This window comes from Cyanistes caeruleus, chromosome 12, assembly GCF_971803275.1.
Source record: "Cyanistes caeruleus chromosome 12, bCyaCae1.hap1.1, whole genome shotgun sequence".
NCBI lineage: Eukaryota > Metazoa > Chordata > Aves > Passeriformes > Paridae > Cyanistes > Cyanistes caeruleus.
Genome location: NC_141712.1, coordinates 713579 through 785667, shown reverse-complemented (window position 1 = coordinate 785667; position 72089 = coordinate 713579). Strand labels below are relative to the sequence as shown.

Genomic DNA, 72089 nt, shown 5'->3' with positions numbered 1-72089 from the left:
TTTCCTAACTTTTCACCCAAAACCTCTGTTCCCCCAATAGAAAAGATACCCGAGACAAACAATACAAGTTCTAGTCCGGTGTGTCTCTCTCAGTCACCTAGTCCTGCCTCACAAGCCATCAAGGCTCCCTCCCTATACCCTGTCAGTGTTACAGGAAATGTATCTTTCTATCCCCACATGGCTGAGAGCCAAGATGGCACCGGCCACGTGTTACCCGGCCACATGGTGAATCCCCCTGTGTATCCCCTTTCTCCTACCCATAATCCCTCCCACCCACCGGTTCCCGCCCCTAACTCTTATCACAACCCCTTTGTTCCCCCTGACATTCCACCCTGCACCACCCCGCAGCCCTGCCTGGCCCCACCCTATGACCCTGCCCCCCGAGGCTGTAACCCTATTCCCTGTTCCTCTGGCCCCTGTCCAGTGGGGAGGAGGAACGGGGAGGGAGAGAGTTACACCCCTTGCTCCTGCAGAGGGGCAGGGAGAGGGGTGTCCCGGCTCTGCCCCCCGATGGGGGGCTGCGAGCCTCCCGGACCCGACGTGGGGTGGGGGGAGACCCCGAGACCCGACATGGGGGGGGTAGAACCCCGGGACCCGGCATGGGGGTGGGGTGGAACCCCGGTGCTTGGCGTGGGGGTGTGCGGGACCCCGGGGCCCGGCGTGGGGGTGTGTGGGACCCCGGGGCCCGGCGTGGAGGGCTGCGAGCCTCCCGGGGCCCGGCATGGGGGCGTGCGGGACCCCGGGACCCGGTGTGGGGGGGAGCGCCCCCCCGCCCAGCTCCTGCAGGGGCGGGGCTGGGGGCGGAGATGGGGCGGAAGCTGGGGGCAGGTCTGGGGGCGGGGCCGAGTGGGGGCTGAGGGGCGGGGCCCCGCCCAGTTCCCACGGTCCGGGGGGCGGGGCCGAGACCGAGCAGGGAGGTGAGGTTGCCTCACCACATTCCAAAGGCGGGTGTGGTTGCGCTGCTGCAAATTGCCCTGATGGCCCCGGGGGACGCCCCGGGGGATGGAGGGGTGGAACCTCACAGCCTGCTCCCAGTGTGGAGCCACATGGTGCCCCTGGGGGATGGGGGAATACGGGCTTCCCCGATGTCCGAGCAGGACAAGCCTCTCCCCCCTCCCAGTTCAATACAACTGGGGATGGAAAACAAAATGGTTTTGACTCAGCCTTTTTCCCCACTGCTGCTCCAGTCACTTTTACTGGAACGAGACTGCAAAACCGTACTTACAAACCGTTTTCATACCAAGACAAAAAAGAAATTTGCAAAGTACAAAGAGAATTTGGCCGTAATAGTGAAATATTTAAAAGCATTGTTAAAACAACATTAACTTCAAATGATTTAGTTCCTACAGATATTAAAGATCTTTTTAAGTGTTTGCTTACACCATCTGAATATGAATTATGGGAAAACACATGGAAGCGATTTCTAAAAAACATACTGGTGGAATTATTAAAAACTAATCACCAATATGTAGATTTATTAAATAATCCTATTACTTTAGAGCATTTATGTGGTGAAGGAGTATGGGAAAAACCTGAGGACCAAACTAGGGCATTGCCAAAAGCTGTGATAGATAAAATCACTACAGCTGCAGAAAAGGCTTTCACACAGCTACCTACAGCTGACACTAAGGGCAGTTATATTAATGTAAAACAAATGCCCTCAGAAGGATTCCTGCAATTCTTAGACCGATTAAGAGAACAAGTTTCCCGTCAGGTAGAAGACCCTGTGGTACAGACAGAGTTAGTCAAGGAACTTGCTCAGAGAAATGCTAATGAATCTTGCCGTAGAATTATTTTAGGTTTGCCTGTGGATCCCCCTCCAACCCTTGCACAGATGTCAGCAGCCTGTGCAAGGAAAGCAGAGATGTTTTTGCAGGAAAAGAGACCTCCCTGGACCACCCCAAGACCTGTTGCTGCAGTTTCATCTGAGACAAGGAGTGAACAGATGACGTCTGACCAGCAACAGCGAATTTGTTTTTATTGCAGAAAACCGGGACACTTTGCTAAAAACTGTCCTTTAAAACAACAGAAACACATGGATACCAGCTTGCCAAAAAACTTACATCAGAGCGCTTATCCATTCAGCGCGCAGACATAAATGAAATGGAAACGAATCTCTGTCCTTTAATAAAAAGGGGGAAGGGGGGTGAAAAACTGCAAAAATATAATTGTGAAAAACGTTTGCCTAATAAGGTCTGGCAACCACAAAAGCGATTCAGACTTGTAACTTCTAAAGCTTTTTGTTTCAGATCTGACCGCTGGACTGTCGTGGGAGTAGATTTGCAGGATAATTCACAAGACCTGGCTGGACTGGATAGTAGGTATTTTGTTATTGGAGACACAGCACACACACTAATAGAGATTGAGGTGGCTCCCATGACAATCACGAGAGACCTAACACACCTCACTCTCTTAGCTAAGTGCCCCCAACCCCCTTTCTATATAGACAAAGGGCAGGTAATAGCCCAGGTAATCCCTGTTCCAACAGAAGTCCCAGTTGATGACAAAGCACCGGGAGTTTACTGGGCAGAAGTAGTGGGTGAAAACAAGCCAATTATAGGATGCAATTTAACACATAAATCAGAACATCTCCATGTAGAAGGGTTAATTGACACTGGGGCAGATGTGACCATCATACTGGAAAAGGTGTGGCCCTCACACTGGGAACTACAACCAGTGGCAGTTAAAATACAGGGTGTTGGAGGGATGAAACTGGCAAAAATTGCTAGAAATATCATCTAGATCGAAGGTCCGGATGGTAGGATAGCTAGTGTCCGACCTTTTGTAATTGACTACAAGTGCCCCCTGTGGGGGAGAGATACCATGTTGCAGTGGGGGGTAAAACTCACTATTCCTGAGACACCTCAGGATTTTTGATAAGGGCCACTGTAGAGCGTCCTGTCCAAAAATTATCTTGGCTAGATAATGATCCAATTTGGGTGAACCAGTGGCCTCTCAGCAAACAAAAACTTGGGGCGCTAGAAAAATTAGTAGAAGAAGAATTGGCTAAGGGACACATAGTAGAAACAACCAGCCCTTGGAATTCCCCGGTGTTTGTAATAAAAAAGCCAGGGAAAGATAAATGGCGTCTCCTTCAAGATTTAAGAGAAATAAACAAAAAAATACAAAACATGGGATCTCTCCAACCAGGAAATGCCCTCCCCAACCATGCTACCACAAGATTGGCTACTAGCAGTACTGGATATTAAAGATTGCTTTTTTCAAACTCCCCTGCATCCAGAGGATGCACCAAGTTTTGCCTTTTCCATTCCTACCATTAACAGGGAAGCTCCAATGAAACGGTACCACTAGACAGTATTACCTCAGGGGATGAAAGCCAGCCCCTTCATCTGCCAGTGGTATGTGGGGTCATTGCTGTCCTCAGTGCGTGCTGAAAAGAGAGAGGCTATCATTTTGCATTATATGGACGACATTTTAATATGCTGTCCCAATAACAACATACTGAAAGATACCCTTGACCTAGTGGTTAAAGTTTTAACCTCTGCTGGATTCCAATTGCAGGAAGACAAAGTTCAGAGGATGCCACCTTGGAAATATCTGGGCCTGCAAATTACAGCACGGACTGTTGTTCCACAAAAATTGGAAATTATTGGTAATCCTAAAACTCTAGCAGATCTTCATTCTCTATGCGGGTCACTAAACTGGGTCAGACCCTGGCTAGGTCTCACCAATGAAGACCTGGGCCCCCTACTCAATTTAATAAAAGGGGAGAGAGAGTTACTGTCTCCCAGAGTGCTAACTCCAGAAGCAAAAACTGTAATTGAAAAGGCACAAAAGGCCTTGACAGAAAGACAGGCACACCGCTTCAAACCTGAGCTGCCTTTCAAATTTATTGTCCTGGGGAAATTGCCACACCTACATGGGTTAATATTGCAATGGGCCGAAGGGCAGAGAGACCCACTCTTAATAATAGAATGGGTTTTCCTCTCCCATCAAAGACCCAAGACTATCACCAAGCCACAAGAGCTGATGGCTCAGCTGATTCAAAAGGCCAGGGTAAGGCTGCGGGAACTGGCAGGTTGTGACTTTATGTGTATTCACCTCCCAGTCAGGCTCTCTGGAGAAGGGAAAAACTCCCCTGAGAGACTGACCAAAGAGATGTTTGAGCATCTGCTGCAGAGCAATGCTAACCTCCAGTTAGCTCTGGACAGCTATAGTGGGCAAATTTCAGTTCATGCACCATCACACAAATTGTTTCATGAGGAATTCCACCTCATTCCTCGTGAGAAAAGGAGCTGGAGGCCACTCAAGGCTCTCACAGTGTTCACTGATGCATCTGGGACATCCAACAAGTCGGTGATGACTTGGAGAAATCCACAGACTCAGCTTTGGGAAGCTGATGTTGAGTTTGTAGAGGGGTCAGTCCGGATAGCTGAACTAGCTGCGGTCATGAGAGCCTTTGAAAAATTTTCAGAACCAATTAATTTAGTTACTGACTCAGCCTACGTAGCAGGAGTGGTGTCCAGAGCGGAACAGGCAGTTCTCAAAGACATTGAGAACGAACATCTCTTTAGATTGCTTTCAAGACTGATTTACTTGGTCTCGAATAGAGAACAACCTTTCTATGTGATGCATATAAGATCACACACCACATTGCCAGGTGAAATCGCTGAGGGGAACCGGAAGGCTGATTCCCTTGCTGCCCCAGCCGAAAAGGTATGTCTCCCTGATGTGTTTCAGCAGGCAAAAATAAGTCACCAGCAATATCATCAAAATGTGCCAGGACTGATTCGTCAGTTCCAGCTGACACGGAATCAGGCCAAAGCCATCGTGGCTACCTGTCCCAATTGTCAGCTCCAGGCAGTGCCATCATTAGGCATCGGGGTTAATCCCAGAGGCCTTAAGAGCTGTGAGGTGTGGCAAACAGATATCACTCACATTCCCAGTTTTGGTCGCCTTAAGTATGTACATGTGAGTATTGATACATACTCAGGAGCGGTGTATGCCTCTGCTCATGCAGGAGAAAAGTCTGTGCATGCTAAACTACACTTAGTACAGGCCTTTTCTGTATTGGGAATCCCTAAAGAAATTAAAACAGATAATGGCCCAGCGTATAGATCCAAGGAGTTCCTGGAATTTGTCCAGCAGTGGGGAGTGGAACATAAAAGTGGCATCCCCCACTCCCCCACAGGTCAGGCTGTAATCGAGCGTACACGCCAGATGCTCAAACAAGTCCTAGCCAGGCAAGGTAGCGAGGCAGTGTGGATGTCTCCCCAACAGAAACTCTGTGAAGCTCTGTTTACCATTAATTTCCTAAACTGCTCATTTGAAAACATGAATCCTCCTGTAAGTCGACATTTTAACAGTGGTGATCAGTTTAAATTGTCACAGCATCCACCGGTGTTAATCAGGGACCCTGAAACTTGGCAAACCAAGGGCCCCTATGAACTTGTCACCTGGGGGCGTGGCTACGCGTGTGTATCCACCCCTTCAGGCCGCCGATGGATTCCTCAGAAATGGGTAAAACCTTTTGTTCCAAAGAATCCAGCACCAGCAAGAAGAGAAGAGAAGCAAGTGGCTGTCGTTTCCAAGAGAAGACGCCGCTGAAGAGAGCAAGAAGAAACCTCTCTAGCCCCTGACCTGCATACTTTGGCTGCGAATATGTTTTAAAAAAAAATTTCTGTTTCCTTTTTTTGAAATAACCTACCTCTTACTCAAATCCATGTTTCTCATTTTTGTATAACAGAAAAGGGTGAGGTGTTGTAGTGCATCTAAAAATCTTGGTACCTCCCAAGGGTAAAACTCACCTCTGGTTTGTGTAACGTTAGTTCCTACCTGAAAACCTTCTTTCCCTCCCCCCTCCCCTTCCCATTGGCTGTGACCTCCCTGCATCCCCTAATCACCCCTGCCCCCTGGTATAAGAGATAAGACCCAGAGCATTTCGCTCTCTCTCTTGCCCCGGATGGACGACAGACAATAAACCCGGGATTATTCCAGCAAGTTTGAGCCTCCTGTGTCTAGATACTTTGAGTCCGTGTTGTATCCACTCCAGGACCCCCTCCGCCGCCTGTGCCCAGAGACGAGCAGGCTCCACAGGGGGTGGGACAGAGGGGTCCCATCGGGGAGCTGGATAGCGACAGAAAGGGATCTCCCAAGGAGCTGCTGCTGGTACCAGATGTGCAGATCATTCTGTAGATAAGCAGGTGCTTGGAGCCTTCTTCCAAAACAATGTCTGGAATACTGGAAAAGGAGAGCTCCACTCATGGGGAATTAGACACAGCAGGCCCTGCAGGGACATTGGGGATGCAGAACTCCGAGCTGCAAAATTATTTCTTGCAGAAAGCCTGTTCAGATTTCTTTTATGGGAAGATCAAAGGCAGTGGAGAGAAATGCAATTTGAACCCTAACAGAAAGGAGTATGCTGTATTCAAAGCAACCATGTCCTGAACTGGTGTGAGGGGGGGCCTTAATTTATAATTAATGGTTCAGTTGTACATTGTGATTTCAGAGGTCCCAGGTGTCACCAGACCTCAGTTGAGACACTGCTGTTTTGTTTCCTGAGTTCACTTTTTGAAGTTTAACCTCAGATCAAGAAAGGGGTGGGCAAGGAAATTAATGGTGCCTACGGAAGCAATCAATTAATATGCTCTGTATTTTGGGTCTAAATACATAATTGTAGGTGAAATCAGCCTTTCTGAAGAGCTGCCAGGAGCACCTATATAGGGCACAGACTTTATGCTGGCCTGCACAGAAGAAAATTCTTATTTTCAATAGTGCTTTCTTGTTTGATCTATGTAGATCACACAGCCAAATACTTAGCATTTTTAGCTGACATAAAAAGACTTTCTCAATAAAATGGCGTTTAGAAAAATCCATTCAGTCAGGAAAAAAGATTGTGATGACCCATTAAGGAAGCCTACCTTAAACCCCAGCAGTTTAATTTAAAAACATCTTGTTTCTTCAGTCTGTTAGTCCTGAACAAGACGTGGACATTTTTGAACTATACAACTAATCCCAAGAATGCTCACCCATGCAAATTGTTGCTTAGAATAGGAAGAAAAGGTTATGCTGTCAGGTTTCATATCTGGGATATGGAGTACTTCACATTTTAGATTATAGAAATGTCACTAATCTTTTTAGGGAGTGAAACACACTTTAACCTTGTCCAAGTACTTTTTTGCTGTCATTAAATTAATATTAAAATGAGACTTTGGCCTGTTTAGGATGGAAGGCAGTATCTGTACCAAAATGCAGTTCACAACACTGAAACTGGCCTACTTGGCTAATAATCCCAAAATGCATTAACATCCTTTTGGGGGTTAGGTGTCCTTCCTTTTGTTCCGTGTCACCTATGGAAATCTGACTGCTGGTACTTGTTGGGTGCTTGAGAAACACAAAGAGCTCGGCTGGGCCCAGCGGGGAAGGGAGGCAGGAAAAAGGGAGGGTGGGGGCAGCTGGGGCCTGCCTGCTTTCTTCAGCTTCAGAGCAGGACACTCGCTGGGAGATGTTGCTGTGGAGAGAAGGGAATTTCGCCATCACCCAGACAGAGATGCTGCTTCTTCTTCTCCTTCTTCCTTCTTCATTGGTGACCTCGCACCCCCTGTCCTGCCGGGACATGGCAGTGCCAGCCACCACCGTGGAGCTGCTGATCCACCTCAGCCACCAGCCCAGGATCTCAGCTCATCCCTGCTGATCCACCTCAGCCACCGGCCCAGGATCTCAGTTCATCCCTGCTGATCCACCTCAGCCACCAGCCCAGGATCTCAGCTCATCCCTGCTGATACACCTCAGCCACCAGCCCAGGATCTCAGTTCATCCCTGCTGATCCACCTCAGCCACTGGCCCAGGATCTCAGCTCATCCCTGCTGTTCCAGCTGAGTGTTCCTCAGAGCCCTGCAGGAGCACCGGGACTGCCCTCCCGAGGGGGTTTGTGAAGCAAAGCCTCTCCTCCATCCCTTCCCGTCTCAGCAGAGAAAGCTGTCACGGGGCCCCTGGTTCTGTTTTGTTGTTAACGCTGTAGCTATTGTTGTTTGTATTATAAATTTGTATTGTGATATTGGCTTTCGCAGATGAATATTATATATTAAATACTTTTTAGCTATGCTAACAATTCTTAAGTTTAAAAGAATTTCCTAGGTACAAGGCAAGGAAACCCCAGAGGGAAGGACACTGGGGCCCAAGCTGTTATCAGGAGAACAATAGAGCCCAAACTGTTATCAGCGGAAGATATGAAGACCAGCTGCCCTTAGGGGAAGGATGAGGGGCCTGGACTCTTATCAACAAGTGACCATCTGCAGCAAAAAGGAAACCAAAACTCCAAAATAATGCTGACCAGCGGAAAATAACATGATCCAAGAAGGTGGAACCAGGGAGGGGACATGCTTGAATATGCATTAACCTCTCACAGCAAAGATGGGATAAAAAGGACACTCCTGAGATACCAGGGGTGTTCCTGGCAACCCGCCAGGGCACCTGGCCGTTTTAACCCTTTGCTTTATTTCTTTTGTCTCCTAATTGTCTTTTGTTTATATTAAATTCTTTTTATAATTTATTAAGTGAATCTCGTTTTTAAGATTTGTGCGCCTCGTTAATACACACTAGTAAAGAACTGCTATTCCTATCCCCAGATCTCTGTCTGAGAGCCCCTTGATTTCAAAATTATAATAATTCGGAGGAGTGGCCTACATTTTCATTCTAAGGGAGGCTCCTGCCCTCCCTAGCAGACACCTGTCTTCTAAATGGAGACACTCTCCTAAATCCAACCCCAACCCAAACCTCAGATTTGATTTTTCTATCAGTTTTACATTTAAGGGAACTATACTATTCCTATCCTTTCATCATCTATTGATAGAAAAAAGAAACAAAGTCCTGATAAATTACTCCATAATGAATTAATCTTTTGCTTGAAGCAGACAAAGTTAAACCTTAAATTTGCAGTAGAGGATGAGAAGCTGCAGCGTACTAAGACATTCAGACTCATTTAAAACTGATCATGTGTTGTGTTCTTAAAGGATTTCTCTCAAAAGGTCCCTTCTGAATATACGAGTTGTTTTTCCTTAACTGTGGACAAGCAATTTTAAAATAAAATATCAAAATTATAGCATTTAAAAACTATGTATGTGCATAAGAAAAGAAAGATGTTAGAAAAGAGCAAGACTACATACAAATGAAATTATCAATGTTCTCAGTGAAGGACATTGAGGAGATGGTTTTGTAAGTATTCTCAGCATTCTCACAAATGACTGTGTTATTGACAGCTTATATTTAGATAAAGACACTCAAAACCTCAGAGGCATGAAGTACTTTATTTTTATTTTATTTTCTGAGTCTTTGCCATTCTTATTACCTGTCTCCAGTTTTAATCACAACTGCTTTTTTACATTATAATTTTCAATTACGCTTCAATTTTCTTAATACATAAATTGTTCTGGTCCAGTGTAAGTCTCTAAAGGTGTGGGAACATGCTGGATCAGAAAACTGGATCATAGTGAACTGTTTTTTAAAATATCTACTCTTTCATTAGAGATATTATGTGTTTGAATGTGTCAGGAAAATTAATCCACGAACACCAGAGGTTTATGTCCAAAAAGGAGACAGAGGAGTCCTTTTTCTTTATTCGAATAAAGGGAGAGGCCATGGGGCATTCCCCTGGGGTCTCTCAAATTTTTGGAGGGCGCAGCCTCCTTTTTATCCTAATTCCTGGCCGCTTGTCCCTTCTCCCTTTCCCCATAGGCTGAGGTACTTGAGAGGTACAGGCTTCCCGGAACGCCTGATACCTGGGGTACCTTCCCCCCCCACCCCCAATGCATAATCCCTTCTTAACTTTTTGGAATTCATAGTGTTCTTTCAGTGCCTCTTTGATCTTCTACTGGAATCCATCCCATTGTTTCTGTCTCTCTCACTGATAGCTACATCTTATCAACTGACCCACAGCTTGTTTGTAAAGACAAACTCATCATTCCTCTCAAATGCTCAAGGTGAACAAGAGGTCAGGCCACGAAAAATTGCTGAAAGCAACTTTTCTAAATCTCAGTGCATTCTAATAAGTGGTGATAAGAATGTGAGATGGTTCCAAGCTGCTCCTCACAATTTTTAAACCCGGGAGATAAAATCATTGTGGTTTATTTGTTATAAATGAAATAGAGTCAAATTTATCAATAATAATTTTATTGAAAAATTTGTAATATTTACTTATGGAAACAACCACAATCACAGTTAAGGTTGAAGCGTCGAGCCTGGGATCGGCGCTGGGTGAACTCGGAATCAGCCTCTACTGCCCTGATTCCCCCAAGTTCATGTCTGTCCTTTGGAGGGGTGAGTTTTTATACAGTTTCTACAGCCTGAGGCTGTAAAGTTCTTTTTCCCAGGGTTTGTTGCATATTCATATTTACTGTAGGTTTAACTAGATTTCTGAAAAGGGAGGAAAGGTTTGAGTGGCTTTACTGGAACTGAGTTTTGAGATGCATGATCTGGAGATATTTTCTGTTTGGTTTGTAAACGAAGTTCCACGGGAGGGGAAGAGTTACGGGAACTGAGTATTGAAATGCGTGGTCCAGAGAATCAGATCAGCCCGGTATCAGGAGTAAATCACTGAGTAGTCAGTACACTGATCTTGCTTGGATGCGCCTTATCCTCCTTGGTGCCATTCTGTTCTTTTGCAAACTGTCCTTCTCCTCTGGCTCAGGGCTGTGGTGTTGCAACTCCTTGCTATGCATGCGTGTTTGATACATGTAATCAGCTTTTATTTCTTCTTAGTGCTTGTATACATATATAATAAAACACGAATTATACAACCATATATTACATATTTAATGTTGCAAACAATTCATTAGCCACAGGAAAAAAATCAAATACAAAGCAGAGAAGGGAAGAGGAACAAAGTTTACTTTAGATTTTTATTGTTTGTAAGAAATTATCTACAGGGACAAATATGAACATTTTCCTACAAACATGAACCTAATTTCTTCCAAATGCATAAAGGCTTTTGCAGTGAATATTTGGTGGCCTACAGTCCCATGTTAGCAACTGTTTACCTGCTTCTCTTTAAATTTTATGTATTAAACTTATGCCTCTGATAAGTCTTCAGAGTTCACTATTTTATACATGCAAAGAAATGTTAATGAGAGTTTATTTTAAATATTTGCCTTCAATAAACACAGACATATGGTGGTTTTTTTAGTGAAAGGCTCACAAAAAGTCTTTATTTATTAAGGCAAAAGTTATGTGAACTCTACAAACCTGTTCATTAAAAATATTTTGTGTACGTATATTCAGGAGATTCTAATAATTGCAGTACAATAGATGGGCACCTTGAGTTTACATCAATAAATCTGGATGGAAATTGGGGCCTGGAGAGTACCTTGTTGTTCAAATTGAGAGGGAAGGAAACAAAAGAGGAGTTTGGCAAGGAAAAGAGAAAAGAGGTGTTTAACAACCAGTCTGGATGGTTCATCAGCCAAGATAATCTCCTTAGTATTGAGATGTGAGAAAGCAGCCAGATGTTTTGGCAGAAAAAGGAGCTGAAGGCTGTAGATGCATGGAGATTTACAGGTTTTCCCCTCCCAACGCGGGGACGATGTAACAATGCAGACATTTGATATTTTCTTGCATTCACAGTGGTGCAGCCTCAGCCTGACCTCAGCCTTCAATAGAAGGAGGGGGTGGAGTTGGAGCCTTCCCAAAACCACAGTTTTTTCAAAGAGCATTCACATAATGGATTACATTCCAAACCACACCTGTATAATCAGTGATTTCTAAGAAGTGCAGGGATATTCAGTCCCAACAAAGCTCAACAGAGGAATAACGAGTGATAGCTTTGATTTGATTTCCAAGCTGATTCATTCTTTAAATTTTGGAGGTAATAATTAGACAAACAGATATGAATCCTGTAATGTAGGGATGCTCATAAAGGAATCCTTATCTTGGCAAAAGAGTTCGGGTACTTGTCCTTGATCTCTTCTCCTTAAAACCTCTGCTTCAGACATGCATAGTGTAATATATCTTGGTATAATTTGTGTTTTATTGTGCACATATAAGGTCAAGTATAAAACATGTTTTATGTATAAAACACAAACAACTTGAGATTGCAAAAGCAGCTGCTGGAAACTCAGGAATTTGCAAGAGAACAACTCAGAAATTAAGATAGCACCAAGAAGAGATGGGTCCACCCATGCAAACTGAGCCTACTAACGACCCAGCAATTAACGCCTGATACTGATCCAGTCCAAATCCTCAGGACATTGGGCATCTCAATTTCCAATTCCCAAAAAACTACTCAAACTCTCTTCCCTTCTCCTAAAGCTCATCAATAGACCAGCTGCAGACATATGAATATGTAACAACACAAAAAGGAGAAAAAACCTGAAGCTGCATAGCCTCAGGCCGAAAAAACTGTATAAAACTCAGCACCCCAAAAGAACTTTGTGAACTTGGGGGAGCCAGTGCGACAGAGGCTGGTTCTGTGTTCACCCAGGCTTGATGCTGACTTTGATTGTGGCAGTCCAAAATTTGATTTTTTACAAATTTTTCAATAAAACCTTATTGACAAAATTTGGCTGATTTCATTTATAACAACAGCCAAAACATTCATTGGATTGCAGTTCCTCTGTTCTGCATGCAAACTCCTGTAACAGAGCTGTCCCCAGTGCTCCTCAGGCTGTGTCCTAATGCTTTCCACACTCACATTTCTTTCAAGAAGAGTCTCAAAGTCAGCAAAGACTTGGAATAATGTGAGCAGCTTAACTGGGAAAGAGATAAAGATATGGGAAGCATACTGAGCAGGAAGTATTTTTATTTTTATTTTAATTCCAAATTTCACACTACACTTCATATAGATACACGCTGTTTATCATAGTTGCTCTACCAATACATTAATCTTTGTTTTATCTTGCTAATATTAGGCTTCTGTATTGATTTAAATGAGTGTTACATCTCCTTGTTTAGTCTGTGTACCAAGATAAATCTATAAACCTCTAAAACTTATTAAATTATTAGGGATCTGGGGTTGTTTAGCCTGGAGAAGAGGAGACTCAGAGGTGACCTTATCACTCTCTACAACTCCCTGGAAGGTGGGTGTAGGCAGGTGGGGTTGGTCCCTTTCTGACAGAACTGACAGAACGAGAGGACATAGTCTCGAGCTGCGCCAAGGGAAATATAAGTTGGATATTAGGAAAAAGTTTTTTACAGAAAGGGTGATAAAGTACTGGAATGGTCTGCCTGGGGAGGTGGTGGAGTGTCGCACTATATTTGGAACAGCAAAGCATGACACGGGGACACAGGGGAAGGGAGAGGGGGCCGAGGACAGAGCCAGTCCTGGGAGCAGGGGAGCCGTGCCCAGCCCCTGCCATGCTGTGCTGACCCCACAGCCGTGCTTGCCGTGCCACCAGGGGGAACCCAGAAACTCGAGCCCCTCTGCCAACCCCTTTCCTGGCCACAGCCCCGGCCCCTGACACTGAAGCAGGGGGAAAACCTCTGTCCGAGGTGCTACAGGGAGAGCACATGGGCAATCCTTAAAACAAACATAGGAAAAGTTAAAGGCATAAAACACTCAGAAGGCAAACTTTTCCACCCCAAAACCCACGGGGTGGAACCATGGAAAAAAAACCTCAGTTCCAGCATCTTTTGTCCGACTTTTTCTCAGCTTCGGGACCACGGTGTTCTGTCCAAAGCTGTATCAGTGGAGGTAGTCCGTGTCTTCAGATGGCTGGGCGGGCTGGCACAGAGGGCGCGGTACATGCTGGTCGGGGAGGATGGGCTGGCCAAGGTGGGGACACTGCTGCTGCAGCTGTCCCTGCTGCTGCTGCAGCTGTCCCTGCTGCTGCTGCAGCTGTCCCTGCTGCTGCTGCAGCTGTCCCTGCTGCTGCTGCAGCTGTCCCTGCTGCTGCTGCAGCTGTCCCTGCTGCTGCTGCAGCTGTCCCTGCTGCTGCTGCAGCTGTCCCTGCTGCTGCTGCAGCTGTCCCTGCTGCTGGCCCTGCTGCTGCTGCCCTGCTGCTGCTGGCCCTGCTGCTGCTGCCCCTGCTGCTGACCCTGCTGCTGCTGGCCCTGCTGCTGCTGTCTCTTCTGCTGCTGGCCCTGCTGCTGCTGGCCCTGCTGCTGCTGTCTCTTCTGCTGCTGGCCCTGCTGCTGCTGGCCCTGCTGCTGCTGTCTCTTCTGCTGCTGGCCCTGCTGCTGCTGGCCCTGCTGCTGCTGGCCCTGCTGCTGCTGTCTCTTCTGCTGCTGGCCCTGCTGCTGCTGGCCCTGCTGCTGCTGCCCCTGCTGCTGCTGGCCCTGCTGCTGCTGGCCCTGCTGCTGCTGGCCCTGCTGCTGCTGCTGTTAGTAGTGGTTGCAGACCCCCTGCCTGGTCTCCCAGCTCTGCATCCACAGGCAGTTCGAGAGGCCAAGCTCCTCTGGCAGGAGCCAGGCTATCTGGGGATCTATTGAACAGGGTCCCACCCCAGCTGATCCGCTCTCTCGTCACTGTCCCCACACAGACACAGCTTTAGCACTTTAACGCCTTCTGATACAGTGAGTCCCAGTTGCTGCTTACATCCAGGTCAGAGAGAGGAAGAGTTTGTTCCTCTGCAGAACTTTGCTTTCCCTCTGTGGAAAAGCATTATCTCAATGGCTGGCGAGTGAATATGCAGACCCAGTGGCTTGTCCCAGGAATGTAAGCTCTAGCTTTGTTGAGATTGCCGTTCCAGGCCCGCTCACTGGCTGGTTCCCTACCCAGGGTCACTGAGACCTGTGGCTCTCCAGGAGCACACAGGGAAAAACTCCTTACCTCTGAAAAGAGGAGGAGGGAGACTCCAATGTCCTTCAGCCCTTGACTGCAGCACACATCTACCAGATGTTGCACTATATTAGGAATGGCAGAAGGTATGACATGGACTCTCTCTGGGTTGCACAAGAGAGCAAGTTTTATTATTCCAAATCTTCTTTTATAGACAGTTCTGAGAAGGTCCGAGAGGTAAAATTCATTGGTCATTAAACAAACAAATCACCATTATTGGACAATTAGGAGCTACACCCCTTGACTGTTTCTTGCAAGTGAACAACAAAAGGTTGTTGTCCTTCTCCAAGGACTGTTTGGATTCTTCCTTATGTTTTCTCAGGCCAGAGTGAGAACCTTGTGTGACTTAGTTTCACACAGGCTCTGTGCTCCCTGCCTGCTTTCTTGCATTCAGCATCCACAGTGGATGCTGGATGTGTTTAAAAAAAGACTGGATGTGGTTTAGTTGAGGTGTTAGGCATGGGTTGGACTCAAAGATCTTGAAGGTCTTTTCCAACCTGGTCATTCTATGAATTCTGTGAATTAAGATGGTGTTAAGAATTCATGTTAGCAATTAATCATGTCATTGCCATAAAAATCCCCATTTTTGAGCCCACAATCTTGATTCCAGAGTGGGCAAGGCTTCCTACCAACTCTAATTATATGTAGGCCAACCAATTTAATGTATGTAGGACATCCCAAAGGAAGGTGGGTTGCAGACACTTAATTTGAAGAGTATTATTTTTAGTCCCACTAAGGACTAGTGGCATGAAAACAATTAGGATCTTTTGTCAAGTTAATTAAATTTTAGTAAGTCTAGTAGTCTCAGTGGGTTTAGTACACCAGAGGAAATGCTAATTAAAACTTAAATTCTTCCTGGTATAATAAGGAGTTCTAACTCTGGTAGCAAATGAGTGTTTTACATACTGATAGATATTCAAACACTGATTTTTAACTAGATGAGGGTAAAATCTTAAATGATTCAGATGTGCTGAAGCCTCAGTTGAGAACACCAATGAGTGTGTTACATCCTGAAGAAATATACCTCAGAAACACTAAACAGTCTGGGAATGCCCCATTCTTAAAGCAAATGATGTCAACTTAGCTGGATCCAAACTAATGTAGAGCAATTCAAAAGCAATACAAATATATGTTCAAAAGTAGGGGCAAGAGACAGAAAATAATTTTACCAAATCCCCTGCTTGCTTTTTCTGCTCTCTTGCTGGGCATCGGAATTTTGTTGAGGTAATTGCTCTGTGACAGCTGCAAGAAGGCTGAATGTGCATTTTTTTTGTTCATGCCACTTGATTTTCAATGGTCAGCCACTATTTCGTATCTTTTTAGACCACTTTGTTCATCATTATCTGCTTGAAAGAAGGGATGTCAAATAGCCTAAAGGTTAAAAAGACAAGGAAGATGGAGATGGGGCTTCTTACAAGAGTCTGTTGTGACAGGATAAAGGGGAATGGATTCCCACTGCCAGAGACTCAGTTTAGATGGGGTATTGGGGGGGAATTCTTTCCTGAGAAGGTGGGAAGGCCCTGGCACAGGGTGCCCAGAGCAGCTGGGGCTGCCCCTGGATCCCTGGCAGTGCCCAAGACCAGGCTGGACATTGGGGCTTGGAGCAGCCTGGGACAGTGGAAGATATCCCTGCCCATGGCAGGGGGTTTTTGCCCTGAAAACTGAAGCCTTCTGATAATGTTTCATAGTTCTAGTTACTTTCCCATGAAAGTTCTATAAACATAAGTTGTTTATCACATTCCTTCTAAGAAATGTCTTTTGATGGACGTTTTGCATGACCAGTGTGCTTGGGAAGGTGGTAACTTAATTATCCAATCCCTGGTCATTATTGAGAATCCATAAATATTCTCTGACTCTAGACAGAGAAAAGTTACTTCTTTCCTGTTCTAACATTGAAAAGTGTTTGTCTGAATCATTTTGTGTCCTTTAGCTACAGGGGGTGGCACTGCGTGAACTTTAAGGTCCCTCTAAGCCATGTCATTCTGTGGGTCTGTGATTGAGCAATAGTAATTTCATTTTAGGATTATGCTTCTCTTTTACCTTTTAATGTACTGATCAAATTTAGACATGCAATAGATTTTCTTTTAAAATTATAGCTGTCAACCTGGACTGGAAAACCCTTTGGTTTGAAATTTTATCTACATTCTAAAAGGCAAGCAAAAAGCATTATGTTGTTCCTTCCCCCTTCCATGGAGAGGGAAATGTGACAACTGCCTGCACCTTCCCCAAGGCTGTGCAGTATCTGCATGGGCACCCATGTGCTGGGACAGAACTCCTGGCTGGAGTGCAGAGTCCTCTCCTGAGATGTGTGCCCATCTCTGCCAGAGTGCGCTCAGGATCATGTTGCAGATCTGCTCTGTTGTGCTCCAAAGACTGGGAGTATTGATGGTAATCTCTCTGTCAGATGGCTGACTGCTTAAATTCAGCTGATACTCTGAGTTTGGACAATTTGGGCAATTAATGTTCATTTGCATGGCTTGAATACAGGGTAAAAGCTAGGGCAGAGGGAGGGATCTGTAAATGACAGGAGATCTGCCTAGCTGGGACACAGGCTGCTCCCTGAAAAAAGGAGTGTACACCTTGCTCCACCCTCAGCACAATGCTGCCTCTTTCACACCTTGTTTCTCTTACTCTTGGGCACCTGGGATGCTGGAACAAAGGCTGTGTGCTTCTCAGTAAGGAGACATGCTCATCTCAGTCCTGGATTACTTGGGAGCCTTGTCAGGGACAAGCAGAATACTTAGTCAAGGGAGGGAAAAAAAAAAAAAGGGCGGGGGGGAGAGCTTATGGTCTGTGCTGTTTGCCTGTTTGATGATAAACCAAAATGGTTTCTATAGCCTGGAAATACACAGGACACACTTGAAGGGACAGAGACAGAGAAGCTGAGATAGACTTCATAGTTAATGCTTGGGCTTCTCTCAGACCTCCCTCTGCTAAACCTTTACTGGCTCAAGTGCATGAGACAAAGGGTGACCTTATTATTCACTTGCTTTCTTCTTCCTTACATGATTAACATAGTCATAAATCACAGAGTCACAGAATGGTTGAGTTGGAAGGGACATTGAAGCTCATCCAGCCCCACCCCTGCCATGCCCAGGGATAGCTCCCACTATCCCAGGCTGCTCCAGCCCCAATGTCCAACCTGGCCTTGGGCACTGCCAGGGATCCAGGGGCAGCCCCAGCTACTCTGGGAACCCTGTGCCAGGGCCTGCCCACCCTCCCGGGGGGTGTCAGGAGAATTAATCCACAAACACCAGAGGTTTATGTCCAAAAAGAGACATTACTTTATTCAAATAAAGGGAAAGGCCATGGGACATTCCCCTGGGGTCTCTCAAATTTTTGGAGGGCGCAGCCTCCTTTTTATCCTAATTCCTGGCCTCTTGTCCCTTCTCTCTTTCCCCATAGGCTGAGGTACTTGAGAGGTACAGGCTTCCCGGAACACCTGATAGCTGTGATACCTCCCCCACCTCTCAATGCATAATCCTCTTCTTAATTCTTAACTCTTGTGGAATTCATGGTGCTCTTTCAGTGCCTCTTTCATCTTTCAGTGGAATCCATCCCATTGTTTCTGTTATTTCTCAGTGATAAGTTCATCTTATCAGCAGACCCACAGCTTGTTTGTAAAGACAAACCCATCATCCCACTTGGGAAATGTTTCATCAGGTGTGAATAGGGAGAGGATGCACCAGGAATGCGCCATGTCTTCATTAATGATGATGGTAACATCTACTGAGCTTGTTATGGGAAGGATTTCTCTCTCCTCTAACAATACAAGGGAAAAATAAGAGTGGAAATCCATTCCTACTGACTTTAAAGCAGAAATAGATCTGCTGGGGATAGCACTGGGCACTTCAGAAATGAGCTGTGGTAGTTTCCAGCCGTGCAGTCTGCTCGGATCAGACATCAGTACACATCAGGGAGCATGAATTTAATTTGTAGATTTCTTGAAAATAATGCCTAAAATCACATCTGAAATGTCCCCCTCATTCCTACATGGCCATGTAGCCTGCAGAGCTGACTGAGCAGCAGCCTGTGCTGTTCCCGTGGCTCTGACAGACACATCACCCCTGACTCCTAACTGGTGTGTACAGAGCAACTACAACACATCCCTTGAAGTTTCCTTAACAAAGTGACTTCGTTGGGATCTGCTCAAAAAAGATGCAGAGATCAAAAGCAGCCAGCAGAGAACTTTTTCTGGGAGAATTCTCCAGCGTCAAACAGATTAAAAAGTACAGGGAGAGCTCTTGCTGCCACAGATTCACTTTTGTCTGCTCCCAGGTGCTTCCAGACAGCAGAAAAACAACAGAATCTATTGCAGTCATTGAGAAACAATGAACACTCCAGGCTCCCTATCAGTGTGCTATTCAGCAGAAGTTAACACCGCCACACTCACAAAATCTTTGGACCTTGAAAGTTGGAGGTAACTTTCCTTCAGAAATGGAAATATCTTTTAAATCTGTTTGGCAGGCTGGCAGTGGATTAGCAAATACATAAGGAAAATGCACAGCAGCTTATATATATATATCCATCTTCTGTTCTGACAAGTGAGGCTTAAATTATTGATAATAAACTTGTAAACATACTCTTGTACCTTGCAAACCTGGCTTACTTTTTGAGGTTTTCTGATGGGTCTGTTATTGAGGCTTTTCTCCTCAGAAACTGAAGGAAGGCAATGTCTATTTTTGCAATATCAAAGTGTATTATCAACTAGGTTTATCTGTGATGAATTAGCAGTAGGGAAGTGTTATAAATGCAACGGCAAATTAAAGATTAACAAAGATTAATTTATTATAAATTAATAAAGCAACAAACAGTGAGGAAAAAACCACAATAAATGGACAGCGCAGCGCTGGGTGGACAGGGTCTATACGCAAGGTATAGGTGTTCCCAAATCCACGTCTGAGGGTCCCCTGGCCTGGGTTTTTATAGGGATTTTATGTCCCCAGGCTAGAATTCCAACCAGTTTCCATTCACCAAATGTCCCTGATTGTCGGGTGAATGGATTTCCTGGCTTAGAACATTGAGTCAGTAAGTATCCGGGCCGAAATCGGCCGGGCGTTGCCTTTCTCTGGAGGTAGACTTTTAGGCTGGTTCTTTTGTTTCTGTGATGGCCTGTGTCCTGTCTTTTCCTCCGAGTTGATGAGTCTGCTGAAACCTGTTATCTGGGGGGGTTCTTTTGCAATTCGTGGTTTTTGGAAAAGGAATTCTATCTCGACCGGGAGGAGAATTCCTTATTCCATACTTACATTTAGTTATAATTATACATACTTTATTTAAACTTCCGAATTTTTATTTACCCAATTCTTTATTACAGTCCCCCACCTAATAATTTGAACACATTAAAAATTCGTGTTTTCATACTTTTTTAGAGGAATATCAGGTTAAATAATGTCGTTTTCCTCTTGGTCTAATTCTTCTATATTTTCTGTGGGCAACATATGTTTATTTTCAAATTCCCTCAATGCTTTAACCGCATTTCTATTCTCTTTTTCTTCCTCTAACTTCATGATTTTTGAAAGAAGGGTAGTGTTTCCCTGTGCCTTTTCTGGGTCTATTGGGAGAGAGGCAATCTGCATTCCTTGAACGACAGAATGTATCAGTCTGATCAGACAAGGAATCAGGCAGGGTAGGAAGATGACTCCGGCAATAGAACATCCTATAAAGAATACTAGCTTTTTCCACCATGCCCCTTGCCCAAAAATTTGATCCCACCAAGAGGCTTGGAGAATCGAATTCCACTTCTGGACGGGTACATGGGCTACTTTCTTTATTTCAGCGGCTAGACCCTTTATAGTTTCTCCGAAGTCATCTATCTCCATGCAACACTCTGACTCGTTATATCTGCCACACACTCCTCCCTCCTCAGCTAGCAAATAGTCGAGAGCGAGTCTGTTTTGGTAGACAAAAGCTCTCATCTGAGAATGTTGTTTTGCTAGGAGTTCCAGGGCTTCTGAAGTGTGATTTGAAACAACTTCTACCACAGCCTGTAACCGAATGAGCCGATTAAGGAGGTAGATTGGGGTCCTGTATCCCCAGCTGCCATCATTTGCCCATGTTGCCGGTCCATAATATTGTATGATTCTTTCGGCGGGCCATTCCTCCCCCTTCCACTGGTGGTTACCTCCGGCTATTGGTAGTTCTCGTTTCAATTCCCTCTTTTGTCGGGCTAGGGTTTCAAAGAGGGGAGCACCTAAAGACCTACTTTCATCTTTAGGTAATGTAAAGAAGAAAGGCCGAATTATTCCGAGTGTGCATGACCCTTTCCAATTTCTGGGCAATTCACTGTATGCTTTTTTCCCGCATATCCAGTAAATCCCATCCGGTGCCTTCTAATCTCTGTTAAGTTTTGCCGGGTCCTCCCAATATTCCCTCAGGCCAAGAAAGGCATGGAAGGGATTTGCCCCGTCCTGTTTGTTCCAACATAGACCAATTAGATCTATCTATTCGCAATTATTTTCCCGAGATTGGCTCCAATAGCCCTCGGGTGATTCCGGCTGCCAAATTTTTGTCTTTTTATCTGAATTTACCGAGAGAGTTTTTACACACGGGGTGTAACCAACTAGCTCGGTGAATTCCCTTCCTTCCCGACTGACACAAAAAGTTCCAATGATCCTCTTGTCAATTACCCACCCCTCTGGTCGCCGGGTTGTTTTGGATAATTTTAATCCTGTCCACTTAAGTAATTGTTCTGGGGTTAATCCTTCTCCCTTCCATGGCTATCTTTCGGCTGATTTCAGGCCACCACATATCCAACAGTTAGTCAATCCCAATTCGGTAGCTATTTCCTGCATCAGATCTATGAATAGATTCTGATTAGGGCTAGGTAGCTTCCAATTATCGTATTGTTTTTCTAGTTGTTCGTATTGTTCACTGAGAGAGTTTAACCTCTCCTGTTCGAGTCTTTTTTTCTTATTTTCCATTTCTTGCCTTTTTAGTTCAAGAGTTAATTGTTTTATTTTATTTTCGGGGTCTGAACCATCCTCGTCTTTTGCGAAACAGATCACCTGATCAAACTGCAGACACACTCTATCATCGTCATTTTTCAGTAAATCTAAAACTATCGGTTCATTACTGAATGACACTTTTGTTTCATGTTTCAGGTTCTTCCCTTCCCAGTACAATTTCCCCCCCATGGCACAATATTTTAAGTTTGCTTTATTGTAACACAAGGGGTTGACTCTGTGGTACGCAATGAACGTTGACTGTTTCTTTCCTCCAATCCAGACAGTTTTATTACACTGTCCGCAGACCGAGATTGGGGAAATCTCTCCTATATCTCTCTTATTTCGTAGGTGGGTCGCTTGGACCTCTTTTTCCCCTGTGTTATGGGGTTGCCTTTTTCCAGTACCTATCCCCGGGGTGGAGCACCAAATTTTTTCCTTCCCGCTTACACAGGTCCATTTGGGTACCGTTTGCCCAACATTCTCCTGCGTGCAACTCCGGAGGGCAGGCAATCCATGGCTCGGTTCGCGAGACAGTTGGGCACTGCTCACACTTCCCCAGGGAGGTCGTCCCCGGAGACGCCTCGGGGCCCGTTCTCTCGGTCCAGCACATGGCTAGGTTCAGGATCGTCAGGATTCCCCACAATCGCATCCCTCTGCCATTCCCTCCGCCCGTATAGGAACATACGGCGGGGATAACCATCTTCTCGGCAGCAAGGACTGTCTTCAGGGGCCCTTGACGTTCTGATGGCAAACCTCCTTTTAAAGGTTGCCCACCGAGATGCCTTGATCGTGCCGCTCCTGCACGGTACTTTTACGTTCCGGCGGCACTCTATTATTAGAGGTTCCGCCTTACAGTCTAAATGGCCTCGTAATCTTTTTTGAAAAAATCGGAACCACTCAGGAGAGTCGAGTTCCAAGATACCCACCCGGGTAGCAAGTGCTAGAAAAAGGTTGGTCTGTTCTAATTCCTCTTTGTAACACGCGGCACACAACCCTTTCGGTTTTTGCCCTCCCAAACAATGAGTCACCCACGTTTGTTTACAATATGCACACTTAAAATGTACAAAAGGAAAACAATAACATTCAAAATTGGTGCAACTTATCCTGTCTTCGTTGCTCATTGGTTGTTCCGCTGAAGCCTGATTTTCAAATCTCCCGGAGGGGTTACAATTTTCCACTCGGGGGAGTCGCGAACCGAAACTTTCTTCACTCGGGAAGAGTGTGTCCAGCCCTTTTCAGCTGTGCGAACCGCGGTGTCTGTAGTCAGGAGGACGAGGAATGGTCCTTCCCAGTGGGGACTGAGAGGTTGCTCTTTCCACACTTTGATCAGTACCTTGTCCCCTGGTTGAATTTGGTGGATCGGAAATCCCAACGTGCTGCTTTGAGGAATCAATCCTCTTCTCCTTAACTCCTGTAAGTTTTTATTTATAGAAATGAGATAAGGTTGGAGTTGAACATCCTCTGTTTGAGGATGTTCAACCGGCATACCATGCTTGTACGGCATTCCATACAACATTTCAAAGGGGGATAGTCCTGTTTCTGAGTTCGGCATGGTTCTTATATTCAACAATGCCAAGGGGAGACATTTGACCCAGGACATTTTTGTTTCAATTGTCAATTTGGATATTTGTGACTTCAATGTCTGATTCATTCTTTCCACTTGCCCCGAGCTCTGAGGGTGCCAAGGAGTATGATATTGCCATCTGATCCCTAACGCATCGGACAACTGTTTGATAATTTTCGAGGTGAAATGTGTACCCTGATCCGAATCAATATGGTCTACAATACCATACCTAGGAATTATTTCCTCCAGTAGAATTTTAGACACTGTTTGAGCCGTGGCCTTAGCTCTGGGAAAGGCCTCTACCCAATGTGTCAATTTATCTACTATAACCAATAAATATTTATTTCTGCCAATTTTCGGTAATTCCGTGAAATCCACTTGGATTCTTTCGAATGGTCGATATGAGATTGGCCGACCTCCCCAATTGGTTTGCCGAAAATTCGCTCTGTTTACCTTTTGGCATATCACACATCCCTGTACCTCTTGTTTTGCAAGCTCGAAGATTCCCTTACACCCGAAGAATTTTAAAAATTGTTCAGCCAATGCCCTGGTTCCCCAATGGGTTTGTGCATGTAGTCTTTTGAGTATCCCTTTTGCTATTCCCTTCGGGACCAACTCCCTCCCGTCAGGTAACCACCATTTACTCTCTTTGAAATGTCCCCCTACCTTTTTGAAGTCTTCCTGCTCCTTTTCTGAAGGAAGCACTGAAACCTCTGGGGGTTCCCTTGGGACTAGCTCAGAAATACTTACGGTTAACAATGCCGCTCTTTTCGCCTCTTTATCCGCTAAATTGTTTCCCCTTGTATGGAATTGTCGTCCGGTCTGGTGTCCTTTTACATGAACCACAGATATCTCCAGTGGCTCCCTGACTGCTTCTAAAATTTGTCTAATTATTTCCTCATGTACCAATCCTTTTCCTTTAGTGTTGATCAGACCCCTTTCTTCCCAAATTTTCCCGAAGGTATGTACTATCCCAAATGCATATCTTGAATCGGTATAGATGGTTCCCCTTTTTCCCTTCAAGCCTTTGAGGGCTTTTAGGAGAGCAAAAAGTTCACAAGCTTGTGCTGACCAATTTGCTTTTAGGGGACCCGATTCTACAGTCTGTCCTGTTATACCATTTATGATGGCATAACCCGATTTACGTTTTCCCTCCATCATTCTCGAGGAACCATCGATAAACCATTTTTCTCCTCCTTCCAATTCCTGATCCTCCAGATCGGGTCTTACTTTAGTTTGTAATTCCACTGTTTCAATACAATTATGTAGTAGCTTTCCCGTTGGTTCCCCGTACAAAAATTGCGCAGGGTTTTGTGCAGAGGTTGTCCTTAATTCCAATCCTGGCGAACTGATTAACATGGCTTCATATTTCAGAAGCCTTGAATCGGTCAACTATTTCTCCGCTTTTTGTTGTAAGATATTTCTTACATCATGTGGAGTATAAACTATCAGGGGAGCTCCAAACGTTACCTTTTTGGCTTCCCCAACCAACAGTGCTACTGCCACAATTGCTTGCAGACACGTGGGCCAGCCCCGACTGACTGGATCTAGGATTTTGGACAAAAACCCTATAGGTTTCTTCTTTTCTGCCCATTCCTGGGTTAAAACTCCTTGTGCTGTTTGTCCACTTATGTCGACAAACAGTTGAAACTCTTTTCTGATGTCTGGTAATGTTAAAACTGGAGCAGTGACAAGGGCATTCTTTAGTTCTTGAAATTTAATTTCGTCTTGCCCTGTCCATTTTAATCGATCTGTATTTAGCCTTTCATACAGAAATTTCACCTTTTCACTGTATCCCTCAATCCACTGTCTGCAATATCCCATGAGCCCTAAAACTTGCCTAATTTGTCTCTTGGTTTGTGGGGCAGGAAGTTCAAGGATTCCCATCACCCTTTCGGGATCTAATTTCTTTTTCCCTTGTGATATCCAATGTCCAAGATATTTTACTTCGGGCTCAGTGAATTGCAGCTTGGATTTAGACACTTTCAACCCCTTTTGTCCCAGAAAATTCAGCAGGGAAATGGTACATTTCTTCACCTGCTCTTCCGTGATCCCGGCGATTAGCAAATCGTCTACATATTGTAACAGTTTTGTCCCTTCCTCTGGAGTGAATTGGGTGAGTAGCTGCTCTAAGGCTTGTCCGAACAAGTTCGGAGATTCAACGAATCCTTGTGGAAGGACCGTCCACCGCAATTGCTGATTTCGATTGGTATCTGGGTCCTCCCACTGGAAAGCGAAAAAATCCCTACTCCCTTCATCTAGAGGACATGTCCAGAAAGCATCTTTTAAATCAATTACACTATACCATACATCTTCTGGTGAGAGTCTGTTTAGTAAAGTGTAAGGATTTGCTACTACCGGAAACCTGGTTCGGGTTCTAGCATTTACAGCTCTCAAGTCCTGAACCAATCGGAAGTTCCCATCGGCTTTCTTTACTGCCAGGATGGGGGTGTTATGTGGGGACATGCAGGGCTCGAGCGTGCCTCCTTTAAGCAGCTCGTCAATTATTAATTTCAAACCCTTCCTCCCTTCGGCGGGGATGGGGTATTGTCGGATCCTTATCGGATTCTCTGGATTCTCAATTTCAATTTTGATGGGAGCAATATCTAATTTTCCCACTTCCCCCTTTGAGTGCCATACTCGGGGGTCAATTTCCTTTTCATCTTTTGAAGTTAAATGCAACACCTTCACTACTAATTCTGAATTTTTCACAATGATATTTATTCCTAAAGCTATAATCATATCTCTTCCCAATAGGTTGTAGTCGGCTTCTTCTACAAGCAACAAATTTCCTAAACATATCTTATTTTCTGACTCGATTTCCACCTCCTTGATTACCGAGACTTTGAATGGATCTCCTTTTGCGCCAATTACAATTACTTTTTCTTTACTCGTTTCACACCCTATAGGCAATTTCTGCAGGGTGCTTCTCTCAGCCCCGGTATCAACCAGGAAACTCATTTCCTGGCGGTGGGGACCTACCTTCAATTTTATCAAGGGCTCCTTTGCTGTTACTGTCCCCATTTGGAAGAGCCCAAGACCCCCCTAATCTTCTTTAAATATTTGTTCATCTTTTATTCGTTTCCTGCAATCCTTTTTTATGTGTCCTACTTTCTTACAGTAGAAGCACTCAGGAGGATCCTTTCGAGGAGGAGTTTCCTCCTTTTGGGATCCTTTTTGTTTTTTAGGTATCGGCTTTCCCTGTTTCTGTTCGTGTTTTTGAACTTCTTTTACTGCAGCCACTAATATTTTGGCTTGAAGTTTCTGTTTTTCGTCTTCTCTCCTCATATAAACCTTCTGAGCTTCCCTTAGAAGCTCTTGGAGACTCTTCTCCTGCCATCCATCAATTTTCTCCAGTTTCTTCCTAATGTCCTCCCATGATTTAGCCACAAACTGCGTTTTAAGCAGGACCTCCCCCACCGGGGAACTGGGATCAGTCCCGGAGTAAATCTGCAGACTTCTCCGCAACCTTTCTAACCATTCGGTAGGGGATTCCTCCTTTCCTTGACATTCCCCAAATACTTTGCTAATGTTCTGTCCTCTGGGGACCGCTTCTCTTATTCCTTGCACGATGATATTCCTTAAATCCATCATGCTTCTTCTTCCTTCCTCGGTCTGGGCGCTCCAACTCGGGCTCACACTCGGCCACTTTTGGTCACCGGGTGTTCCCTGCGGGTGCCGCCTTTCCCAATCCCTGATGCCCGCCTGCTTAATCATTTCTCTCTCCTCCTGGCTAAACAGGGATCTCAGGATGGCCATGAGATCTTCGTAGGTGTAAATACTACTCCCTAGAAAATCGTCTAATTTTTCGGCTACTCCAAATGGGTCATCTAGCAGTCGCCCCATTTCTTTTTTGAATGCTCGTACATCCCCTGAGTTAAGGGGCACATTTACAAATCCAATTATTCCGGGGGCGGTTGGCACTTCCCTGAGAGGGAACATTCGATTGCCATTTTCTGTCTCTCCCCATTCTCCATTCCCTATTTTTGATTTCCACCGTGTCCTGCTTGCAGGAGGGGAACTGGAGTTTGCGGGAGGTTTTCCCCTCATTGCTGGCGGGATGTCTGCCGCAGCTAAGTGACTCAGAGGGTTCCCTTCTGATACTTTTGGTGGTCCCAGCTGTGGTGGCCGGACCGGGATTTGTGGAGGGGGTAAGCCCCATCCTTGCGCCAACACCGACTCCAAAGAGGGTGCGGTGGCTGGGTTTTCTGCAGGTGGGGGGGTAGTGAGGGTTTCCGGCACTACTCCCGGTGGTTGAGGGGAGCATGCTTCTGCTAGTTGCCCCATGGAACCCTCGGGTGCTGATGGTACTACTTGGTCCATCACCGGAGGCTCTACTGGCCCGCGGTACGGAGGGGGTAAGTGATCCAGGGGTTCCCAGGTCTCTGTCTTATGTTCGTTTTTCTGTTTCATTGGAAACAGCCGTACTTTGGTATTTAACCAGAGTTTGGCATATTCTTTCTCCTCAGCGTCTGACGAGACCTTTTTCTCTATGTGTGCGAGTAATTCTCTGCACGTCCATTTATCAAATGTCCCCAATACTGGCCAAGTGAGACAGTTTCTTAATTCCTGTCCTCCCCAAATCTCGGCACAGTAATAAATCATTTTTGCCTTAGATTTCCCTCGTTTTTCGGGACAACTTTCCCAATTTCTCAACATCCACCCTAAAGGACTCTCCGGTGGGATGTCTAGCATTTGTTTTGATTCCTCTGATGGGCTTTTCTCGTTATCTAGTTTTTGCACTCTACTTTTTCTCTGTCCCATTTTCTTACGATTCTTACCTGCTCTGCGTTGTGTTCGTCTTTCTTTTTTCGCTTCCGAAAGTCCTAGATCGCACCAATACTTACCTCTCGGTTAGCTGTACCGGGGTTTTCTCGGTGTTTTCGACTTTCTAAATCTTTTGGCTGAGAGAGTTTACCAGTTCCAGAGCTCGACTGGACGTCCCTTCCTCTCTCAGCCCCCTTTGATCGGTCCCCTGAGACTCCCTTTAGCCTCAGGCTTTACGAGTAAGGAAAGAGAGACCCTTTCACACAGAATCGCTTCCTTCGCAGCCGGCCAATTCCCTCGCGGGAGGATGGAAACGCGGCCTTGAAGTCCACACTCGCTTCGTGACCAGGTCACGTCTCTCACAAACTCGCCCGATCACCCGCTCAACCTTACAGTACTTACAGCAATTTCCTGCGAGGGCGTCTTCGTGCACGTATGACTTTTTATGAGCTACCAAGCCGCGGCTTTCCCGAAGGCTCCCGCCTTCCCGAGCTCTCTGGATCCGTTTCCTCTTTATTATGGTTTTTTCCTCAGCCTAAATTTGGTTCGGCAATCGGAGCGAACTGTGGAGGGTCTCTGCTCCCCAGGCCGCTGAAATCAGCGGGGGTACCCCCCTGGACAGCGAGATTCTCCCACAGTTTCTTCCGATCCAAGTCACGGCACTTGGTTTCTGTTATAAATGCAACGGCAGATTAAAGATTAACAAAGATAAATTTATTATAAATTAATAAAGCAACGAACAGCGAGGAAAAACCACAATAAATGGACAGCGCAGCGCTGGGTGGATAGGGTCTATACGCAAGGTATAGGTGTTCCCAAATCCACGTCTGAGGGTTCTCTGGCCTGGGTTTTTATAGGGATTTTATGTCCCCAGGCTAGAATTCCAACCAGTTTCCATTCACCAAGTGTCCCTGATTGTCGGGTGAATGGATTTCCTGGCCTAGAACATTGAGTCAGTAAGTGTCCGGGCAGAGTCTCCTCAAATGCAAAGTGAGTCTGTATGTATTTTAACATATTTCATCACAGCAGAATCGAGGGATCCGGGCTAGTGCCGATGGATATCTCGGAGGAGTAGTCTCTTCTTTGTCTTTCTTGATTGAATTTCTGTAGTTTGGGTTTGGCGGGTGTGGTGTTCGATTCTGGCCACGACCATTTTCCTGGGGCTCGTCCCTTTTGTCTTGCTTGATGGTCTCCGGCCTAAATCGGCCGGGCGTTGCCTTTATCTGGAGGTAGACTTTCAGGCTAGTTCTTTTGTTTCTATGATGGCCTGTGTCCTGTCCTTTCCTCCGAGTTGATGAGCCTGCTGAAGCTTGTTATGGGGGGGGGTTTTTTTTGCAATCCGTGACTTTGGAAAAGGAATTCTGCCTCGACCTGGAGGAGAATTCCTTATTCCATATTTTCATTAGTTATACTTACACATACTTTATTTAAACCTCTTATTCCGAATTTTTATTCACCCAATTCTTTATTACAGTTTCCAAAACCATTCCATGGTCATGCCAGTAATATAAATAAAATGGCACTTAATTGGGCAAACACATCAGTGATAGAACCCGTTCCCTGGCAGGCCTCTGTTTGTCCTGTGTGTGTTTAACCTCTGCTGTTTTCTGAGACATGCAGCCTGGTTTGTTTCTTGGAATTGTCATTCCAGGATATAAATCTAAAAGGGTTGTTTATTTGCTGAATGACAACTTCTTTGTTTCTCTGTTGCTGACAAGGTATTCACAATGCAATACTTTATATTATATTTTTATATATATGTATACATGTAATTATCTTTATTTTATACTATATTTACATAATGTTAAGTATTTATTTCAGACTCCAAGTTTGATTTTATGCACTCCAGATCTCTCCTCCCCCATTCCCTATTTTCCAGTTCATAACATTACTTTAAACACTGATGACGGCTCTGCTGTTCCTCACTAAATGCAGACGAAGAGGAAAGTCTGTCCTTCAGCTGCTTAAAATAGAATAAAGAAAGCAAATCTGATGGCTCAATATTTCCTTATATTCCAGCATCTACAACTTTATTTCAAAGAATAGTGCAAACCTTGAAACTTCAGCAGCAAACTACAAGTTCCCAGTTTGCTTTCCTGTGTTTTGAAAAATTCATTGAGCACAAACTTGTTAGAGTGGCGTCAAATCCCTTTAAAGCATAAATTCTGAAGTTTCTAGAGCTGTGTGTGGTTATTGTAACAGTCCTATAATAAATATAGTTATGAATAAAAATTCATAAAAACCTAAATAAATATATCTGTAGTTATAATAACATGAGAGAATATAAAATATAGTGTGGCCAAAGATTCCTCCCTAGGTCCAGCCGCAAACATCCATGTTAGAGATAACAATTCTAGCCAGCACCGGGATAACGATCCTAGCCGCCCCCATCAACCTAAAAGAATAAGCAGGACACGGGCCATCAGGCTGGACAAAGAAAAATGCCCAGCCGAGATATTCTTCGGCTCCAACACCGGAGCCAACCGCTCCATCCTGATGGCCCAAACCAGGATGAAATCAAGGAACACCCAAGACCTTTTTACATATGAGGAGACTCTGCCCCACTGTCTATTGATACAGTTTGCCGGTTCCAGGAAATCCATTCAACTGACTATCAAGATGCTTTGTTAAACCGTGACTGCTCAGAGTTTTGGCCTCAGGGCACAAAACCCCTATAAAAACCCTGGACATTCTACCCTTCCTGTGGATTTGGGTAAATCTGTACCTCTGGGTATAGACCCCTGTCCACCCAGCGCTGCGCTGATCTATTTTATTGTGGTTTTTTTCTCCCGTTTGTGATTGAAATTGTTTTATAATAAATCGCTGTCTATATTAATCATATTTTGCCATTGCATTTATAACAGTCCTGTTATTTTGCCCTTGCTGGGATTTATATTTTCAGAAACTAGATCAGAATCACAGCATTGATGGGCAGTGTTGTAAGGGGCAGGGGCTGGTGTGTTCCTGGGAAGTTTCTCTTCCGTCTTTTGTAGCAGATGCTCACTTGGAATGGAGTTGTAATGCCCAGGGACATGAGCATGTGATTTTACTCTTTTAGCATAGGAGGCGTGTTGCTGTCTTGTCATTTGATTGAGAACAAGATTTTCATTCTTCCTGACAGGTACAGAAAGCTATTTGTGTGTGTGTGTGTGTGTGTGTGTGTGCGCACAGCTGGTAGTTATGTAATTTTCAGGCTGGACACTCCCTCTTGCCCTGCTGTTTCTTCCAATGTCCGTGTCACACCTTCAGATTCACCAAGTTCACTTTAACACCTCATTATTCCCCATTACTGCAGCCCCCACTAATTCAGAGGGGAAATCCAGCCAAGGGTGTCTTGCATTACTGCTCTGACAAACCTTTTTCCCTTTGAGTCTCCCTACCTAGATAGGAATCAAGGGCTCATTTTCTTATAAAAGTTATTCATAACAGCAGCAAGATGAAGAGAGCCGCTCTGATGACTGATCATCTTAATATATTGAGTGTTTGCAAGGATCCTGAGCTGTCTAATGTGCTTAGTTATAATCAGGAGATAACTGCTGTGCTTAAGTACTTTAATTTACTTTGGACTACATTTCATGTGTCATTCTAACTCTCTGATATCATTGCTTCTTCACCAAAAGAAATTTCAATTATAAATCAACACGAGCACATCTATAAATTCAGCTGAAGAGGGAGATTAGAGAAGCTTGGTATCAGTTCAATTTTCTAGTCATATTCAGCTCAATGTTTCCTACCAGGATAGGGGAGGGATATAGAGAATGGATTCATTAAGAATCTGTGATGATGTGTTTAAATAGTGCTGTTTTTCTGAAGGCACCGTCCAAGAGTGGAATTCAGCCAGTGATCATTTGTTAAAACTGCTCAAGGGTTTGAGAGCAGCAATCATTTATCTGAGTAAGGATTGCAAACTGCATTTTTATCCTTCTGCAGGCTCCTAATGGCTTGGAAATTGAAAGTTTCATTTTTGCTCCAGCAAATGTATGTAATAGCATTAATGATCACCTTCATTGCCTTGTTACATCTGCTCCTACCAGTGTTCAACCAACACCTACTGGCCAAGAACTAGCAATTCCAGGGAAAAGTCAATTTGCTGAGATGTTTTCACTCTCAGAATCACATGGGAAGTGTATTATGGTTATATTTAGAAAATACTCAGTAAATGAAATCTGCATCTGCTGAAGTCTCAGCAAGATGGTGCATGAAAATATTTGCAGTCCAACACCAAGAAAGTGTTCATGGCTGAGAGGATATTTGCAGGGATGAATGCTGCCAGATGCAAGGGAACTGAATGTTAAAGGAATGTGATTCCCCAGTTAATGAAAGCAGTTATATTTTATAAAGTCTCAGACCACAGCAGAAATCACCAAATCAAAAGTTTCTTAAAGGAATTTGTTTGGAAAACAAAAATTTTAAAAAATTCTAATAAAGGCTGATAACAAGGTAATAATATGGTAAATTTTTGTATCCTTGAAGTTAAAACCACACACATTCTCTTTTTATATACACATGGATAAAACCTTCATCTATATTTATATGCTGGTTATGCAAGTGACTTCTTGTAAATTAGGCAGCCAAGCAATCATGTCATTAGGTAATACATGCATTTTGAAAAGCTAACTAAATACATATTTTTAGTGATTTGAATGAGAAAAGTTGTGTGACATTTACACAAGGAGGAGGAGATGGAGTTGTGGTCTCTGGATGGAAACTGTTATTATCCATATTAGCAATGAGAGATGTGGCATTTGGGCCAGAAATGGAAAAGTCTGCTCCTTCCATGGCTGGATTTTTATAACACATTCCTGCAGGAGCTAAAATTCCTCTTATCAGACGTCATAAACCCTGCTCTCACAATTCCTGCATCTGTGATATCCCATCTATTTTTGTGGAGACTTAACTGGGTGCACTTAAAGGCCATGGAATTTTCACCTCTAGGTGGGATAGGGATCCTTGTGTGATGAAAGGCAAAAACAGTCCAAGGAGAAAAAAACCTGGCAGAGGAAGGTGAAATAAAACCTCATTCTCTTCAGAATTAGATGAATCGATGAGATTATATTTGCAAAGGTAAGTACTGGGACTAAGACCTGTTCTTTAATCTTCCAGAAGAATGTGATGAGTGGGTGTTAATTACCATTCTACATGTTCTCTTCTGCTTGTAAGAGTTTGATAAGTAGAATGTTAACATTTGGTTTCCACTTACATTTTATTGTCCGCCCAGTTTCTCTGTTATTCACTCTTCTCTGATGTTTTTTTAACTGCTATATTTTTTTAAAAAGAGATACATGGTTTTCCTGTTGCCGGACAGCAGCTTAGATCAAGGCCAATATATATTTCCACATCATTTTATCTTATGGAATTAAATGGAACTGTACTGATAAATCTTTCTGATCTAAATACTTCACCTTGCAGAATGAAAATGCCTCCTTCAGTTCATAGATAGTAAATTTTTGCCACAAAAAAAAGTTGACCCAATAAAGTATTATATAGATAATATAGTTTACATCTCAACACGGGACAAACCTTAGCTTCACAGTTTGGACCTGTTGCAAATTATCAGGGAAGAAATAGGAAAAAAGCCATGTTTTCCCCAGAAATGGTACTTTACCAACATAGGAATAAACACACTCACATGTGCAGCATTAGCGACTGTTTTTAATTGCTCAAATGAAGGTAAAAGATTTAATTGCAAAGTTTGCTACAGATTTTTGCCATCTTTTAACCAACTTCATTTCCAAACATTTGTATTTATTGAAATGCAGAGGAAAAACAATAAAATAGAATCAAATGTAAAATAGATTTAAGGTCCAACTGGCTTTTTGATGTTCAAAATTATTTTACCTTATAAATTCTTTGATTTTTCTATTGCCTAGAAGGAACAAAGAAAGCCAGAATTCACAGTGAAAATTAGTTTCACTCAAGGACAGAATGATTTCAACAGAATTGGAAGCAGAAAATATTCCAGACAATATAATTGGCATCCGTGCCCATGGCAGAAGGGTTGGAGGCAGATGATGTTTAATATCAAGTAATTCCATAATCCTATGCTACAAATATTTCAGCAGCAGGTAAAAAGGTAAAAAGACACCTAATGATGTGTGCTTGAATTTTTTGAATCATCCACTTGTTGATTTAAATCAAAATGAAGTGTTTAAAGGAGCATCAGATGTTCAAGATTTGATTCACACAATGATTTGTGCACCACCAAAGCAGAGTGGGATCCAGTCACACTTTAGGTGTAGCTGGTGGTAAAGGCATGATGGGACATTCTGCTCCTCCCTGCCTGGTCTCCATCCTGCTGCCAAGAGTCTTCTCCAACATCCATCAGTGGGAATACAATCATGTGGATGATACAAAGGAAAATGAAGGCACCCCACACGCAAAGCCAAAAACTAAGAAAAAAATGGGGTTGGTAGCTGTAGGGATAGAGTGCACAAGGGAAGGGGAGGGACACAGAGCTGAGATAAATGAAACAAGGAAAGAAGGGAATAAATCTTCTCCTTTCAGCCTGGGTTGTCTTCTGCTTTCCCCTTCAGGCACTCAGGAGGGTGTGTGGCCCTCACCCCCATGCTGGCACAGAACCCTGGCCACGCTCAGCATCACAGGCAGGTGACAGTGCCAAGAGTCATCTGAGCTGGCTCCAGTGGCTCTGCCAATGTGGCTGCTCTGTCCCAGGGCCAAACACCTGCAAAGCCCCCTGCAGTGAGCAGCTGGGCCAAGGGATGGCTGGAATTCAGCTCCCAGCTTGTGGATCTTGTGGGATGTGACCCTCCCCATTCACCAGGGGAGCTGGGCAGATAGTCCTGGGCAGGGCAGATAGGAGTTGAATTTGGGCCTGTGACATCCCCACAGTTTGTTTGATGGTGAGTGCCCTGAGGCACCTCATTTTTAGGGAGCTCTAGGAGAGGCTTTTCTGCAAAAGGGTTGGAGTGGAGTCAAAATGAATAATAGCCTGTGCAGCCTCTGAGCACTGCTGGAGCCACTAAGTATTAACAAACAGAATTAACGTTTACAGGTTAAAGATCTGTTTGCTTGGTGGTTATTTTTCAGCATTAAACATAATTTATGGCTGGCTGATTTATGGACATGGAGTCATTTAAGATATTAAACAGCACCAAGTAGCTGCTTCATCGCTGCTGAGAAGCTCCAAGTCCTGGGCTCCCTGTGCCATCCCTCTGAAACAAAGGCCCCATTAATAAACTGCTCTGCACAGAACCAGAAAGGCCTGAGCATTGCGGCCTCCTCATTGCAGAGGTAATAGACTTAATAATGAACAAACCACACTGAAATTGTTTGAGGCTATTATTTTTAGTAATGTATGTGCCTCACTGGAGCTCTGCATGTGGTAAGCCCAGCTCAAGGAAAACATTCCATGGTTATTTACATCACAGTCTGTTCTATTTTTCTGTAAAAACACCCAGACAAAAGCTTCCAAAGGACAAGGTGCCCAGGTCAGAGCCAGTTATTATTTAAGAAAATATTGTTGGAATCAATGAGAAGTGGTGTAGTGGAAGGACAAACTGTGGCTGCAGTCTCTCATGGTTTCATTCCACATCTGTCTCTACAAGACACAACTCACACCCTTTCTCAGCCCTTTAGGGGTTACTTGAGTGGAATGATTTGGATGGGATGGGGGAGCAAAAAAATTGCTTGCATCAGGTTTTCTTATAGACCTAAAATTTTGGCAGGCATTATAGAAAACTTTGAAATTGCCAAATATTTCAGGGGAACTTGGGGTAAGTACTGAGCGAACTTTAATACACCTCCTGGGATCTGCATAAGGACTTAGTGTAGCTATTTGAAACCAAACTAAATATAGAGATTTTGCATAGTTCCAATTCCAAGTCAGACTGTGCTGGCAGATCAAGCTGGGTTCTCCTTTGGGCTCTCAGTTTTGTTTGAATCTGAAACTCTGAGCAAAACTCAGGAGATGCAAACACATGCAGACAGCTTCCCCCTGAAGTGCTAACTGACTTGTGAACCAAAACCCAGTTGAACTCCAGTCTATTTAAAATCCGTCAGGAGAACACTTAGCTAAGGACAAGTTTTTATTGCCTTACACACAGAAAAGGGAGATAAAATGGCAGCACAGCACCAACCACACAAAAGCATTTTTAGAGAACAATGAGAGTCTCCATCCTCCATACAATACATTTTGTTAGAGGGTGTCACATCATCTCCTTGAACATCTGTACAGCTCTGAAGAGTCTGGAAATGGATAGCAATAGGTCTTCCACAATCCAAATGAGATTATTTACACCTACCATGGTATGGTAGAATGGCTAGACACAAATTAAATTTAACGAATTCATATAATCTAAGCTGTGATTTCACCTGTGGACTTAGAACATTTCTAGAACCTCTGCACTTTCTACCTGCCTTCCTCATTCTTCTCCAAGACAACCCATTTTTAAAGAAATTTTGAGCAAAGAGCCTGCTGACCACCTTCCTTCTGCTCTGGGCTGCCAGACCTGTGATTTCCATGGTGATACTTCAGTGATAAACACAGACAAAAATGCTGCAACACTGTCAAAGCTCTCCTTAGAAAACAAAAATAATGTTTATAGTGAAAGCTGTTCATAGAAAACAGAAAAGAAAATATTTGAAATTAGGATGGTTTGACTGTGTGGCAGTTACACACAGCCTGGTGAGTAAGATGTACTGGCCAGTGCATGCAGGAGGTGATGAGGGTGAACACTTGGGCAGCACAGAAGTAATCTGTACAAGGCAGGTTCCCCCTGTGAGGAGGGGAAGGACAGAAGAGCCTGGCTCTTACTAAAGAGAACATCTGTCCAGTGACTGTCCAGTTCAGGCAGGTTAACAGCTGGGTGTGCAGGGTAATTAACATTTACAGGTGTGTTTGCTGTGTGTGTATGGAGCATTCACCTGTCAGCTCTGAGCCCTGGCTCCTTAGCTCTGTCCCCGTGGTCCTCCTGATCCCATGAAGCAACAGCTCATTTAACAAAGGCTGGACATCCCCCAAAGTACTCAGATGCACTAAACAGCTTTTAAAAAAGCTTATTTTGCGATGTAAAGAGTTGCAGCTATATAAATAAGCAATTTTCAGAGTCACCCAGAAGCAAAGACAGGCCAGAGGAAAAAGTGATGATGTAATAGCCGAGATAAATTTACTGGAGAAAAGTGATGCTGGGTCTGCAGGGGAAGCAGATGTACAATGGCCATGTCAAGAGATGGAACAGGAATGGCCAGTGTGGGACTTCTGAAAAATAATAAAAAAGAACCAGAATGGTTTGAGCCCAGCTTTAAGGTTCCTGCATTCCAGTCACTCTTTAGCAGTTCAGCAAACACACCACGGAAAGCACCTTGTCCTCTACCACCATGAGAGATTCCTTTCTCAGATGGAATCTATCTCCAGGGCCACAGTTCGAACCACATTTCTGATGAAGGGTCTTCAACCTTAAGAATTGTTACAAAGTTAAATTCATTCCCATCATAATTACCATGCCTGTGTTAACAGATGGGCAGCTGAGGTTGTGGGAGTATTATATGTTCAAGGTCACACAGGAAATCTAAGGCAGAGCCCTGGTAGGAACACAAGTCTCCAGAGCCCAGACCTAATGCTTGAAGCCCAAAGCTTCCCTCAAACAGCCCAGCTGGCAGCTCACTCATGGAGTACAGCAGGTAAGAGCTGACATTCCAAGTCCTTTCAGTTCATGTTATTAGCATAGAGCAGCAAAGACGCGTGCAGTGGAGTATTGGCAGCCAAAGGGATAAGTGATAATTGTAACCGAAAGTGTTTGTGTTTCTGGCCATCTGTTTGCAAATAATCCAAATTATTACTTTTAGGAGTGCTGGTTCTGCCTTAGCTGTGTTTCTGGGGTAGGGCAGCTCTCCTCCAGCAGTGGGTGGCTGAGAAAAACCAATTCCTTCTGGAAAAAAAACCAGAAAAAATTTTATATACTTCTAATTCATCCTACTGGTACAATACCAGACCTTTACATCCACAAGTTTCCTATTAAACAGAACCATAAAATCTGGAGGATAAGAAATATCAGAGCGCATTAAGAGAGCAAAGGTACAAATGACACACACAGACCTGAGCATGTGAATCTTTTGCTTTCTAAGGTTTAAATCTCTCCTGCTGTAATTACTGCAGAAGAAAACCAGCAGCACCCCTTTCCCTCCACATGCAAGGTACCTGCTCTGCTTTCCTCTCTCGGACACCCACACAAACAATTTAATTCCTACCAACCCAAAGTGCTTGAGTTTCCAGGCAGTGACAGGAATGAGCCCTGTCTTCTCACGTGCTCTGGGACAACAACAAGAGCTGCAGGAGAACACAGACCAGAGCAAGCAGGGATTGCTGCTCAGGAGATACAAGCCATGAAATCACTATTTCCAGGCACATGGAGCATGCAGGAGCTCAGGACCTCTGAACAACAAATCAATATGATTTCACAGAAGCCATTTATTGTTTGCATTACACACTTACTTATACATTCTAGAACTACTGTTCACATGATCACATGTCTTTTCATTGGTGCCCCTGTCCTGTTCACGCACTCTGCACACACACATTGGGGCACAGGATTGGTCACAGTCCAGGTGTTCAACTGCCCTCTGTTATCTGGCTCTTGTGGTCCTGTTTTTCAGCCTTTTCTTTCTTGTTTTTAGAATAGCTTATGTCTCAGCAACCTTGAGAAATTCCAGAGGGTCTGATAATAAACTCTAAATATGGTTTGGCTGGAGGACGTCATGGCCAAAGCTGTTCAGATACATTGCTACAGAGTGTCTTTCCCACTTGCAGCAGGAAAGGCAAAGAGAAGGGAGCTCCTCTCCACCCAGAGGAACGGGTCAGGGCTGAGGACGGCCTGAGGTTCAGCACCAAAGCTGAGGAAGAAAGGATGTCCCTCTGCCACTGAGTTTTGGTAGGAATTTGCTGTAAAACAAAACTCAGTCTAACTTTTCCTTTGGCTCTCACAGGTGTCCTCCATGGAATATTCCCTCCCTAAACTGCAAGTATTTTCCTCTACTGCACTAAGATACCTTCTACATATAAAAAGCCTATGAATTGAGTGGCAAAACAAGTTATACATTCTGATTTATTGTCTGCTTTGGCTCAAACCAACAGGACTATAGATTAAGGAGGGAAAAAACCCTGTGCTGTCTTTGTATTTATAACCTTGTCATTTAAACACTTGGCAGCCTTTCAGCTGCTCCATATGGTCACTGTATTAAGCTTTACCATAAAAGGAACTAAGCAGCGAAGTCGAAAGAAAGCTGATATTTTATGGCTTAAAAGTCTGGCAGGAAAAATAATAATCAAGACAAATTCTCAATAATGGCCATTTGTGGTACCTCAGGAACTTTAAAGGCTTTGTAATAAAACACTGTCATCCTTAAACTCTGCTGGCAGACTGTCTTCAGACAAGAGGGCTTGGAATACACACATCAAGGCTACTGGTAACCTTGTGTCTCACAGAAACAGGATTTTTTTTTCAGGAGGTGACATCAGAAGGAGACAAATTTAGAATTTAGAAACTGGGAAAATTCTGTGCTATTGAAAGGATAGAATAAAGGCAAAAAAATAAAATCCTCTGGAAGAAAGTTTGGAAATGGGTGGTAATGGTTCTTCCACAATCCTAATGTGAGAATTTATATTTACCAGAGTATTATAATATGAAGACAAACTAAATGTAAAAAATTCCCATCACAAATGCACTGTTAGGTGTATTTCTGTACACATTTGCAGTTGATGTGTCAGCACCTGTCTGCAGATGAGACATCTCTTCCCCTAAACTGCTCTTTTTTGGCAGAATTCAGAGTAAATGCCCTGCTAAAGTAAATAATGAGAAAACCAAACTACTCAGGCTGAAGCTCAATCTTCCATCACTAAACTTGTGTCAGCTTTGCAGGTTTAGAAGTTCATGGTTGTTATTAAGGAGTTGAACATTTTTTTGTTCTTTGAGACAAAAAATATTTATCATTGGCTAATTTTTTTATCACAGGGTTTTCCTCTGAAATACACCCCAGCTATTGACAAGAGGCAGCTGAAACAACTCCCACAGAAGCATCTCCTCACAGCCCCGTGGCACCTCCCAGGAACAGGAACCCTCATCTGTGGAGAACAAATCAGAACTGTCCCCCCCCATGAACCTTCTCACTTTCAGATTAGAATCAAAAATACCACACACCACACTTCCTATTTCTAAACATCATCTGTGACTATTTGCAATGTAAATAATCTTCAGTAGGAAAAATTGCTTATCCTGCGCAATAATCCTTTGCTTCCCCTGGAGAAACTGGGTCTGGATATGGCCCTGACACTGCACATGCAGAAAATAAATAAATTTTTGTGCAGTATCTTCATTTGGGGGTGGAGAGAGAGGGGGCATAATTAAATTAATAAAAAAAAAATCAAAAATCCTTTTGAACTCAGTATTTTTCCTTGCTGTGAAGCCCCCAGAATGTTTCCCATTATTTTCTCTTGTTACCCACAGTGCAAATGAGGAGCTGAAATATCAAATTGCCCTACTGTGTTGGACCAGAGCTACCCAAATCCTGATATTCAATATTCCCAAATTCTATACATACATGTTCCAGTCATATTTTGACAATCTCACCAGGAAACAGAGGCAATCAGCCACCACCTACTGTCAGAGGAGAATTCACATTTTACATTAATAAACATACAATTCAGAAGATTACTATCTATAACAACAAAACTTCTGGCTTGTTGCATATAAAAGATTCACAGAAGATAACAGTTCTCCCATAACTCCAACAAATTCCAGTTGCTTTGCTAACTACTGCCCTCTTCTATGCTTTGGAATATTAATTTTCTTGTATGAAATGTCCAATTATGTCTAATTATCCTTCAGGATAATCTCTGCTACTCTTTTGGATCACTCAGGGTATTGCTAAGCGGAGTGATCTTTCCTGAGAAACTTCTGAACTATTTACATGCACAAAAAGAAATTCCCAATGGAATTCATCTGGTCTATATTAATCAAAGAATCCATTTCTGTAAACATTTGCACATACTTTTTTTCAGTGTGATTATGGGATACTATGAGTGAACAAACCGGTTTGGATTAGAAAATCACCACCATCATCTCCTGCTCGTGAAATGGCTCTGCAAAAATCAGTCTGTGCTATTGCCTAGTAAGGAATCCTTAGGTAAATATCACTCCAAGGCTTTATTGTGGGGTGGGCTACAGAATCCTGGAATGGCTTAGGTTGTTAAAGACCTCCAAAAATCCTCTTGTCCCAAGCCCTGCCCTGGGCAGGGGCAGCTCCCACCAGCCCAGGTTGTTCAGTGCAACCCCCTGAGCACAGCCTGTGAACAGATATTTATGCCTGTGGCTGATTGACCATTTCAAAGGAAATACCCAAAAATTAAAACAAATCAAATCAAATCAATCCAAACTTAAGTCATGGGTGCAGCAGAGAAAGCAGAACTGACAGACTGGAAACCTTACTAGTACTTATGCATGTTTCATTTGTCTTTGGCATGCCAAAACACTTGGGAGTAAATTGTTGTTTTAAATACTTGTATATTCTGAAATTCAAAGTAACTCATCAATGAAACATGAAGTTTGTCAGTACTCTCATTACCTTTGTGCTCAAAAAATTCATAAATAAATAAATAAATACACCTCCTTGATGTTAAATGTTTATCCGTCTTGCTTTTTTTTTGACAATGATTTGATAGTACATTAGTAATGAAAGGTGGAAAATAATCAGAATCTTAGCAAAAATGCTTAATTCATGAGACGAACACACAAAAGAGTTGCAGTAATTAATAGAAATTCAATGTCTTATCAGATTATCGCTGCAAGTCCCTGTCTTTCTCAGCTGGATCCAGGAAATATTTAAAAGACATAACACACAAAATAATTCATGAGCTTGTACTTTTTCTGAAGGCATGAGGATGTGGCTGCACTTTCAAACTTGTGTCATTTTTTGGTGCAATTAATCTGCTTTCCAAAAGTTGCTGGTTTTGAGACCAATGCCCTATTGTTGACTTATATAGATAATCCTAGGCTGCATTGGGACAAAAGAATTATGCACATATTTTCGTTTAGCTTGGGTGTGGACACATTTCTATTCCATTTATAAAACCCCAAAATGCATCCAGCTTCTGCCTCACTTTTATCAGAGGGCCTTTTGCTTGTGGGCAAACCCTGGTTGATGTATTTGACAAAACTGAGTAGGAGTTCAGCTGTTGGTGTGACAGAATAAAGCACTGAAAAGTTTTCACTGTGGTCTTAGCACTAAACTTGCTGCTACGAAATCAGTTTACAGGCCGCAATTTTGACCATGTGAGGAACTCTAAATGAGATATGACATTTATTACTGAAACAGGATGCAAAGTGTGATTTCCTTTCCCAAATACTATCTTAAAACATAGATAATATGTTATGCCAGGAAATGTATAATATGTTATACATGCATAGATATCTCCCAAACATCAGAAGTAAACTTTAAAATAACCTCTCAAATTGAACCAGCCAGGCTGAGAAAACACTGGGAAAATCTTACTGCATCTGCTCATGTGAATATTTTTTGGTATGGGAGAGCTCAAGGCAATTAAACATGCTGATTCTGACCATGAAGATGAAATTACTGACATTAAAGCTAAATCTTAATGCACTTAATACTTTAAAACCAGTGCTGCCACATAATGGCATGCAGTGACAAGTGACACATACATGTGTCATGTCTGGGGAGTTTCCCTGTTCACATTTGCTCTTTCCATTTATAAAACCCCCAATTTCCTCCCCATGAACCTTGGTTTATCTTGAAAGCACTGTCCAAACAGTAACACCCAATATACCTGTACTGTAGCTGTGAAATACCAGGAGGTTATAAACCAGAAACACTGTGAGAGTTTTCTTTCAAAGGTTGTACTGACCATGTTTGATTCTTCATGGAAATAAACACTTGAAAATGCATGTCTTCATTAAAATATTAAATTATCTTAAATTAAAATTAGCTTATAATTCTGTATTCACCCCTTTAGACACAGCAGTTCTCTCCATATTGACAGAACAGCAGATTTTAGATTATTTTCTGCAAAGAAGAGTGAGTGTGGCAAGTGCCTGACTTTCCCACAACCTGGACAAAAATAGCTTTCCCCTTAAGCAGCACACTTCCCAGCATGGAATTGCAAAGAGAGGTAGTTAAAATGGGGAGAAAATCCTTCACCACTCTTTTCTCAGCACAGCTTTGCCTTCTGGAAGCAAAGATCTGGGGGTCTCCCTACTCAATTACACAACACAAATCTCCTAAAGTCTGCAAACTTTGTACTAAGGAAATGCTAGATTTGAAGCTGTTACAGTTAAATGAATAAGACAAAATCTGATGAGTGCAGATCATTCTTGTACATCAGCTCCAGAATGGTAAATTGTACTTACCATAAATAAAAAACAAATGAGTGACAAATTGCCCAGAAGACTTTGAAAAAGTGTTTGATAAGTGGTGTATTTTGGTTATTTTTGTCCTGCAATACTTGAAGAAAATATTATACACTGAGATGCCAAAAGCTGAGGACCACACTCTGACTGGACACTGAGTGGCAAACAGGAAAAATGCTGGACAGTCCCAGTGCTGGGATTGATACCAGAGGTTAGGCAGAGCAGATGGGAGGTAACTGAGACCTGTACCAGTTTGGTTTGTACAGAATCAGTAAATCTCTTCTGCTATCTCCCCTTCCTCAGACTGGATCTACAGTAACAACCCCTGTTGGGAACTGCTTTCATAGAAACCTTATTTCTTGTGAAGATGTTGAAGATAACTTAAATTGTCTCTTACCCAGAGGCTCTTAAATGCAATCAATATCTACTAACACCATGAGCTATTAATCAAAGAGGGGTGACATATTCTTATTTGACCTTTATGAGCAAACCCTCTTACTGATGATACTTTACTGCTTAACACTACCATTTTGTTCCGACATTATTCATCTTTGGAGAAACTACAAGCCCACAGAAATCAATGGCATAAAGGACAGAATTTCACCCTTGAGGTATGGATTCAGGATTATGCAACGCAAGCTTGCAACACCTGCAGGTTTATAAGCAGGGAAGCTGCATTTATGTGTTAACCCAACACATATATTGACACTGAGCAGCTATTTCTGATCCTTCATTGTTCCCTGGCAGGGTGGGCAGGCCCTGGCACAGGGTGCCCAGAGCAGCTGGGGCTGCCCCTGGATCCCTGGCAGTGCCCAAGGCCAGGTTGGACACTGGGGCTGGAGCAGTCTGGGACAGTGGAAGGTGTCACTGCCATGGCAGGGGTGGCACTGGATGGATTTAAGATCCCTTCTCACCCAGGCCTCTGTGGCCTCACGAAGTGATAATGTGATGCTCAGATTTCATTCCTGCACCTCAAATTAAAATACCTGTTCACCTGTGTGGGCATATCCCTGTCTGCTGAGGAGCAGCCAAGAGCAGGAGCACTGCAGCTCTGAAGCCAATACCTTGTAACACCATGAAAATTAAAACACAGATTTTAATGGAATATAAATATTGTCCATAAGAGATGGGAAGATATAATGTATTGTTTTATACCAAGCTGTTAAATATAATTCAGAGTAATATATCTTCAGCTGTAGAGGGTGTTTACACTTGTTATATCATCACAAATAAAACAATGAGCTCATCAACTAGTGTTTAGTGGCTTAGCATCTTAAGTACATTTTACTTAAGTAATCCAGTAAGGGAGAAGACCAGCTATTATGTCTTTTATACATGGGGAACAAAACATATCTCTGTAAAGCAATGTGCCCCAGCTTCTCAGATGATCACTGATTCTGAAGTAACTGGTCCCTTACATGTAGAAATTGTATCATTTTTAAGTTAGACAAATGCTAAAAAAATTCTTATACTTCAGTTTTAGAATCAGACACTTTGCCATTTTTCCCCCTGCATTTATACACAGCACACTTATTTAATATGTAAAGATTGTGTAAAACAGGGTCAAATTTTATTCTTGGATGTGTATGAACTTTTCCATGGGTGAAAATGGTGTGGAAAGCATATAAATGTCAGGGGAGCCTGTGGGAAATACACTGCAATAATAGTCATAGGGTCAGTCAAAAAACATAGAGTTATGGAACAGCTTGGGTTGGAAGGGTCAGAATCAGAGAATCACAGAATATTCCAAGTTGGAAGGGATCAAGTCCAACCCGTGGACTTGACAGTCACTCTGACAGTCTCACCCTGTGCCTGAGAGATGAACTGAACTGAAAATAAAGGAGAAAAGGGAGAAAATCAGCTAATTCATGGAAGAATGATACCTGCTGTTTGCAATGAATATTACAATGAATTGTGCAAATCCAGAACCACCTTATCCCAAATTTTACAGTGGTTCCAACACTCTGCAAACTTCCTGTCTTTTACCTGCTGAGCACAACTGGAACGACTCATTCTGTGCATCCACTTGACTCAAATCTCTCATATCTTTCTAGCTCTTTAAGAAATTTGGGCCTCCTTGGTTTTCTGCTTACAAACAGATAATTCCACCCACTCCACATCTTCATTGGGAGAACAAAGCACTCCAGAGTGCTATAGGTGTCCCTGCCAAAACAATTAATCCTCCTGTGCTAACGACATCGCCTGGTGTTTGCACCAGCCTTTGGCAGAGCTGCAGCACCTGATGGATTGCAGCAACACACGCATGTCCAGGAACTCTGCACTGCAACAGATGGCAGGGAAAAGGTGAAGCTGAGGAAATTCCAGCCTCCAGAGGTTCCTTTGGACACCTGGAAGCTGCTGTGGTGGGGAGTATCTGCTGAATCTGCACACATCCAGGTCCCTCTGCTTGAGGACACATTTGGAGCACTCCCCCATTTGTCACCACCCCTGGATTTGGTGACAGACTGCACTGAGGGCACAGCTCAAACCCTCCTCACTTGGCCACTACAGTTTATTAAAACATGTCAGTTAAACCATCCAATGGACAAAACAGTGGGAATTTTACAGCACTGTCTCATATTACGCCCTGAGCTCTTTTATTTCCATATTGAAACTCTCAAGGTAAATGCAGGGAGAAGAATAACCAAGCATATAAACAAATAACGTCTTCTATAGCCACAAATAGATTGCATCCCTAAAGCTGAATTACTCTGCATCCTATTCTGGATTATTTTATGCAATTACTTTGTTGCTTACCAGTGTGATAACACTGGGGTAGGCTTTCAACCTTTCAAAATTAGTCAAATTATGCAAAAATATTTTTTGGAGAATAGCAAATGATTTAATAATCCACACATAATAGTAGTAGTAAAAATTGTGGTAGGCCTGTAATTGAGCAAATGGAGAAGCTGATGGAAAGACAAGATAACAAAGGAGAAATAATGCTGGAAAAATTGTTTCACTTTGACTCCATATGGCAGAAAGAGCTTGAGAAGCCCAGGGTTTCATGTGCAGTTAGTCTCAAAAATGAAAGATTCGAATATAATAAAAAGACATTACATAACACATGGCTAGAAAGAAATTGAAAAAGACAGGAATATTCCACCTATACTGTCATTCTTTAAAATTACTGCTATCAATTTTGGGAAACTTGCTCAAGAAGTTGTTCTTCTCCACAGAAGCAAAGTGTCTAAAAGGGCATGACATCCTTCATCTGGTGAGAGCAATTTGAAGAGTTATTGAGGATTTAAAAATTATAAAATAAAGGTGCCTGATTAGAGGTGACATATTGGATTCTGGAAAACAATAATGAAATTTACTGTGGACAGTATTGTGCCAAATAAAAGTTATTTTTTATAACTTTTATATTTGTATTTCATATTAAAATGTAAAAACTCCTCCTTTCATATCTTCCTTTAAAATGTCCAGTTGTCTTTATGACTTTATTTTTTTAATAGAATGGATCAATGTTTTATGGCACTAGGGGCCAGATCCTTCTCTCTTTTCATAAATAATGCCATTATTTTGAAGGGACATTTTTAATGTAATGCAAATATACCACAGATGAGCCATCACAAAGGCTGCCTTGGAATATTTGTATTGTCTTTCTGCTGAAGAGTCTGAAGCCAGTTTTTGCTATCCCCAAACCTTTCAGAGCTTTGACTTCAATTTGCAAACCAGATAACTTTGCTGAAAAAAATAATCATCAGTGTGCTTGCTTGGACAGGACACAGGAAAAGGGAGGGAATGAGGGGCACTTGCCAGGGATGGTGTCAATAGTAATGGTTTGTAGCCAAATCCTTCCCCTACACCCTCAGTGGCATTAACTCCCCTGAAATAAAGGAAAAAAAATGCGTGCAGTTGTGAAACGGTGCGGTGTTCGAGTTCCAGTTTGTGCACCACGTCCTGGGCATACAGATGAGAATCTGCTCTGATGCCAGTGCTGTAAGAGGGCTGCAGCAATGCTCTCCAGGGAACCAGGGATTCTTCAGCTATGCCCATGCTGTCATTGTAAGTCTGGCTTGGGCCTCTCTAATTAAAAATGCCACTTCTCCAACTCTTCCAAGCTGCACATGCTCACTGGACACTGCCACGCTGAGATGCTCTGCCCTTGCTGGTTTGGACAGGCACTGTAGGCTTCAGTTCCCCCAGGATGTTTCCCCAGTTCCAGGAACAAGTTATTTTTGCAGTTATTCCTATGTATGATGACAGCAAAAAGAGCTTTCAGGTTGATCCTCTTCTAACCTGATATAACAAGAATTAACGCACTGTGCAACTTGTTCTGTGGACTTCAGGTCTCATATGGCATAGAAATGTCAGGAAGCACTTCCTCTGCAGCCACAGTTATGTAATGACTTGACTGTGGCACCTGCTCCAGCATGGAAAATGTGCTGTGGCTCTTTGAGAGCTGCTCTCTGCGCTCCCTAAAGGGAGCAGACACATCACCCTCCATGTAATTTCTGCGCTGGAAGTGCAATATGGGGCTCCCTTCACTGAAGCAGGGCTGGCACATTCCACTGGGGGATGAAATAATGGTGTGGATTCAACATTTGATGTGTCTCAGCTTTAAAGGAAGGGATTGCTTTGATAGCAGCAGGGAGAAGTAAGAAATGACCCTTTAAACACCAATTTTTCCTGTACCTGAAGGTTGAAGCATTGCATGTGATGGATTTGCCAGAAGCACCCCTGGTTAAACACTGCAGAAACTATTTGACTACTTTTAAATGACACTGAGGACCTAAACAAGCAAAAACATTCTAAAAACATCCAACCATATGAAACAACTCAAATATCTGACTTCTCTTCTGATATTTGTGTAAACAGGCATGAAAAGAAAAAAAAAAACCCTCACAAGTCTACTCTCTCCCCACTCCAAATAAATGCATTGTCTGAATTTTAAATGCAAAGTACACATCGGGTCTTCAGGTGGATTCTGTGAGAATGGAAGAGCCATGCTCTGTGGCTAACACACAGTGAAAGTCACTTTACGGACACTCATTATCACTGAGATGATTCTGAGCCAAAGAATCCAGGATTATAATGTTGGATATTTTGTGTGACTTAATTCAAGCAAAGACTTGCACATATAAACTTCAAGTGGTGGTGCATGTTACAACTGCTAGATCCTGTACAGGATAACTTTATCCTGTTTTATCTTTTTTTATAATAGAGATATTTTTATCTTTTTTTTGTAATAGAGATATTTTTATCTTTAACTTTATTCTGCTGTTTATGCACTAAAAACCTTCCTGAATGCTGGTTGCAATAATACTGCTCAAATCTCACCCATTTGTGATAGAATGGGAGAAAAAGAATGAAAAGCAAGTAGACAAAATTATGCAATATATAAAGTAATAAAGCAGGTGTTTTATTCACTTTTCCTTCACGGTGACCCTGCCCTGATAAACTCACTGATGTATGTTATGAGTAGCACTTCAGTCCAGCTTGACCACAGCTGGGAGATGTGGCACCAGGTGTTTGTACCTGCTGCATAAGCACTCACAGGGATTTTGTACACCATATTTATTCTCTGCTGCTTCACAAGGAATGGTTTTCAAGCCCCCTGGCACCAGTGACCACAATAAATCCTCTCCAAATCACTGACAGCAGCAGAGGCAGTGCTGGCACATCCATCCCCCAAATGAAGCAATAAGAAAGTTTGGGTTCCCTATAGGAATCAGAGACAGCTTGTTTGGGCTGGTGCTGTATGAGCAATGGAAACACAATATCTGCTAATACAGCAAGGGATTCCCAGAGCTCTCGCTGCAGAGGAGATGCTTAGGGGCAAAGGGTTTGTTAAAATTCAGTGTCACAATTGCTCTCTTCACAAAATCATGTCAAACAGAAAGACCTTGACAAATGAGAGGGCTGTGACTCACCAGTGGTGTGATGTTTGACAAGGGAAAGTGCTGGATTCTGCACCTGGGATGGGGCACCTGGGTGTATGAACAGACTGGGGATGGGAGGCTGGGGAGTGGCCATGGGAAGGGACCTGGGGGTTCTGGTGGATGGCCAGGTGGATCTGAGTCAGCAGAACATGCTTCCCAGGGAATGGGCACAGCCCCGAGGCTGCAGAGCTCCAGAAGCCTTTGGACACTGCTCCCAGCTATGCACAGGCTGGGTTTTTGGGCTGTCTGTGCAGCGACAGGAGTTGGATCAATGATCCTTGTGGGTCCTTTCCCACTCAGGACACTCTGTGATTCTACTGCACCAAATATTGCCTTCTTTCAGATATATTCTCTGACAAGATATTCCTTAGAAATAAAACACTACTCAGACGATTTTGGAAAGCCCAGTATAAAGCTGCCTGCAGCTGCAGCGATCCTGGTGATAGCCCTTAGTGACAGCATTGTTCAAGCACTTGCAATGACACAGGGCATAATTTAAAGCAACTAACAATTTAGGGATGTCCTTTACTGGTTAACAGGCAATGCTTAGACATCTGGAAAACTCCCTCATCCCACCACAAGTGTTTCCAAGTCCAGCTACTAATGATGGACAGGAAAGAACAGTAATCCTGCTAATGGCATTTGATTACATTTTCAGATTCTTTGTTAAACCATACTGAGCAAATAAAGCTGTGCAAATCTCTTCAGTCTACAGTTGAACTGCATGTTTTTTATGTAAAGTTATTATAATAAAATTCATTAGTTGCCGTTTTGATAATGCATCAACACAATGGATTTTGCATGTCAGCATCACACAGGTGTGTGGTAGAAATACCTTCTCGTCTTTTTGTTCACTGGATGCAAAAGATCACAAATGCCTTACTTATGAACTGCTTCACACAGACTTGGATTTAATACCTTGAAACAAGAGAACTGGCCAATAGCATTCAGTAAGTTAAATAGCCATGAGTCACCAAAGGAGAGCAGTTGGAGATTTTCTGGTCTAGCACACACTATTATTCAATGAAGAAAAACTCCAAAGCAACAAAGATTTGAAAAGATATTGAGGTTTTGTTTTGTTTTTCCCAACTATACTTGGATTTTAGAATCCCAGAATTATTTGGGTTGGAAGGGACATTAAAGCTTATGCAGTCCCACCCCTGCCATGGCAGGGACACCTCCCACTGTCCCAGGCTGCTCCAGCCCCAATGTCCAACCTGGCCTTGGGCACTGCCAGGGATCCAGGGGCAGCCCCAGCTGCTCTGGGCACTCTGAGAATTTACATTATTTACCTAGATATGGATCTGACCACAAAAGTCAGTGACCACCTGAAGTTTGGAAGATACTTTTTTCCCCTGGACTGGAAACCCACACTAACAGGCTGGCATCATACTGTGAAGACGTTTAGAAAAACTATTTTAACAGCTGCAATACACTGAGCTTAAAATTATTAACCTTGCAAACAGCAGAACACATGCAAAGTGCACCCTGAACACCACAAGCAATAAAGCAGCTACCTTTGCATAATATCATAGAGTCATTAAGTTTGGAAGAGATCTCCAAATCCATCAAGTCCAACCTTTGACTGATTGCCACCATGCCCACTAAACCATATCACAAAGTGACATCAAGGGTTTTAATACAATTCTTTAGAATAGTAAGAAAGAAGAGCTCATAAATATGTTCATTATTCTAACTTGAAAAAATAAAAGGAAATTTCCTTCCTAAAAGCAAATATTATAATAATTATAAGTATTATATTGATAATTTAATAATTGCTCATAATTAATCTGTGGCAGACAAGCTACAGTTTTTGAGCAAAGTTATGTAGTTAAACAAAGAGAACATTTATCTCATCTGTTACTGCCATTGAGGATAAACTTACAAACTTTACTTCAGCTTCAGTGCTGGTTGTATTTCGAACCCAGCTAATTCAGGTAAAAAACATTGTCTATTTTGGTTTATGATTTGAGCATCTTCTCATTCAGAAATAAATATTACATAATCTCAGAAATTAAACTGGTTTTTACAGATAGTATTTACCCCTGGGGAATGCTGCAGTTTAAGAGACTGTTCATAATTTCATGTTTACCTGAATTACTATTTCTCCATAAAAATAGCTGGAAAGTCCATGGTACTATGATAATGCAGCCGCAATTCCTCATGAAGATGTCAGGAGGCGAAGTTTCCACTAGAAATGAAAAAGCCTGAAGGAAAAGAAAAGGGAATAGAAATTAATTTTGCATAAGCCATTCTTGCTGTACCTGGATTTCCCCTTCCCACTCAGAGGTGACCATACAACTCTGCCATTCCTCAACATGTGTGTTGAAGGTTTTTAGAATTCTGACCCAGAATCCCTGCCCAGATGCTGGGGTGTGATGGAGGTTAATAAAAAACGAAAACACTGCTCAAAAACAGATGTTTGGAATTTGAAGCACAAATATAGCTGACACACAGCAGATAAGCCCAGATTTCAGCAAGTCTAAGGGATAAGAGAAAAACATTCCCCCTTTAATCTGATTTGGTTTGCTCACTAGTATTTAGATAAGATAAAAGCATGAGAGATCAGGATCTTTTGAGGGATAAATCAGTGGCTTTGTATTTTCTCCTAAAATACTCGGAGCATCTGTGTATCCAATAGAAGGCAAATCTCATATAGAATAGGGATTCCAAGATTCACTACCAAATGCTTCTTTAAAAAATAAGGCGGCTAGCAATAATTCTGTATAGAGCTGAGTTTCAATGACTTTTCATGCAAATCATGCAACTAATTAGAACCCCCTGGTATATATAGAGATTGCAAAATTTTGGGGATGGCTCATGGACAAGAACAGGCCACAGCCATCAATAAGAAGTCCCGCTTCAAGTAGTCACTGCATTTCCAGGATACAAGAGAAAAATAACCTCCAAAAGTGAATAATTACCAATTAAAGTGGTAAATAATAAACTTTGTGTCAATGTTCATATCAGTCCCCTTCACACAGAGTACTTCTGCCACTTGCTAAACGAAAAAGTAATTAACAGCAATGATGGGCTCTGCCAGGGAACATCTTATTTTATCAATACTAATAAGTGTTCAAGATTATCAACACTGACTTTAAAAATGAGTAAAGAGACACATCAACACCATGCACAATTCATACAAATGAAATGAGATTTGGGTAATTACTCACTGGAGAGGCCTAAACAAAGATTTGCTCATGGTGTGGAGCATGACAAGTAAAAGTGAGCTTCTAAAATACTGATAATGGGAGAGCATTAAACTCGGTTTCAGCAAACGGGAGAGGAGGAACTGATTTCTGTCCCACTCACTTTTGAGTAGCGCCTTTGCAGATTTACTTTTAATTTTTAATGATGATCATACAATCTGCAAAATTATTGTACAGAAAACTCCATGACATGGTGTCATGGAGTTACTTTACCTTTAAGGGATTTGGAGTTGCTGGGAGCTGCCTGGAGTCTTTTCTACTGACCAATTATCGGTCATTGCTGAGAATTGACAGCAGTTTAGGCCATTGAAAAGTAAGATCAACTTGTGAACCCTACCTTAAAGTGTAAAAGCAGAGCTCTCTGGGTTCTCTTTGTTTCCTGGCTGTGGAGGGTAGCGGAGCTCCAGGCCTCCCGTCCCTGCCCAGGCCATGCGGCCGGGCGGGGATGGGGCCGGGCCTGCCCCGTCTCCCGGCCGGGAGATGGGGGGGCCTGGGGAAGGTTTTCCTCGGGCCCGGGCCGAGCCGATCTCTGGCTCGGCTGCAGGTTTTGCTGTAACTAAATTCACTAGAAACTGCCGAGTGAAGAAGGAGAGAAGCTCAGGACCTGCAGCAAGCGGAGACAGCCACACTCTCCATAGCAGCTATGAAGAACTTTCCATCGCAGACGGCTCCAGCTCCTGTTCGACAGAGATCACCGAACCATCTACAAAAGCCTGGGCAAGATTTTAGCTCTTTCATTACCCAGATGAGACTTGCGGATTAATCTTTTTATCCAGAGAGAGAAAAAGAGAGTGATCAACATGAAAAGAGACTTTATAAACTACCAGTAACAGGAAAGAAAAGAAACTTCAGGAAAGGTAGAGAATTAAGAAGATGCTTTAATTAAGCTGAAATATCTTTCTGTTAAAACTATGGAGATGGACAATGAAGTCCTGAAAAGAACTCCTTTAATTCATGATACAGGATCTAGAGAGGAATAAAGTGTTCAAAGTGTAAATTTGAGTAAAAAGTAGAGTAATTATGGTATAGGGAAGTGCTGGGAGATTTGAAGCCTTGAGAGGCAATGAGAAAACTGTTTTCTGGTGAAGCTCACAGAAACAGATGAAGAAGACTTTTTTGCCTTTGAATAACTTATCCTTAAAAATGCTATCTCTAGACTCATGGCCCATACACACTTCAAAGTGATGTGAAAATGGGAGGAGCGGGCTCTAATAATAGCAGCTCTGGACAGCTAACATTAGGGCAATGGAAAACTATAACAAAATAGTTTTCTTGTGAGAAACTCCATAAATTAACAGGAAGAAACTTCTGTTTCTCTATAAAGACTGGTGAAAAGACTGTAGCAAGAATTGGGACTGTTTTAACCATCAAAGTTCCAAAGTTTTTGTCTCTGTTGTCATGTGAACAAGGGAATAGTGGGTAGATAGGGGATGGAAAGGTTTTTCTGGAAGTTTATTCTGGTGTTCTTATTGTTGTAGTTTGTCAATAAACTTGCTTTTTTTTTTTTTTTCCCTTTTAAGTTGTATGCCTGTTTTGCTCTTGTTCTAATCCATATCTCACAGCAAGAAATAAGTAATTTTCTTAGTTATTGGTTTAAAACCACAACACATGGAATTCAGAATTTGGGACATTGATGGATATAAAGACTACTAGTTATCTCTCTATGTGCTAAGGGAATGCTCAGGAATTGCATTTTTACAATTATCAGTAGAGGATACTGTAGAGAGCAGGAGTAGCATCAAGGGCTGTGTGAGCAGTATCTCTGTGTAGTTTTCCATTACTTAAAAAAATCCAAGGAAATAAGGATAATGAATCATTCAAAGCAATACATGGATGTAACACCAATGCCACTGATACTTGCACGGGTACATGGTACAGAATCGCCACTGTAGGAGAGAACACTCCTCAAATTCCACAGGTCCAGGCAGATCAATAAAAGAGAATATTTTCAATATTCTCTGCACTACAGTGGTGTTTTATGGAGAGAAAGTGGCAGGATTTTATGGGTGGCCAATATAAATATTTCATATTGAGGCATTCCGTAAATTACAAGAAAAATAGGGACGCTCAGAAGTTCAGCCTAATCTCTTCCAGGGGTGGTGATTTCACCACTGCCCTGGGCAGCCTGTTCCAATGCCTGACAACCTTTCGGGTGAAGAAATGTTTCCTAATAAATAATCAAAACCGCCCTGACAGAACTTGATCCCGTTTCCTCTCATCCTGTCGAGATGGAAGTAAGGTGATAAGTTTGAAATCAGAGTCTAACTTAAAATCATAATCTGCTCGAGGTCTGACCCCAAACCAGCCAAGGCCAAGTCAGAAGCTGTCTCTCAGGAGGTTTTGCAGCCCAAATGAGGTGTGAATGGCTGGACTTGTTGATCTTACAGGCCTTTTCCAAACTTTAAGATTCTATGACTCTAAAATCTAGAGTGTCCATTCTCATCTCTGCTCTGTTCTGCCTGGGATCATCAACAGAAAAACCTGAAGTGAACCTTCTAATGAGTATTTTGCTCCTTCACTCATGTCATGATCTAGTTCTTATCTGCATTATTTATTTAGATGCTTCTTGCCAGCATTTCTTGTCTGTCAAGGGCAGATTTCTGACAGGTTTCATATCACTCTCCAAATAGCAAAGCAAGGCACCTCCTGGAAACATCAGGATTTCAAGAGGGTTTTTATCTAGTTAACTTCCTGTAGGAAATGGAAAGGGCAATGTATAGATAAATTCCAGTCCAAAAAGAAGTGGGGACAAGCCACAAAATCTCAGGTATAACAAGGAGCAGAGGGTGGCAAGAGCTGCCTTAACCCTGCCCTGCTTGGAGGACAGCTGCTGCCAGCAGAGCCCTCAGGCTACCCAGAAATGTCAGGGGTTGTTTAGCTTGGCTCTTTCTCTGGTCGGCCTGCTTGTAATTAGGCACTTTCTGTGGATATCACATTTCCATGCCACTGGCCTTTTTTCTCCCTTCAGGTTTGCTCTCATATGTTCCATATGATTTAATGAGGCAGCACCTTTTTCTTTTATAAACAAATTAGATGTTGGAAATTAATCACCCAAAGCAAGTCTGCCAGTTGTCAATACTTTGACAAGAAACCCTCAGCTCTTGTAAAGTGTGATGTGAAATCCAGGAAGGATATTGAGGATGTGCAGTTCACCCCTATGTCCTAGTCTGAGTTTTAGCCTTGTTTTATTGCTCTAAAGAAGTCTCATGACATATTTACTGAGAATAAACAGGAGTGTGTGGTTGAGCAACCTCCTGCATGTTTTTTTTCCAGAGTTATCTCCATCTCATTTGTTGCCCAGCCAGAAAAATATCTCATAAAGGCAAGGCCCAGGCCAGCAGTGGGGGAGAACTGATACATTTTATTGTCACACTCACCCAACGCATGTTGGAGGGCAAATCTATAAAAGACAGCTCCTATATATGGTTATATTTGATTTACCACTCATGAACTATTATCCTGTGAAAATAGAGTACATAACCCTGCTAATCATAGCTGTGCTTTCATAATAAAATGCATGTAGTAAACCCACACTGCTTCAAATTAATAAAACTAAGCATTTATGTTGCATAACTTGTTATTTAATATAGTGTGCACAAGGAAAATATTCTCCTTTAGAGCACATGTATCATCCCAGGAAATAGCTAAAGTACATCATTCCCAAACCAACACTGCAGCTAAACTTAAAATTTTCAGACCCAGGAATACTCAGCATATATTTCACCCATCCCACATACATTATATATATGACCCATAAAGATTTTTTTAAGCTGAATTAATGACACATTTTAATGGAAATTACAAATAGAATTAAATACAAGCCATATATTTATATATATATATATATATATATATATATATATATGCAAGATATTACATTAAATTTCTAATTCAAAGGATGGCCTAAAAATCTATAATAAGTCTGACAAGTCATTCTTTCCTTATATGGATTTTCCACATTAATTTTGAATATTCATATTTCTTTTTAGAAGAAGCCTAATGTGGCATATTATCTAACTGTAGCTTTTGATGTGACATTTCCCTCAAACTGTGATTCATCAAAAAAGGCACAAATATATTTATTTTTCCTAAAGTATTTTAAGCTCAAGATCCTGAACTGAGCATTCATCATTAAAACTGTAAAAATCAAATAGAAATGTTATCTATCACAGAAATACAATAGAAAGAATAATTTTTCTTGGATTATATTTTGAAATTGGTGTTTTACATAATGTGAGTGGCACAAAGAACAATTTAGAGAGAATGGGTTAAAATCACAAATGGAACATCCCAGAATGCAAAGACCAAGCCTGTCTTGGCAAGTGTTGAGTTCCACACAAGTTGAGACAGTCAGGTTTAGCCAGATTCAACCTAAAGGTTTACGGAAATCACATGTACACTAGAAATTACCTGCAACTATATAATCAAGAGTTTTCTGGCTTTGCTATTATTTATGTTTCCATGTCTGGGTGCAAACTTCCATTGTAAATGAATACTTCGAGTGAGAAAGGCTTAGTTTGATTTCCACCTTAAACCTCACATGAGGGAAACCACACTAGAAACTGAAGTCAGCCTCAAGCTCATAAAAAAAACAGATAAACCTTTAACTGACTGTCAAATTTGGTCCTAAAGTTTCCTATTGTAATCTATGTCTCACACTAATCTAAATATTTTAATTACTTGCTCTCTTAATTGTAGCTTACAGGTTCAGAGCAGTGGACTATCCACTCCTGTATGCAATGCTGTGACTTCCTAAATTAGAAAGAAATGTTCTGATCTGCATGAAATTAAATTTATTTTTTAATGAAATTTGCACCAAAAAACCATCATCAGAGATCTCATACATTGAATGCTAGAACTTTCTTTTCTCTAGTTTTTCCAGCAAACTCATATTTATCTTTGTCTCATAGCAAAACCAGAGTTACTGAACTGCTCATTGTCTGACCTGGGTCACCTGAGATGCTGGACATCTCCTTTCTGCCTTATCCAAGCCAAATTACAGTTCTTTCCCCAGAAATCTTCATAAATTTTCACTTTGCTACTTGAGTTTTCTGCCTCTTCCAATTTCAAAATCAGACCTGCCTTCAGCTTCAGCTCCTCTCATTTATTTTTCCTTTGCATAATTTCTTGGTACATGGAGTCAGCTCCATTAAAGTTTATTCTGTTCTTCTAAGTTTCTCTCCAATACAAGTATTATAAAAACACTGAAATACAGGTGACATTTTATTCTGCTCCTTTCATATCTAGACCAAAAATATCAGGATTTATTGGATGTTGCTACCAGACACATTTTTGGTGCTACAAAATGATTCACTGATTCAGCAAACACAACAAAATGACTTTTTGTAGCATTTTCAAATCAAAGAATCGGAGAGGATGCTGAGCCAGAAGGGTCCCACAGGGATCATGGGCACAGCTCCTGTCCCTGCCCAGACCCCCCAACAATCCCCCTGAGCATCCCTGGCAGCGCTGGCCAAGCGCTCCTGGAGCTCTGGCAGCCTCTGGGCCGTGCCCATTCCCTGGGGAGCCTGGGCAGTGCCAGCACCTCTGGGGGAAGCAGAACCTTTCCCTACTCTGAAGCCCTAATTAACCCTCAAGTGCCTGCTGCTGTCTCTCCATCAGGATGAACACACACCAGGAAAAGCATTGAAAGCCACACAAAATACTGGATTTGTCACATGCACATGCAGACACAGATTTCATGCTTAGATCAGCCCAAGCAAATGGATATCCTTAAGTGGCAGACTTCCAAGGAATGCTGCTGTGGGACAGGGATAACAGTCTCTGATTGATGTTTCTCCAGGACAGGACACAGCTGACCATTCCACGCATTTTCAGGGACATGCATCCCTAGCTCAACAAGATTACTGGGGATGAATCAATACCATGATGCAGATAGAATTTTTTTACATATTAGTAACTAAGCTGGTTGATGTTTCTTAGCGGTGATCATTTTTAATGTAGGAAGTACATGGGCTGTGGAAGCAGAATGTGAAGCAAAGGATGTGAATGTGAAGCAAAAGCATGACCAGCATTTCAAAATCCAGCCTGTTGTTTCTTTGCAGCATTCCATGACCAGATTGGATTCACATTAACTTCCCTTGGGTTAGCTAATAAGAAGATGTTCATTATTGTCAATGCTGCACAGAGTGAGACAGGGCATGTGGCAATGGGAGAGCACAGAGACAGAGGAAAAGGGGGATGGAACTCAAGGGCTGGGCTTCCAGAAAACAGGAGAAGCTTTTTCTTGCTCAAGTGCTTCAATGTATGGTAATTTAACCATACAGCTGATAATTGCTAAAATACTACCCTCCTATCCCACAGTGTCAAGTCACCTGGAAGAGGTGACCAGTACTTCAAAACAGACTTTGTCGGTCCACTTCCCTGCTGGCCTTGTCACTCTGCTGTCCCTGCAACACACAGCAGCTAAGTTCCTCTTTTTGCTCAGGGCCTGGTGCAGGGTGAGCCAGCCCGCAGCCACCCCACAGCAGAGGGGTCAGCCCTGGGCAGTGGGGACAGCCCTGGGCAGAGGGGACTGGCTGCTCCAAGCCTGGCACAGACCACAGAAGGGTCCCCTCGGTCCTGTTCCTAGATCCGATTCCCAGTGAAACAGGCTCCAGCACCAGGGAATAATTTAAAACACAGACAGAGCCCTGTTTTGTGCTGTCAGGGCTGTAATAAATGACAGAAACTGGAAGACTTTCAGAAGAGATGGAGTGAATGTACAGTGAAAATATCTCAGCTCCCAAACCTGGTTTACATGGGCAAAAATCTAACATTAATGCCTGAGGGGCAATTAACATGCCTAAATCAGAGCTCATTTTCCCATAATTCAACTGCACAGTCTTACAGCTACTAATAAGTAGTTTATTGCTTCTAAAAATGGCTATTAACATTGCAGTAATGGATGTTATTAAAGTCATAAATATCCCACTTACAATGTTCATGTCTCACCAAATTTAAAGGCTGTTTCAAAGATCAGATGTCTCATTCTTCAGTCTGCTTTTACAGCATAAAGGGGTTTTGGTGTAAAGTCCTGCTTCTGCTCCAAGAAGAGACTTTATTGTTGTTGGAGTTTGATACAGTGATGAAAGAAAACAGCTCACAGATGCTGACTGGAAAACTGCAACTGAAAATAAGGACCTTTCACTCTCTTTGGGAAGTTGCTAAAATTCAAAAAGAACAGTGCACAACTTTTAGATGTGCTTTGAGTGAAATGCTGCCTTCCCAAATTCTGTCATGGTCTTTAGAAAACAGGCAACCCTGTGCACAACAACATGTCAGTTATGAACACAAGGCATTGTTGTCCTTTGCTATGGATGGAGATACCTGTGGAGCCTTGGAATACCCAGGATGGATTGAGCCCCTTCTCGAGGGGACTGAAGCTTCCATGTGCTGCAACACAAGCAAACAAGATTCTGAAAAGCAGCCTAAATGCACCATTAGAGGTGAGCACTAATCCCCTGACAGTGCTAAGAAAGGTGTGAAGGTGTGAGAGGAGAGGAAGTCCCATAGCCCCACTCACACCCTTAAAGAAAGTGGCAGTTGTCCCTGCTGTCAGGGAATAGCAGTTAAACCTTCCCAAAAGTTCCCATTTGAATCAGCCCCTTAGTGAAAATTAAGTTGAAACAACCAGGGATTTTAATTCAGTTTTGCTTATAGCATGAGATAGCCTGGCTAGACATCTCAAATCTGAAATGCTGTTGCTATGTAAAAGCACAACTGCACCTATGCAGATAATTTAAAAAAAATTAAATTAAATAACCGAGTATTGCCAGCACGTAAAGATTGAAACCATGTAAAAAGTATTCAGGACCGAGATGGCTAAATTCCGATTCAGTCATGTCTGGATCTGATTTTAATATCCACACAATACCAGAAACAGTGTAATTTATGGAGCACACCATTAAAGATGGGGAAAAGTATGTGTGACAAACAGCCAAAGGCTGATCATTTAATCTGGAGCAAAGTATTGCAGTAACCAAATGCAAGTCACTGAGCCGTGGTGTGTGTTTGAGCCACGTTAGAATGCTCTGGAGCTCTAATTTTCTATCGTTCTATCGTTTCTAATTTTTAAAGCAGATTACAGCTGACACACCGTTAACACCTGTCTCGGTTTAGAAGACAAGTGTCTGCTAGGCAGGAGGGCAGGAGCCTCCCTTGGAATGAAAATTTAGACCCCCCCCCTCCCTCCGAATTATTATAATTTTGAAATCAAGGGGCTCTCAGGCAGAGATCTGGGGATAGGAATAACAGTTCTTTACTAGTGTGTATAACGAGGCACACAAACAACAATAACTACAGCATTAGCAACAAAACAGAACCAGGGGCCCCGTGACAGCTTTCTCTGCTGAGACGGGAAGGGATGGAGGAGAGGCTTTGCTTCACAAACCCCCTCGGGAGGGCAGTCCTGGTGCTCCTGCAGGGCTCTGAGGAACACTCAGCTGGAACAGCAGGGATGAACTGAGATCCTGGGCCGGTGGCTGAGGTGGATCAGCAGGGATGAGCTGAGATCCTGGGCCGGTGGATGAGGTGGAACAGCAGGGATGAGCTGAGATCCTGGGCTGGTGGCTGAGGTGGATCAGCAGGGATGAGCTGAGATCCTGGGCCGGTGGCTGAGGTGGATCAGCAGGGATGAGCTGAGATCCTGGGCTGGTGGCTGAGGTGGATCAGCAGGGATGAGCTGAGATCCTGGGCCGGTGGCTGAGGTGGATCAGCAGGGATGAGCTGAGATCCTGGGCCGGTGGCTGAGGTGGATCAGCAGCTCCACGGTGGTGGCTGGCACTGCCACGTCCCAGCAGGACAGGGGGTGCGAGGTCACCAATGAAGAAGGAAGAAGGAGAAGAAGAAGAAGCAGCATCTCTGTCTGGGTGAAGGCGAAATTCCCTTCTCTCCACAGCAACAGCTCCCAGCGAGTGTCCTGCTCTGAAGCTGAAGAAAGCAGGCAGGCCCCAGCTGCCCCCACCCTCCCTTCTTCCTGCCTCCCTTCCCCGCTGGGCCCAGCCGAGCTCTTTGTGTTTCTCAAGCACCCAACAAGTACCAGCAGTCAGATTTCCCCACAACTAATGGGTAAAAATTCCAGAGGTGAAATGGAACAAAAGGAAGGACACCTAACTGCTGCTGCTGGACAGGAAATAGGTCACACGGACACAGCTCCAGGTGTGGTGAAAGGAAGAGAGAGCTTTATTTCTTCTCTCAGAATTTATAGGTTTCTGACCACGGCCAGGGATTAGATAACCAGGATAACACCTTGCCAACCACACTGGCCATGAGAGATGTCCATCACAAGACGTGTAACAGAAAGAATGTACACATTTCTATGTTTACAGTTACTGTCCTGGGAAAGTCAGCAAGATCAGAAGCGGAGTTTTCAGGGCGACACCTAACCCCCAACAAGAACTTAAAATTATATCTGAACAGTAAATTACATTATTAATAGTATTGTTATGGCCTATGAGTATTAGATATTGTTGTGATTTTCACTTAAAAAGGGATTTTAATCAGGTTTTGCCATTCTCAGAAAAGTTTGGTTTGCATTTAATAAGCATCCTTAAAAATTGATCTGTTTTGCTCAATTATATAATGCCTCATTCTGGAGCCTCAAAGTAATTTATTTTCCAGGATCTGTGAGCAAGGAAGATGTATTGCATTGTACTTAATCTTATCAAGTTTCTGCTGATTTTTGATGACAGTATCTGCTTATTGTAATTATTACAAGTTGCCTGGCTTAATAAAACTTGAAAAACTGTGGTAATTAAACCAGTATGGAATGTTTAACTTACTATTTCTGTAAGGCTGTGTGATCCCAGCTGTCGTTTATAGGTTTGTGAAGCCATTTATGTCCAAGAATCATGGAATGGTTTGGGCTGGGAGAGACCTCAAAGCCCATCCAGCCCCACCCCAGCCATGGCAGGGACACCTCCCACTGTCCCAGGCTGCTCCAGCCCCAGTGTCCAACCTGGCCTTGGGCACTGCCAGGGATCCAGGGGCAGCCCCAGCTGCTCTGGGCACCCTGTGCCAGGGCCTGCCCACCCTGCCAGGGAACAATTCCTGCCCAATATCCCATCTCTCCCTGTCCTCTGGCACTGGGAGCCATTCCCTGTGTCCTGTCCCTCCAGCCCTTGGCAATTGTCTCTCTCCATCTTTCCTGTAGCTCCTTCAGGCCCTGCAAGGCCACTCTGAGCTCACCCCAAAGCTTCTCCTCTCCAGGCTGAACCATCCCAGCTATCCCAGTCTACAGAGTCACAATCAGATTCTGCACTGAAAAAAATGGTTATAATCCCTTGTTGTGCTTGTTCCAATCCATGCCATCATCTTTAAGAGCTGCTTTCTACTGGAAGTACATTCATCAGGAAATTGTTTTTAAAATTGAAAACCAAAATATTTTTAAAAGATAAATCTGGATTTAATGCACCTTTAAGAGGACGCAAAATACATTTTTTTTCTTTTAAATTTGGAAAGAACTGTTTCAGATTTCACCAAGGGCCTTTTGTGATCTGAAATAAAAGCTCATGTTTGCCACATTCTTTGACACAGAACTACACTGATTTGCCCTAGAATTAAATCTGTAGGCAGGGAGCAAATTCTCAATCCAAAGCCAGGTCAATGGTACTTGTAAAGGAATAAGAATGCCCACAAAGCTGTTGCACAGTAATGAAGCATGGACAAAATACACTTCAAATATTCCAGTAGAAGCAATAAATACACATGAAATTCCCAGTTAAAAATGTGAATGACAAGGTTGAGAGAAGGTTGAAGAAACTACTCAGTCCACAGTGCATTTTTTCACTTGGAATACTGATAATATTCCTAACCTGCCTAAGGTCCTGCTGCTGCTGACATTAGTGAGGCTGAAAAGGTCAGGATTCCTTCTTTTTGGCTCTAGTTCTGAGTATTTTGGGATCATTCTCAGCTGTACATCTCTCAGCGATAGCACCAGTCATCTCTGGAGATATGGAATGACCCCAAACTTCCAGGATAAGGCATGGAACTGTCTACAGCAGCCACAGGGGAAATGCAACCCGGTATTTGTGCTCAGGAACAACTTTGGAGTTAAAGAGGTGACAAAAGCAACGTTAAGTAAGTTCATAGCTCAGCCAACAAACCATATAAGGACAAGAGTTAGTGCTGTTCTATTTCACAGTTCAATCTAATGGAAACTTTTGTTGCTCAAAGGGGGCCTTTATTGATGTTTACAGATTGACTTTATGGCTTATTCATCACCAGGAAAGTGTCGATGTGTCTGTCTCAGCTTCTTCTCAGCAATGCCTGGACCATGCACTGCCTATTTATGACCAAGGCAGAGGCAAAAAAAGTCTTAAATTCCTGGATCAAAGCAACTTTAACTTCTTTAGATAATTGTCTTGCAATGATTGATCTAGTCATGACAAGATAATGAGGTTTTTATGGTTCTGAGGAGAATTTAATCTAATTTTTGGAGGGATTCTGATCTCACTGTTGCTGCTTTATCACTTTTAATCTCAATACTTTTATTTGAATTTGCTCTGCAAAAGTCAATATACATTTAGTTGACAGCTGAAGACACAGAATAGCCTTTACACACTAAGTTTTCCTGTGTTGCAACTGGGTTTTAAATCTTGTTATCATCACTCTGAACGAATGCAATTATAGAGTTGTTTTGCTACTTTAGGCAGAGAATACTCAGTATAATTCCTCCAACACAATAAAAGTACTTCCTAAAGAAAAAGTAGTAGCCCGATTTTGTACAGAAGGTGGCTGCTAATAGTGTCTTTAATTATTTGGTATAAGACCATTTGTGAGAAAAGTTATCTAAGGTTTGTGTTATTCTTTAATAGAATCTACTTGTATGTGTTCAGTTTTCTAATAATATGAGGCCAAAATAAAGTTTGTATAAAAAACGTTAAATGGGTAAGTATCATCTCCTCAAGTCTCAGATTTAATAAGCCTTTGTTTTTTTCTTTCTAAATTCCCTAAGGCAAAATGGAAAATTACCACAAGTCTAGTTAAGGAATGATTCATAAAATTTGTCAGTCAAAAGAAGTTTGGGGCAAAGTCCCCTCTGCCCTGCCCACAGCAACTTGTATCTTTTCCCCCACAAAGAGGGGAAAGTACTCAGTCTACTTTTCTGGGATTGTGCTACTTCTTGTATTTTCTTTTTGGCTCTATCCTCTTTGATTATTTTTAGTCCTTAATCTTATTACTTCACACTTCTGTACAACTGAGCTGAATAAGCTACTTATCCAGCCTCTGAGCTGAATCTATCCTGATCATTTTGAATTTATTTGCTCTGTTCCTCTGTATTTACTTTATCGTCCTTTCTCTTTTCTATGTCATTGGCAAATTTAGGTCAGTAATTTATAAAGTAAACAAAAATGGCCCTAATGCTGCACTTACTGACATTCCTTTTAACTCCTTCTTGAGCTGTCTTTAAATTTGCAATATTTGTTCCTTCAACCAAAAGTAATTGCCTGGAAAATCATGTGCCTTTCTGTAAAGGCACATTTACCTTATTTGTAGATAAAACCCTTCTAAAATCTACTTTAAAACAAGCACCACATTTCTCTCTTTCCCATCAGCCGAATATGCGTTGCCACATTCTTCAGAATAAAGACAAAAGCCAGAAGTCTCTTGGCATAAAAAGACAACTTCATCATGGGATCCTTTTGGTCTGTGCAAATCATTTCACCTCCCTTGCCACTCTCCAGTGGGGGAAGGAGTTCACAATTCTGGGGATTAGTTTTCATTGAAAAACTCTCTGGTACTTCCAAATATTCAAACTATATTATGTAAATATATTTATAGCTTAACTCTGAAAATACATCAAAATATGTGTTCCAAGCTAACATTAATTTTGCTTTCAGTTGAGAATGTATTTTTTTTCTATACAATGTTCTGAATTCAGCCTTCTAATGTGGGAGTTAGCACTGAATGCAAGTTTTTCTGTGTGAGAAAATACCCACAAGGGTACCAGGGTTGCAGGGGTTGCAGACTGAAAATAGAATTTTGAAGCCTTATTTCTTCCATTCAGTGCCGAATGTATGAAGAATCCCAAGCACCAGTTCACATCACTTTTTCTTCATTTTTTTGGTCAGATTCCTTTTAAGAGAACCTTCTGCAGCCACAGTCCAGGCTGCTCAGGCTGTTTTTAGGAGTGAATCATGGGCCACACAGCTTGGCATAGAAACTTCCAATCAGTCAATTCTGCCTTATTTCTGAGCTTTCCTGGGTGCCTGCATATCAGATAAGCAAGACAGAAAGATTTCTCTAATGAAGATTAGTTTTGCTACCAAAGTTCATTCTTAAAAGAAGACAAGTGCCTCCCAGTTTGTTATTCCTGGAGGGTAACAGTGTGATGACCCTTGGCTGACACACAGCCAGCCCAGCTGTGTTTTGGAATCCCAGAATGGTTTGGGTTGAGAGGAACCTCAACGCCCATCCAGTGCCACCCCTGCCATGGCAGGGACACCTCCCACTGTCCCAGGCTGCTCCAGCCCCAGTGTCCAGCCTGGTCTTGGGCACTGCCAGGGATCCAGGGGCAGCCCCAGCTGCTCTGGGCACCCTGTGCCAGGGCCTGCCCACCCTGCCAGGGAACAATTCCTGCCCAATATCTCAACATTAATGTTTTTTAATATTAATGTATTAATGTCCTATACGACATTATACGACAAATACAACAAATTACTCCTTGTCCTGTTCCTGAGGAATTGTCTCTCTGATTTCCCTGTATACCTTCAGACCCTTCAGAAGGAGCTCTGGGGTCTCCACACAACCTTCTCTCCAGGCTGAGCAGCTCCAGCTCTCTTGGACTGGCTCCACAGGGGAGGTGCTCCAATCCCCTCAGCACCTCCATGGCCTCCTCTGGACTTGCTCCAAGTGCTTCCTGTGCCCCCCACCATCACTGACAGGAGGATGTTGTCCACACCAATGCCTGGGAAGTCATCACCCTTTCCTCTATGGATTGATAGCTGGAACAACCCCAAATTTTCCTGTGCAGGAGCAAGGGAGTGGCTGCATCCTTTAACTCCTACCATGTGAGTGCTCTGCAGGTCCGTTATTTGCAAATAACTCCAGATATCCCACTCTCTGTTACAGTTAAATAAAGGCTAATTGATAGTTATGCCATTACACAAACTCCCACTGGGTGACCTTATTCAGGGTGCAGAATTAAACCAAGAAATAAATCGGGGCTGCAAACATGAGCAGCTCTGACTGCTCAGTAAGAAAGTACAGGCAACTCCAGTCAGATAATTCACTGTAGCAGCTTGGCAGCACTCCCCATTTACTGTATTTACATGTGTCTAATCCCTGGGTTATCAGCAAAATGTGATTCAGCAGCAGCACAGGCTGCACATTCATGGAGGTATTAGCAAGAGCTTGATGCCTTGTTTGAATTTTTGTAATTACAGCAGAACTCTCCTTCTGCCTTTTCCTGTGCAAAGGTCACCAGGAGGGTATTTTGGGTTGCTGGTCCATTTCGGTGGTGGGAGCTCTTGGAGGTGTGAGTGGCACGTGTGGAAATACAATAATCCCAGCATACCTGGATGCTCCAGTTCAAAATGCTTTCAGCAGGCTTCAGAATCAACTGCTTATGCTCTGAGGCATTTATATTTCCATGTCTTGGGAGATATAGTGGAAAACACAAGCACTGATGAAGATTAAATGGAATAGAGCTGAGCCAGTGCAGCAACTCAGAATTTGGAGGTACCAAATCTTCTGGTTGCTGGTTCATACAACCAAGGCAGTGATTCCCCTCCACTGAGCACATGAAACTGCTCTGTGCAGAGCAGCTGAGAGGGTCACAGTCCTTCTCTGCCCTGCTGCATACCCATATTCCTCTCCTTTCCCTACCAAACCATCTCTCATTCCTGTTCAAGGGCCCAGTGTCTCTCCTGTGCATTTTTCAAGGCAGAGCAGATCCTGGACATGAAAGTTTTGTCTCACAAGTGCTGGAGGGGTGCTGGATGCAGTTTATCTTAAAGAAAATCAAGGAATTCTGGCACATAAGGAAGTGAGAGATGAATTTCTGATACTAAAAGGCAGAGAGCCCTTTGTCCCAACAAACCCAGAGAACACTTTTGGTGAAAGCATTCCCCCCACCTTGGTTTCCCCTCCAATTTGAGACCTCCTAGGAGCTGTCATTGAGTGGGACAGCTGAACACCCGCCCTGCTGCCCCTCAGCCATCCCCAGCCTCCCACCTGGCTCATGGGATGTCCTCAGCAGCACCCAAAAATGCTTTGTGGCTCCTGCTCCTGCTCCTAGATGAACTGGGGATGTGTCAGCCTTGGAAACCTGGCTCCTAGGCACAGCACATCCTTCTGAATCTGAGGGATGGCACAGAGGAAAAAGGAGGAAAACCACTGTTATCAGGGAGTTTTAGGTGTTTCTGTTCCATGTTCACTAAAATAGGCTTACCTTGATGGGATTTCTACATCTTGATTATTCCCCTGCCAAATTCATTGTGCTTTTTCTTCAATAATAAAAATTTACAATGTTAGTAGAGTCAAAGAAATGCCAGGGAAATTAACCTTCTACTTGAGAAATAGCATTGTAATTTCTCATATTTCTAAAGGTATTGTTAACATGAAAATATAACTTTTAATTATTTTTTTCTGAAATATTTTAACAGATTTTTTTCCAAAATAAATTTAAAATATTTCCTTTACCAATACCCTTAACAATTATAGTCAAAAAGAAAACTGACTCTTTTTTGAGTCTGAATTGAAAATAGTTTCTGAAAGGGTAGCAGAAACATTTCTATGAGGAAATCAGTAAATCTGTCGGATAATGGAGAAATCAAAAGAGACGTACAGGGAACAGCAAACTTCTCTCAGTGAGAAACAAGCTCCTTCCAGCTCTCCCTTTTGGTTCCAGTTTTGGGGTTGTTTTGTTTTGTTTTGTTTTGGGTTTTTTTCATTTTGCTTTTTTTTTCTCGAAGCCTTCTGAGGCCTGCACAGTTCCAGCTGAGAATCTAAAACTTCTTCATATGAGAAAGGAGGATTAATGCTAAGGAAACACAGAGGAGAACACAAATGCAGTGCAGAGGTAGAAAACACCAGAAAACAGAGCTGTCTTAATTTGAAAACTCACTGGGTGCTTTCCTCAAATCTTTCCTAGGATAAAGACAGGTCTTGCAGTTCAGACTCCAGCTTTCCTATTCTGAGCAGTGGAACCATGTTACATCGAGCCTAAAATCAGATGATGTCCAACCTAAACCCAGGTGATGTCCAGCCCAAACTGAGATGATGTCCAGCCTAAACCCAGGTGCATCCAGAGGCAGAGCACCAGGAGCTCTGCCCCAGGGTGATGTCCAGGAAGAGGGGATGTCCAGAAGAGACTGTGATTGCCACAGTTAACACAAACCCTGTCAGGATGTGATTAATAGAAGATACCTCTGCCCAAAGTAAGGTGCAAATGATATCACATGGCAAAGTCAGTAGGACAGATTTTATTTAACAATACATTTAAGGCAGAGAAGGGGAAGGGGAGACAGAAAGAGAGTTTTGAGCCATGTAAGTGCATTCTTTAAGCCCTCACAGTGCCAGTTTAACAGCCCCACATTCAGAACAGGATAGGAAGGGGAGGAACCTCTGGCTGCCCCAAGGAATTCACTGGTCCTTATAGAAAACACTCAGCCAAAGTTCTCCAAACCTTCAGGCCTCACAGACCGAAACCACAGGGATCAGCATGGCTGTAACAGGTTTGTGCTCTTGAGGACATATGATCCTGATCCAGCACAGAGGATTCAGCCTTTTCCAGAGGCTTTATTCAGGATCAACTTTTGAATGGCCAGAGCACTGTGTGCCATGACAGCCCAAAAGGAAGTGACAATTTATTATTTTTCATTTTGTTTGTATTTAACACAGCTTAAATTTCTGCAAAGAATTCATATCCCAGCCAAACCCCAAAAAAATAATTTTACAAAGAAAGCCCAAGGACTCTCATTAATTGGATGATGAACAGCTTTCAATAGTAGAGGACAACAGTAGCTCTGAACCTGCTACACCACTGGAATAGCCCCAGAGATGAGAGGCAGGCATCCTGTCCTTCTGAAAGCAGGTATATTTTGTCATACTGTCATCAGATACAATTTGTGATGTAGAGTTAAATAACCTTTACTTCCATCCCTCTAGTGTAAAAGATTAAAATCTTTTAAAATGGAGAGTCCAAAAGAAATGTAATACAGTGTATTCACTACTGACATTTCAATAGATTTTGCCCCACCAGTGGAGACAGCTATTCTCTATTATCAGGTTTCCTGTCACTCATGTTGATTAAAGTTGATAAATACTGCAAGCCACTTGGGGTAGGCTAAAGGATACAAAAGAAAAATGTAACTTATTTGAAAAGGACCATATTCCTGAAGAAATAGAAAGCAGACCATATTTGTCTCTGTTTCTCAACTTCAAGAAGAGCAAATACCCCTATATAAATTTCCTTTTTTCCCCCATTTTCCTAGAAGTGATACACACTTAGAAACTGTAATTAATGGAATTAATTACATTGCAAGGACAGAACAGTGTGAGACTTCACAGTTTCTCTGCATTCACACACTATTTTGTTTATTAAGCCTGGGCAATAAATGACAACTAGACCAGCTGGTGAAATTTGGGGTTCAGCAATGGCTGCATCCTAAAGAAACATGAATCCATCAGGAACTTTGGGATGATTTTTGGTAGACTAAGATCCCAGTCCAAAAAGTAAACTGTTTTCAAAGCATGCCATATATTTTATCTGAATATAAATATGCACAAGATAGAAGATCAGTTTGATACAATTCACAAGTTATAAAGATTCTTCTGATTGCTGTTGCATATGCATTATTTTTAATCTTCTCAAATCTTCTCAAATCTTCAGCAGAAGTGCGTATTAATTTCAGATTTAATGTTAGAAAATCATTGATTCCTGTTTGCCATCAAGGCAAGGGAAAGGAGCAACAAAATCAGCTATGGAGAGGAAAAGTTACTTTTTTCCCATTCAAGTATGAACAAGAAAAAAAGTGTTGTGGCAAAAATTTGAAAAAAAATTGAAAGGAAAGGAATCCAGGAACATTCTGTCAATGATGAGCTTCCATTAGACATCAGTGGAGATAAACTGAGGGGACCACAGAAGCAAGAAATTCAAATGACAAAATATTTTCTAGGAAACCTTCTTTTCTTATTCTGTCAAATTTTTCAGAAGAATACTTTTCTTACTTGACTGAATATTGCAATTACAGGAGCCAAAAGGACAAGATGGCAGAATCCAAGTTGGATTTTTTGAAGGGAAAAAAAAAACCCCAAGCTTGAAAGTTGCTGAAATTTACTGTTTAAAAGAAGAAATTAAACTCCTGGTAATTGAATTAAATTTGTTAGTTAAGAAAAAATCTCATGTTTGTAATAAATGATCAATTAAATTCAGTCTGTGACTATAAAAGTATTTGACGACCCATCCATTTTTAGCTAAAAATATGAAATCTACTGCCAGCAGAATATATTGATTTAAATTTCTGGGGATTTTAAAAAGGCTGCAGAGCCTTAAAACTCAAAAAATTATGTGGGTTTGGAAATTCTGAGCTAAGCTCAGTTTGCATTAGTAGTTTGAGAACATCATGAATGCATTTACCTGCAGCAGCTGGAGTGCTTGGAAATGTAATGCCATAAAACTTCATGAAATTTCTGACAAACCTTAAAAGAAAGAAAACCAGTTCCACTCCTATATTCCTTTGGCACAAAGCTGAGGGATTTTTTATAATGAAATTCTTTTTAAAGTGCAGAGGGTGCCAAAAGGAACATGCCTATTTAAGAATCTCTCAGTCTACCACTGCAGAAATCTAGCTGAGACAACTTAGGTACCTTTTATAGCAATTTTAATGCAGCTATCCTGGGTCTACTTATCTGTTTGGATGTTTATCCTTCAAAAAAATCACAGTGCACAGAATCAGATTACAAACCCTAACAAGGATTCTACATATGTGGCTAGCTGTGCCATTATAATTAATTTTGTCAGAAAATTGTTCAGTGTTAACAGAGGGAGAGACTCTGTTAGAAATGCAGGCATTTTCTTTTAGGCTTTAGAGAGTTTTCAATAAAGAAACACAACATGATCACAGAATCCCAGAATCACTGACTCTGGAAAATCCCTCCCAGCCCAAGGAGTCCCAGCTGTGCCCAATCCCCACCCTGTCCCCAGCCCAGAGCCCTGAGTGCCACCTCCAGCCCTTCCTGGGACACCTCCAGGGATGGGCACTGCAAACCTCCCTGGGCAGTTCCAATCCCTGAGATCCCTTTCCATGGGGAAATTCCTCTGATATCCCCCCTGAGCCTCCCCTGGCCCAGCCTGAGGCAGTTCCCTCTCCTCCTGTCCCTGTTCCTGGGAGCAGAGCCGGACACCCCCGGCTGTCCCCTCCTGCCAGGGACTTGTGCAGAGCCAGAAATTCCCCCTGAGCCTCCTTTGCTCCAGCCTGAGCCCCTTTCCCAGCTCCCTCAGCCCCTCCTGGGGCTTCAGACCCTTCCCAGCTCCGTTCCCTGCCCAGGACACGCTCCAGCCCCTCCAGGGCTCTTGTCCTTAATTGAGGGGCCCAGAACTGGACACAGCCCTCGAGGTGTGGCCTCAGCAGTGCCCTGGTCCTGCTGGTCACAGCATTTTTGACAC

The 72089-nt window shown here is 42.8% G+C and overlaps 2 long non-coding RNA genes across 2 annotated transcripts; one reads left to right on the top strand and one right to left on the bottom strand.

The window, feature by feature from the left end:
• Positions 1 to 33635: 33635 nt before the first annotated feature.
• On the bottom strand, positions 33636 to 53184 carry LOC111934835 (uncharacterized). Its single transcript, XR_002867428.2, has 3 exons — positions 52815 to 53184; positions 51361 to 51475; positions 33636 to 37890 (listed from the first exon to the last, which is right to left on the bottom strand). It is a non-coding gene; the product is annotated as an uncharacterized LOC111934835 (long non-coding RNA).
• On the top strand, positions 38772 to 40387 carry LOC111934834 (uncharacterized). The gene is made up of 2 exons (XR_002867426.2): positions 38772 to 38889; positions 39970 to 40387. It is a non-coding gene; the product is annotated as an uncharacterized LOC111934834 (long non-coding RNA).
• Positions 53185 to 72089: the final 18905 nt, after the last annotated feature.